At 38.8% G+C, this 66738-nt stretch overlaps 2 protein-coding genes and 1 long non-coding RNA gene across 3 annotated transcripts; all 3 read right to left on the bottom strand.

Moving 5' to 3' along the window:
• Positions 1–6431: 6431 nt before the first annotated feature.
• LOC119782348 lies at positions 6432–7225 on the bottom strand. The gene is made up of 2 exons (XR_005280657.1): positions 6711–7225; positions 6432–6568 (listed from the first exon to the last, which is right to left on the bottom strand). It is a non-coding gene; the product is annotated as an uncharacterized LOC119782348 (long non-coding RNA).
• An 11969-nt stretch (positions 7226–19194) lies between these two features.
• LOC119782350 (zinc finger protein 658B-like) lies at positions 19195–21953 on the bottom strand. Its single transcript, XM_038283296.1, has 5 exons — positions 21886–21953; positions 21449–21552; positions 21235–21364; positions 19987–20901; positions 19195–19818 (listed from the first exon to the last, which is right to left on the bottom strand). The coding sequence occupies exons 1-5, from the start codon at positions 21914–21916 to the stop codon at positions 19706–19708; spliced, it is 1293 nt and encodes a 430-aa protein (XP_038139224.1). The 5' UTR covers positions 21917–21953; the 3' UTR covers positions 19195–19705.
• An 11557-nt stretch (positions 21954–33510) lies between these two features.
• anapc5 (anaphase promoting complex subunit 5) lies at positions 33511–51013 on the bottom strand. The gene is made up of 17 exons (XM_038283372.1): positions 50816–51013; positions 50652–50731; positions 46182–46291; positions 45858–46092; positions 45483–45549; positions 45276–45377; positions 44124–44314; positions 43961–44042; positions 43780–43872; positions 40800–40981; positions 36600–36735; positions 36416–36490; positions 36211–36332; positions 36005–36112; positions 35764–35911; positions 33816–33957; positions 33511–33731 (listed from the first exon to the last, which is right to left on the bottom strand). The coding sequence occupies exons 1-17, from the start codon at positions 51011–51013 to the stop codon at positions 33511–33513; spliced, it is 2292 nt and encodes a 763-aa protein (XP_038139300.1).
• Between the last annotated feature and the right edge of the window lie 15725 nt (positions 51014–66738).

Genomic DNA, 66738 nt, shown 5'->3' with positions numbered 1-66738 from the left:
GCCATCATCTACAAAGCTCAACACCAATAATGCGTTTATTCAAATAATAGAAGTAGAAATAGTCAATTAAATTGCTCTATTATAATGTGGAACCCTAATTATGCTTTCTAAACAAAAAACAGCAGATGTTTAGGTGCCATCTCATGTGTTATACTCTATAAAAGAAATGACACCACAAATCCACAAATCAAAACTCTCTTTCTTGCTTCTTTACAGAACTGCAATCAGTAGCTTTTGCCTGTTTTAGCCTAGATAATATTTTTTAATTGGGTCTAGTTTATTAGCCTAATATTAATTGTAATAACTGCTGTATTCTAGCATGACTAAAATATTAACTTTGCGCTCCAAGCATTCACGCACACACAGAAAACAGCCAATCAGGAAGAGAGAATTTGGAACTTAAGACAGAAAAAACATTGAGAGTGAAGTTAAACAGCACAGCACAGTTACATGTGCTGCTAAGTTTAAGGGAAAGGAAAGACAGGTGTTATACTGAGAAATACCTGCCTGCTGACAATGACCTCCCCTCTCACACATGAGAAAACTGATTGAAATATGTATGAGAAGGGAACTTTAAAACATTTTCTGAATGTTTTCATATTTCTTATGCATGGATGCCTTGAAAGAGAAGAAGAAGACATCCAGGTAGATATTTTCCTGAACGGATCCAGATGTTTATCACGTTTCATGTTTTCATTCCAGATTTTCTTTTATCAGCTTAATAAAAACCTTTTAGTTAAAATATTAAAGCAGATATTTAATTTGCTGGTAACACAAATAAATCAGAGCTCAGATCAAACGGTTAATTTTTTCTAACAGCAGTTTGCTTTTCTTTTCATCCTTCAGTCACTAAATTGGACTTTTCTAAAAGGGAAAACCTTCTCCTCTGCAGGAAGCATTTCCTGTTAAATATCTGCAGCTTTTCCATCTTTTTCTGACTGCGTTCGGTTTAAATGATCTTCTAGTTCCTTCCTGCAGAGATCTGAACTTTCCAACATGATTCCTGTCTGATTCCAGCAGAACAACAACACAGATGATGGTTTAAAGAAGAACTGAACCAGATGCAGATAGGAGGGATGAATGGCTGCAGTTGGCTGGTATGGACAGCAGGTGGCACTGCTGCTTTCAGAACAATTGTTGGTCAATTAAACAGTTAGGAGATGAATTAGATATTTGGAGATCTGCTCACCTGTCAGGAGGACACAGCAGCTTTGTCTGGTTTGTGCTTCAGCTGGAGGAGCCATATGAGCAGAGAGAGGCTGAACACCTGAGCACACAGGAGGAGAGAAGGAGAGCTCTGCTCTCTGAGGGAGGAGAGCTGATTGGATCTGACCATTTAGCTTTCAACCATTCAGACAGTAGTTAGTTGTTGCTGGTCCATCAGATAGCCGCTGGCTAAATACTTAGTAGCTGTCTAAAAGGCTAAAAGAGATTAACATCAAATAAATATCTGTCAGTGACAAATTATTATGCAGATTCAATCACATTTCTGTCGATTCTTTCCCTAAATGAATGATGCAGGTTTTTATGTTTTGATTAAATAGGAAATCAGTTTTTAAAACATATTATTCTTGTTAAAGGATTTTAATACATTTAGAATGAGATAGTTCCAGGAACTAGACCGGTGATCATGAATTTCAAACTTCTTATCTTTTGGCTTCAACAATTTCTCTGAGTACATTCAGCAACACACCTCGTCCTTATTTACCAAAATTGTTTTAAATCATATTAAAGAGCTTTCTGAACAAAAAAAAAAAAATACTCAAACGGATGAATGTTTCCTGATGAAGAAGCATGTAGAAAACACTTAGCTTGACTGGGAACCTTTTGAATTTTCTGGCTGACTAAAACACTGATTATTTTAAAGGAAATACTCGTCGTCTTCCACTTATCCGGGTCACAGAGGCAGCAGTGTCAGCAGAGACTCCCAGACTTCCCTCTCCTCAGACTCCTCCTCCAGCTCTGCTGGGAGAAGACAGAGGAGCTCCCAGGCCAGCAGAGAGACATATTCCCTCCATTGGCTCCTAGGTCGTCCCCTGGGTCTCCTCCATGTGGGACATGCCTGGAACACCTCCTGAGGGAGGCCTCCATCATAAAAAGATGTCTGAGCCTCCGCAGCTGACTCCTCTAAATGTGGAGGAGAAGCGACTCTACTCTGAGCCTCTCTGGATGACTGAGCTCCAGTGGCACGGGAAGGGGGGTGCTGCGGGGGCTGCAGCCTCCCTCGTCATAGCATCAGCCCCCCATGGTGGGGGGCTGTGGAGTAACATAATATACCTAAAAACATGAAATTATTTATGTATTTATTTTTTAAAAGACTGTGTTTGATATGGGATTAAAATGATGGGCTGTGTATAAGATATAAACTAATGATTCATTATTTTAATATTTCATAAAAAACTAGGCTACTCCCCCAGAAGCTTCCGCCACCTCACATTCGTTTAGCCATGGCTAGCAATAGGCAGCAGAAACGTATTTCTGACTATTTCGAGGTAAGAAATGGTTTTAATTCCCCTAAACTGCCGCATTTAGCGTTATTTATGTGCCTATTCGTCTTAGTCCTGTGGCTGAAGAAGTCTACGCTAGAATAAGGCTGCATATCACTAAATATTATGTCTGTATTAAGCTATTTAGTGATAAAATAGGAAATTAGTTAAATTTTTTTTTTGTGTGTGTTTTTTGTTTCAGATATGAAATCGTTCCCCCATATCCATAGTCGAATGGACTTTCAAGACGTTCAATGCTCAGTTTAGGCTATATTTAGGCCATGTTTTATTCAAGTATTCCTGATCCTGTTGATTGCGAGCTGTTGTTTGTTTTGAATGATTAAAAGAGAAGAAATAAAGTTTAAAATGTTCATGCTTTGTTCCAATGCATTTTAAATGGCAGTTCTTGGCGACAAATGTAGGCCTACGATATTATGTTAAAAACGTCAGCCACAGCCCTCAACATAATGGCGTCATGTGTTTTCCAAACCAGCCATCAGCCCCCCTCGCTTGAAACAGCTTCCAGCGCGCCTACTGAGCTCCTCACCCTCTCTCTAAGGGAGAGCCCAGCCTCCCTGCAGAGGAAGCTCATTTCAGCCAATTGGATCCAGGATCTCTTTCTTTGGGTCATGATCCAGATTTAATGACCAGATGAGGGTAGGAACGTAGAGCGACCGGTAAATCTAGAGGTTTGCCTTTTCTCTCAGCTCGGTCTTTACCACAGCAGACTGGTGCAGCATCTGCATTATAGCAGCGGTCACACAAATCCGTCTATCAAAAATATAATCTCATTTACAGATCAGTCAGGATGAAGAACTTAAAAATTTCGAAGGGAAAACAACCATTTTGAAGCCAGTACTCTGGTGTCAGTTTATAATAAAATGAATGGCTGCTTTTCCTCCATGGCAATATCCAGTGGAAAAAAAGTATTCAACTATTCATCCTAGTTAAATAAACGGAGATCGATGGATTTCACTCAGTCGGCACTTTATTTACTTTGCAAAGTAAAGGAGAACAAGACATTCACATTCACAGCATGATGGTCTGCCAAGTTCTAACCTTAGACAGAGTTGTTCCCTTGCTTTTAAGGCAGTGTCAAAACAATGTTAAACAGTTACCTTGAAAAAGTATGTGGTTTTGTTATGGGAAAAAAGGTATGTTTTGTCTATAACCATCTTCCACTCAGACATTTTGTGGCCTTGCAAGTGAGACAAACTAGCTGAGAAAAAAACATTTCTAGAGAATACATAGCATACTTCAAATACTGAGAAGGATAGAAAGATAAAAAATTTTCACACAACAGTCCACCCTTTCGATTATAAAAAATGTATCAATATAAAAAACTAAGAAACTAAAATTGTGAGTATATGTAAAGAAAGCTAACAAAAAAATTAAAAATTGTGAATAAATGTAAAGATATCTAAAAACTACAAAACTAAAATAAATAAAATAAGAAAAATAATGATAATTAAAAAATAATAAATGAAAAATCCACAACTACATTAAGTCGGTGGACAATGTTAAATGATTATAATAGATGGAAAAAGTATGGAAAAGATTATGGTAGCTGTTGGGTTTAAATCCAGAGAAATGTGAGTTGAAAAGATTAAGAGGACGAAATGATCAAACACAGACAGGGATTTGTAACGTCAACCTCTGCACAGGGGAGAGAAGCTGCTGGCTCACAACCAGCACTCTTTCTCTCAGATCCCTTCACAGCAAAGCCTTTTATTAACAGTTTACAACATAATAGGGCGGGCCTTAACCCTAGAACCCTACGGACCCACCGGTGGGTCCAGCTGCTACGTGACCTCTTAATTTTAACAAACCCCCAGTATTGATGTAAAAAACACATTTGGCACAGTTTGGTGACATTTATGGATAAATGTGCCAAAATGGTCTCGCCGCCTAAGAAATTTCTCACTAATACCATTCTAAAATAAATATGATTCATCTGATTGAGTCCAAATTTGGTATATTTTTACACAACATTTAGATTTAAAAGTCTGTACTACTTTTTTGTGCTATAAATAATATTTTGGTAGTGTTTTGCAATGTTTATTTCTAAGAAAATTTTGGCGCGGTTCAAAAAATGGAAAATATTTTGTATTTTGTCCCTAATATTTCAGGCAGGGTCAAAGCTACAATGGTGCTGACACCAGAAAACCATTCTATGACATCTTACCTTTACAGACATACCAAAAGTTTCTTCTTAAATCTAATAGCTGTGAGGCTATAAGTTATTTACTTTTGTGTGTTTTTGTCAGGCAGAAATTTATTTATAGCCCCTTAGGGTGTAAGAGGTTAAACAGAAAACCCAGTAATGATTATCTGGCAGGATGCAGGTCATAGGTGTTACGGCTGCAGTGGGTCTCTGCCTTTTCTTTCAGGGTCCTGGAGGCAGGCCTTCTGCAGGTGTTATGTTTTTTCCCTGATTGGTGCTCTGCTGCTTTAAAAGCTGTCATGCTGCAGCAGTCAGGAGGCTTCTTTCCTCCTCTCCCTCTTCAGAACTCCAGTTGGTTTGGTTTGGACTTTATGACTGAGTTTTGTTAGGTTTGTTTTGCGTTTGTTTATTTCTAATTGGTTATGGGTTTGTATTAATCTGTTTTGGCTTCTTATTTCAGGCAATTCTTTTTTCAGTTTTTACTTAATATAATTTAATACATTTCCTTTTTTTTATTAACTCTAAAATCCTTGTGTGGTCTCCATTAATGTTACCCCACCTAACAAGCCAGGTGGACGTAACATAGGACAGTGTGAAATGACCATCTGGCTGGATGGAAGTCACACAACAGTGTGACTCTGCCTCATGACCTACTGGATGCAGGTCATAAAAGTTTATGACCCTCCTGATTGAATCACAGGATAGAACCAGAACCAGAATGTTTCATATGCCCACACATTAATTTTATAATTGTAACTCCAACAATAGCTAAAATATGTTGCCAATAAAAAGAGCCCTGGAATCACACCTTAGTTGGCAAAAATATTTACTGTTTTTTCCCATTATGATACTTTTATGGTAAAATATCTATTTGCTGAAAATGTAAAATTTTAGTTCTTATCATTATCAGTTACCCTTTTTGTTTCCCTGGAAAGAGAAAAGTTCAAATCAGTCAAAACAATAGACCCCTTCATGTCTACAAACTGTAAGTCAAATTATTAATCTGAGTTTCATTAGAAGTAAAAAAAAAAAAGGATCAATCTCTATGCAAAATGTTAAAATCATAACACAAAGATGTTTCACGCAAATGACGAGTTCAGCTCTTCAGAATCAGGGTCAGTCAAAGCACACATTGAAAAGTTGGAGGAATTAATCTCAGCGCTCCTCTTTCCCAATGGTAGCTGAGATGACCCGATCATCAGAGTTCATTCTCTGATACAGAAATCTCTGCCAATACTGACCATCAGCCATCAGGTGCTCATCTAACACATGGACTTTCTTTTTATTATCAAGAAAAGTAATATCAAACACTTAGATACTAAAAATGTTAATCTTAGATTAAAATACAACACATGACAACTCATTTTCCTTCTCATTCATGTTGTATGATTAAAAAATCAAAAAGCCAAAACTGATGTCAGACATCTTCAGGTGGGCGTCTTCATCTTTCTGTTGATGTTGGTCCCTTATACAGGCGACATTTTGAACGTTGTCTACAGAGCAGCTGGTCCTCAACACATCAGGTGGACTACTGATGTGTTAATTAACCAATCAGAGGGGATTATTCTGCTCCTTTATTCTGATTTGTTTTGTTGAAGCTTTTCCTGGTTCCTTCCAGATGAGCTCAGATGAGCTCTGATCACTTTCTTTGATGACTTTGAGCCACACCTCCTGGTGCTGAAGGATGGAAGGATGGCTGAGAAGGTCCCCCATCAGGGTCTCCAGGCACCTTGGTCCCTCTGTAAAGCCGTCTCTGACTAAGGGGAAAAAAAGGTCTTGTAGGTTCACCTGTCAGTCCTAGTCTGGCCAGAGGTCAGAGGTCAGGTTCGTTCTGTGGTCCAGGAAAGGGTCGACCCGTCATGAGCTCATGTGGAGGAAAACTGGGAGTCAAAGTTACCAACATGCTGAATTAAAGGAGCTGGGAGAAGGACAGATCAGATGTTATCTTACCCTTTCACAAACAATAGTAGATAAAACAAGTTCATGTAGCTTAAAGAACTTTAGATTAAAATTTGAACTTTGTCACAAATCATTGAATTATTCCATAATTTCAAACTTACCCAGTAAATGTACTTCCTTATATTCGATACCCTTATCACTTCTGCACCTGCAGAAATCCAAACAAACTTCTCCTCAGCAGAGGAGGGAGGGAGGACCTGCAGCGCTGTAAACAAGGGGAGACGCTGCAGCACAGCCTTCTGTTGCTTCCACCAGACATGATGTGTGTGGAAGAAGAATATAGGCTTTCCATCTGCTTTCAAGAACGATGTTTCCAAGGCGAAGCAAAATCAAAGAACCAGAAACAAGAGTTTCATGAGGTGAAGAAACACCGAACCAGGAGTGCAAGAAGCTGAACCATCAACAAACATCAACAAAGCTGGTTTTCCCAAACGCACATCAGACAGTCAGGCTGAGGTGTTCAAACTTCATCCAGCAGTCTAGCAGTCGTTTCTGTCCTCTGCTGCTAAGAATTACCTTAATAGATAATTTTCCTTTATAAGGCCATTTTATTCCCATATTTATTTACTTTACTGGTTTAGTCATAATTTAGTATTTTATTTAGGTTGCTTATTTATTCTGCTCTCAATTACCAACCCAAATTCCACATGGACTGTTCCAGATGGAAAAATAAACAGCATCTATATGGATCCTTATGAGTTTAGCTTTGCTGTTATTCTCTTGTTTTATCTTCTTTCCACCCTTTTCTTCCTCAGAACAAATAAAATATGTTCTGTTGAAGAAAAACCATAAAGTTTAAGTCATTTTAACCTCCAGATATATCTGAGCTATGGATTCATTGAGAATAGATCATTTTAAAGCCTCCATCATTCATCTTAATGCAGGAATTAAATCCTGTTATTTATATCCTCTGTCATTGTAATCATTATTATTAATGTTATCGTTATTATTATTAAATAATGTTATTATCATCAATATTTCCAATTGAGTCATTTGAACACCGTATAATTATTAATCAATACTTATGTTAAATAAATTTGCATATTTATTCCAGATCAGCTTAAGATAGATTTACTTCTTAAAGAATTGTAAATAATTTAAAAGCAAATTCAATCAGCCTAATTTATTTTTATACAAGCTATTTGCGCTACACACATATAGATTTATTTACCCTTAAAGCTTAATCTAAATCTTAAAGAATTAAGGTTAATAAATTAAACTTTAGCATTTAAATAATGATACAGGTCCTTGATTATTTGCAGAAATGCCCAATTATTGTTAAACAAGCAAAATCTGTTCATTTGATTTAATTTTTTAAAAATCTGTCTCATTAAACTTTATTTGTTGTGATATTTGAACCTTATATCAATACCATTTATTCCCAATTTAACAGCTGTGCATTAACTGTAACACATTTAACTCCTGCTTTAATTTGAAAACAGGTGAGGGGGAAGAATGAGCCACAGAAAATAGAAACTGTCCTTATTTTAAAGTTTAACCTTAATTATTCACTCATTTCTATTTTCCCAAGACAAAAATAACTAAACTGGACAACATACAATAGGTAGAGTGGATCCACAGACACTACAAACAACATATAAGACAAACAGATAAGACAAACAAAACACAAACAAATGGCCATGCAAACCTTCATGTGTGTCAAGCCCGCCCATTTTTTTTTTTTTTTCAATATCTTTATTGAGTTTAATATATATATTTCACTTGTACAAAAAGACGGTTATCAAAACAATAGCATCCAAAAAGTGAACAATTAGAATTTCCACAAAACATTTCACATACTTCACACACTTAACAAAATTAAATAAAACTAAACAAAACAAAACATAAACACTCAACAACATATATCAAGGCAGCAGTTTTAAGTTATTTGAGCTCTTTGACGTTCAAGAAACTCTATTAAGGGATTCCACACAGTCTCAAACTCTGTAGCCCTTCCCCTGGTGATATAAGTCAGCCTTTCCAGCATCACACAAGATGTCATCTCCTTTATCCACTCATTTATCGAGGGCACACCCATTTTCCTCCAGGACAGAGCAATCATCCTCCTCGCCTGTAGGAGGCCAAAATCAATTAAAGTTGACTTGTTAGGAATAACAGCAAAGTTTTTTGGATATATACCGAGTATACACATTTCTGCCAGGTGAGGTATCTTCACTTTAATGATGTCAGATAAAGTCAGAACAATTTCTTTCCAGTATTTTTTTATATCTGGGCAGTCCCATACGCAGTGATATAGAGTACCCTTTCCTTCCAAGCACTTAACACATGTGTCTGGCACATCAGGAGACCACTGATTGATCTTAACCGGGGTAATGTAAGTTCTCATGAGCCATTTGTATTGTAGTAATTTCATCCTAGAGTTGATGGATTGTTTTTGGGCTTTAAAGCATGCCTTTTCCCAATCTGCCTTTTGTATGTCTATCTTAATATCTAGTCTCCATGCCTCTAGCCTGTCATCTGTGGACTCTTTATCATGGGACATCAAAACTGTATAAAATAAAGAAATCAGTTTCCTCCACTCCAGATGTCGAAGCGTAACTTCTTCAAGTTGTGTCAGTGGTGGTTCATCTATTACATTCTTCTGTTTCCATAAAATAAAATGTTTCAGCTGTAGATATTTAAAAAAATGTTTTCTGGGAGTGTTGTATGTTTGGCACATCTGATCAAATGTACGGAGTTTACCGTCTATATAAAGGTCCTCTATTTTCTGTGCACCATTACCTGCCCAGATTTTGAATCCACCATCTGCCCTTCCTGCTTTGAAATATGTATTGCCCCAAATGGGGGACAAACGGGAGATGGAAGGAGTGTCTCCAATATGTTGATGTGCTTTATACCACACGTCAATAGTATTTCTAAGGAAAGGGTTCTCTGTTAACTTCTTTAGCTTTTTTGGGTCTACAGAGTACATATACAGCCTTAATGGGAGGTTCGGAACTGATGCCTGCTCAATATTCACCCAGCCTGGAAGAGCTTCCAATGAGAAATAAAACATTGCCGATCGTAACTGGGCGGACCAATAATATAATTTCAGATTTGGGAGCCGTAGCCCCCCTCTCTCATATGGCAGGTACAGCAATCTGAGCCTCAACCTAGGTTTTTTGTTGTTCCAAATGAATTTCCTAAAAGTACTATTAAGTTTGTCAAAAAATTAACCTGGAAGTGGAAGTGGGAGCAATTGAAACAGGTAAAAAAATTTTGGTAATATATTAATTTTAATCAGATTTATACGGCCAATCAGTGATATGGGCAGCATCAACAATCGATCCAGTGTCTCATTCACTTCACTAATTAGTGGATCATAGTTTGCTGGGGTGATCATTTTAATTTCAGGGGATAAATAAAGTAGACACTGAGTATGTATGCCAGTGTTATAAATCCTCATTCAGGTCCATAAAAATCCGTAAAGTAATATTAATCACGAAGTTGAATTAAACAAAACAACTCCCCAAAAAAATCGGGTCTCATTGTAGAGTTACACCATATTTTTTAAACAAGCACCATTAACCGGTGTCCATGACGAAAGAAGTAAACAGACCTCACATCTCACCATTTGCTTCATTCGGTCCCTCGGGCGAGTTTTCTGTGGAAGTCCTCCGCTTCCTCAGGTGATGAAAACAAGTGTACAGGTGCTGGTCATAAAATTAGAATATCATGAAAAAGTAGATTGATTTCAGTAATTCCATTTAAAAAGTGAAACTTGTATATTATATTCATACATTACATACAAACTCATATATTTCAGATGTTTATTTTGTTTAATTTTGATGATTACAAATGACAACAAATGAAAATCTCAAATTCATCATATCAGAAAATTAGAATATTGTGAAAAGGTTCAAAATTGATGGCCCCTGGTGCCACACTCTAATCAGCTAATTAACTCAAACCACCTGCAAAAGCCTTTAAATGGTCTTTCAGTCTAGTTCTATAGGCTACACAATCATGGGGAAGACTGCTGACTTGACAGTTGTCCAAAAGACGACCATCGACACCTTGCACAAGGAGGGCAAGACACAAAAGGTCATCGCTAAAGAGGCTGGCTGTTCACAGAGCTCAGTGTCCAAGCACATTAATAGAGAGGCGAAGGGAAGGAAAAGATGTGGTCGAAAAAAGTGTACAAGCAAGAGAGATAACCGCACCCTGGAGAGGATTGTGAAACGAAACCCATTCAAAAATGTGGGGGAGATTCACAAAGAGTGGACTGCAGCTGGAGTGAGTGCTTCAAGAACCACCACACACAGACGTATGAAAGACATGGGTTTCTGCTGTCGCATTCCTTGTGTCAAGCCACTCTTGAACCACAGACAGCGTCAGAAGCGTCTTGCCTGGGCTAAAGAGAAACAGGACTGGACTGCTGGTGAGTGGTCCAAAGTCATGTTCTCTGATGAAAGTAAATTTTGCATTTCCTTTGGAAATCAAGGTCCCAGAGTCTGGAGGAAAAGAAGAGAGGCACTTCATCCACGTTGCTTGAAGTCCAGTGTAAAGTTTCCACAGTCAGTGATGGTTTGGGGTGCCATGTCATCTGCTGGTGTTGGTCCATTGTGTTTTCTGAGGTCCAGGGTCAACGCAGCCACATACCAGGAAGTTTTAGAGCACTTCATGCTTCCTGCAGCTGACCAACTTTTTGGAGATGCAGATTTCATTTTCCAACAGGACTTGGCACCTGCACACAGTGCCAAAGCTACCAGTACCTGGTTGAAGGACCATGGTATCCCTGTTCTTAATTGGCCAGCAAACTCTCCTGACCTTAACCCCATAGAAAATCTATGGGGTATTGTGAAGAAGAAGATGCAATACACCAGACCCAACAATTCAGAAGAGCTAAAAGCCACTATTAGAGCAACCTGGGCTATCATAACACCTGAGCAGTGCCACAGACTGATCGACTCCATGCCACGCCGCATTGCTGCAGTAATACAGGCCAAAGGAGGCCCAACTAAATACTGAGTGCTGTACATGCTCATACTTTTCATGTTCATACTTTTCAGTTGGCCAACATTTCTATAAATCCTTTGTTTTTATTGGTCTTCAGTAATATTCTAATTTTCTGATATGATGAATTTGAGATTTTCATTTGTTGTCATTTGTAATCATCAAAATTAAACAAAATAAACATCTGAAATATATGAGTTTGTATGTAATGTATGAATATAATATACAAGTTTCACTTTTTAAATAGAATTACTGAAATCAATCTACTTTTTCATGATATTCTAATTTTATGACCAGCACCTGTATCTTCCCGTTATGGAGGACTCTCATTTTGCACGGGTTAAGCTGAAACCCACGGAAAGTTCCCTTCTCAATAAACGTCTTCTTTATGGCGTTCAATCTGAAGCGCTGCCGCATGGTCTCGGCTGAGAGGTCCTGGACGAAGAAAAGCTTGCTTCCCTCATGCGTGATGTCGCGTTGTTTAACGGAGCGGAAAACAAACTCCCGGTCTTGAAACTTCAGAAACCGAATGATAACCGCTCTATTCTGGTTTGGTTTCGGCGATGCTAGGGTTCGATGGGCTCTCTCTAAGGCGAAGGTTCTGTCGGCGTCCAGTTGCAGCCAGCGAGGCAGCATGCTCTGCACATAATCCAGTAGCGTTTGGCTGCCTTTGGCGCCCTCCCGGAGCCCAAACAGCTGCAGGTTATTCCTTCGGCTTCGATTTTCGAGGTCCTCGGTCTTAGTTTCCAGGTCGGCGAGCCGTTTCATAACGTTAGTTAATTCTGTGGTATTTCTTTCCAAGTGTTCCTCAGCCGACATTATTCGGTTTTCGGCTTCTTCCATTCGGGTTGTGTTAGCAGCTAAATTTCGCTTCACTTCTGCCATACTGTTTTCCAGAGCAGTGATAGAGCTGGTCATCTTACCCAGGCGGTCATCTATGCTGTCTAGTTTAGATCCGAACTCAGAGCGGAGTGACTTAAGTTCAGCAAGTACCGCCGACAGGTCCGCCATGCTAGTCGTATCTTCTTCGTTTTGTTCGGTCGGTGAAGTGCTGATTTTTGGTCTCTGGGAACCGCGTTTTCGAGTGAAAAAGTCACTGTCTTTGACTGTAGCACCCTTTGACATAATTCCGGTTCAGTTTGGATTTTTGACTTACAGTTTTTAAAGTTATTTGGTGCGAAGTTGTGCGGAGCATCCAAACTAAGCCGCCATCTTGGTACGCAGGTACTTTAACTCTAGTCAATAAACAGCAAACCAGTTACTATTCTGCTGTAAGCCAACCATTTATAACTTTATGTCAGGTGCTATTTCAGTCCTAATTCTGAAAGTTAGGATGTTTTTTTTGTTTTTATCATCCTTGATTTAAATCCATTAAGCAGGTTTTAGGTCTTATTTATTTTTAAACATACTTGTTTTATTATTTCACTCTCTCAGGAAAATATGCCACTTTGATTCAAATCTTTCAGGAATTAATTATTTATTTTTTGAAAATCTGTAATTTTAGTTAATAAACTCATAGCTTTTATATATTTTAGTTGCATTTTCCCAAACTACATCCCATATATTTGGTTAAGTGTAAGGTTTATTTATTTTAAACACTTGAGGGATGAAAATTGTTGATTTCATTGTTTATATGTTTTAAATGATATAAGTAAATAATAATATTTTTGGAGGAAAGGAAAATCAATTTCTCTTAGTTTTTTATTTAGTGAAATCTAATTCAGATTAAACTGACACATAACTTTAGATTTTATCCTATTGGATTATATTATTCATTCTTTTTCCTCTATAAGGTGCTATTTTGTTTACATTTTCATAAGTCAGGGCAACAATCACCTTTTCTCTGTCTTGGTCAGAACCTCAGACATTCATGGCACAAGGACAAAGCAACATACCACAAAATCCTGCAGAGATGAAGCTAATCTCTCCGGTTGGCTGCTGTGGAAATAGAGAATTTGATTAGTGACTAAAACCTGTGCGCATTTTACTACTACTGTGTCGTGCCATGTTTGGACCCTTTTCTCTCTCTGGATTTGCCTAAGTTTTCATCTCCAGGTCCGTCCATAACATTATGGAACATGGTGACAGCAGGAAATGAACAAAACCTGATAAAAAACGTTTTGTTTTCCAGTCCTGAAGCCGACATAGGAAAAGGCAGTTGCTGCTGAATTTTTCTCTTTTAAAAAGATAATTTTTAGTTTAGATATTTAAGGTTGGTTTTAATTTGATCAGAAATGATTATACTGACTCTAAAACAATCATTGTTTAGTGAAAGCCAACCAGGTCGTACATTATCACCCTCAGACATTTTCCCATAGATAAAGTCATGTCAGTCAGCAACCATTTTCTTCATTGCAAGATGCAGAAAGGAATCTAATAAGATAAAGTTATCAAGCTTTTCTTGAATAGTTGGAAGTGTATGGAAATGGAATTAAAAAAAAGGAAAGAAAAAAAAAATATATATATAATGGATCACAATACCCTTTTACTGATTGCTGCCAACAGGCGGTTTCAGTCCTGGAACTCCACCACCTCAGTCGAAAAGGTCAGCCACTTCTCAAACAAAAAATAATAATAATAATTCAATAATTAAAAATTAATTAGCACCGGAGAGAAGGAAAGCCTTTTGTTGGTGCACCTCCTCCTTGTTTCCCCACAAAAAAAATTCCCCAGTGTCTCTGTCCTCATGGTTCTTGCACACACACACACTGTGGAGCAGGTTGCAGCTCAGGTGAGCTATTAGGGTCAGGGGTTCAGAGCAGATGAAAATCCTTTTGTGTTGCCCTCCCCAGATTTTAACCCATCATTTCCATCCGGTTGCTGTGTCGGTGTGTGTGCGTTGGGGGGAGATTGATGCTTGTAGCAGGCTGTCTTTCTCTGGCGGGCTGATAGGAGGGGGGGCAACTCCTCCAGGTCTGAATTCCACAAGGAGCGGCTTGATCAGGGAGTACATGTTTGAAGGGCAGGGAGTAAAAAAAACAATGATTAGTTTAAGAAAGAGTTTATAATAATAATAATAAATAATAATATAAAGTTGTTGATCTTCACCATATAAAAGAAGAAGCCTTTTCAGGAAGGAAATGTCGTCTTGTCAGTCGCCCCACTTCATCCTTCAGTCACTTTAAGTCACCTTTCCCCTCTCGTCACAAACTTTTCTCATCTAATTTTCTCAAATTTTGTTTTTATCATCAACCTTACTTTTCTCTATTTAATTTTGTATGTTTTTTATTTAATTTTAGGTTAATTCCTCAATTTTACAAGTTTTTTTCAGTTTTAACCCCTTGAACCCTACGGACCCACCGGCGGGCCCAGCTGCTACGTGACCTCGTAATTTTACCAAACCCCCAGTATTGATGTAAAAAACATATTTGGCACAGTTTGGTGACATTTATGGATAAATGTGCCAAAATGGCCTCTCCGCCTAAGAAATTTCTCACTAATACCATTCTAAAATAAATATGATTCATCTGATTGAGTCCAAATTTGGTATATTTTTACACAACATTTAGATTTGAAAGTCTGTACTACTTTTTTGTGCTATAAATAATATTTTGGTAGTGTTTTGCAATGTTTATTTCAAAGAAAATTTTGGCGAGGTTAAAAAAATGCAAAATATTTTGTATTTTGTCCCTAATATTTCAGGCAGGGTCAAAGCTACAATGGTGCTGACACCAGAAAACCATTCTATGACATCTTACCTTTACAGACGTACCAAAAGTTTCTTCTTAAATCTAATAGCTTTGAGGCTATAAGTTATTTACTTTTGTGTGTTTTTGTCAGGCAGAAATTTATTTATACCCCCTTAGGGTGTAAGAGGTTAAACTTTTAATTTCACCTTATTTTATGCCCTACTTACTTTTTTTGTAATAAATTTAATAGTTTTTTTTATTTTAGCTATGAGTTATTAATTTCCTGTAAGAGTTTAAAGTTTTGTTTTTTTAAAAGCACCATTGAAATTTCAATTCATTATTATAACTTAGTATAGTGTAAGTTTAATATGTAATACAGTGTAAATATGTTTAGTATCAGGTTTAAACACTGCCTTTTTTTTGACTTCTTATTTTAACCCATTTCTTTTTGAAGCTGAGAGTTTCTTTGAACTCTCCCTTTAAACATCCATCATTTTAAACAGTTTTTTTCTATTTTTTATTTTTCCATTTTTTTTCTCTTTTTTTTTCAAAATCTGTAAATTTCTTACCTTACCTAACTTTTTAGCCTCTAACTTCTCATGATATTTGTTTATCTTATCTTTAACATTTTTGTTTATTGCAACATTAAAACAACCTTATTTTCTTAGCATTTGATCAAAAATTTCTCCTTGGGCAGTTGACAATTCTCTGGAACCTTGCCTTTTGTTCTACTACCATACTGTAGAACTGCAAAACCTTTCCCACTATCTACAGGTAATTTAACTCTGCCCGATATGCAATTTAACTCTGCCCGATACACACCAATCCTATGGTGCAAACCTGGATAACTGGGGGGGATCCCACTCTAGATTACCAACGTCTCAGTAAAATTAAATGCCTTCTGGTGGCACCTACAACCTTCCTGTCATTCTTAGAGAGAGCCTCACGTTCCTATGCGAGGTCTTTTGGTTCACAGGTGGAAAAAAACCTGAATTGCCTTTCTGCTACCCAAAAAGAAAAATTATCTTTTATTTTGTATATTCTTTAGTATTATACTAATGGTAATGCTTTTGAAATGATTAATCTTTAATTTAGTTAGATTTTTGTTTAGTTTTTGGTAGATTACATTTATTTATTTGATTATTTTTTATGGAGAAGAAGAGGACTTTGTTTGAACTAATTTTCCAGTATTTGATTTCTAATTATCTTTAAATCTGTAAACAATCTGTTGGTTTGTAATTTAGTTTTTGAAATTTAATTTAAACTGTGCCAACAAAAGATTCATCGCACTGTCTCAAAAAAGTGGTTCGTTTTGATCCTCCTGCTGACCTCCAGGGATCTAACGGGGTATTGAGGCTGGAAGACTGCTTCCTCAAAGGTGGTACCTGACATTCCTGACAATCGCTGTCCTCAGAAAAAATCAGTCAAAGAGAATCCTGCTTTGACAACGCCACATTGTCGTGGGAAAAAAGTATTCAACTATTCATCCTAGTTAAATAAACGGAGATCCATGGATTTCACTCAGTCGGCACATTTATTCATATCTTTGCAAAGAGAGAACAGTTCATCATACAGCCCTCATGGCACAGCATTCTGCTCTGTTCTGATCTGGGCAGCATTCATCCCCCCCCTACTTACAACAATGGAAAGCAGTCAGAGAACCGATTGGTTCTCAGAACCTGATTGGTTATGGGAAGGAGCTATGTCTGGTCTACAAACACCAGCCTGGAGAGAAATGTATGACCTTGAGAGGAACAGACTGAGTGAAAACTTTTATAGTGAGTAAATATGAATATTGATATATAATAGAAGAAAGATAAAACATTTCCGACAACACTGAGCAAGAGGGAGCATGTAGATATTGAATAGGGGGGGACCCAGGATGGACCCTTGGGGAACCCCACATGTGATTTTTGTCATCTCTGATGTAAAGTTGCCTACTGACACAAAAAAGTCCCTGTCCTTTAAGTATGATTTAAACCAGTTGAGAGCTGTACCAGAGAGGCCCACCCAGTTTTCCAGGCGCTCTAACAGGATGGAGTGATCTACAGTATCGAATGCTGCACTGAGGTCCAATAGTACCAGCACTGTGGTTCTTCCGCAGTCTGTATTTATACGGATGTCATTAAACACCTTGATAAGGGCGGTCTCTGTACTGTGGTGAGCACGGAAACCTGACTGGAACACGTCAAAGCGGCTGGTCATATCTAAGAAAGTGTTTAACTGTTGAAACACAGCTTTTTCAATAATCTTACTGATAAAGGGGAGGTTTGATATGGGCCTGTAGTTCTGGAGTAGTAGTTTGTCTAAACTGTTCTTTTTCAGCAGTGGTTTGATATTTGCTGTTTTTAGGGACTGCGGGAAAACACCTGACAGAAGGGATGTTTATTATCTGAGTCAAATCAGACGCTATGACAGGCCAAACTTTCTTAAAGAAAGCTGTGGGTAGAACATCAAGGCAGCAGGAGGAGGAACTTAGCTGCTGAATGATTTCCTCTAAGCTTTTATAGTTTATTTGGCTGAATTGGGACATTTGGTCAAGATCAATTCCAGTTGGAGACAACTTTGGTACTGAACTTGATATGGATGTACAAACTGATCCTCTGATCTTTAGGATTTTCTCAGTAAAGAAATTAGCAAATTCATTGCAGGCCCTGGTGGAGTGGAGTTCAGGAGCCACGGACACAGGAGGATTTGTTAGCTTGTCGACTGTGGCAAATAAAGCGCGAGTATTATTAATGTTCTTGTTAATGATTTCAGAGAAGACAGATTCTCTTGCATTTTTCTGTTGTAAGCTATATCTGTAAAGTCTCTATTGATGTCATAGTGAACCTGGAGTTTCGGCTTTCTCCACCTGCGTTCAGCTTTTCGACACTCCCTTTTTCACTTCTAACTGCTGGAGCACTTCTCCAAGGAGATTTTTTCTTTCCGGAAAAGACTTTCACTTTAATTGGAGAAATGCAGCTAATTATTTGTGAGACTTTAGACTGAAAGTTATCTACTAGCTCATCTATTGAGTTGCACCCCAAGGTTGAAGTAGCAGAGTAAGCTTGAATAAAAGTTTCTGTGGTATTTTCCTTAAAGGTGCATTTTCTAATGATGTCCCTTTGGCTAAATGAGTCACTGGAAATGATGCCCTCAAAGATAACAGAAAAGTGATCCGATTGGGCAACATCAGTAACACTGACTTTAGAAATCTTCAGACCTTTAGTGATGATCAAGTCTAAATATATGTCCCTGTTTGTGCGTTGGTTGTTTAACATGTTGAGTTTAACCAAAGTTTCTAAGTGTGTCACACAGTTCTTTTGCACTTCTGTCTTCAGGGTTGTCAACGTGAAAGTTAAAGTCTCCCACTATAATTAAACAGTCATAATCAACGCATATCACAGACAGGAGGTCACTAAAATCATTTAAAAAGTTTGACGTGGACTTAGGAGGCCTGTAAACATTTAGAAACATAGTTCGTACCGGGCTCTTTACCTGCAGAGCCAAATGTTCAAAAGAGTCAAATTTTCCCAAAAACACCTTTTTCCACTTCAGTGAGTCATTAAACAATGTCGCCACTCCTCCACCTTTCCTTTGTTGTCTGCTCTCGCAAAGAAAATTGTAGTTTGGAGGAGACGACTCCAACAGAATATGTGCTTCATTAAGTTCATGTAACCATGTTTCTGTTAAAAACATAACATTATTGTCAATAAAGTAATGAATTAAAAGGGATTTTCCTGACAGATCCAATGTTCAATAAAGCCAGTTCATATGAATTAGTGGTTGATGTTGTCTCTGTAGCAGGCTGCATCTGACAATTTATGACTCTTAAGTGTCTGTTCCTGTTTGTTCCCATTTTGTTTTTCTTATTTCTGCCACGTATCATCACAGATATTCCATAAGCTCCGGTGTAAGGCCCAAGCTGATGCTGGAAAATGTTATGTCTGATAAGGTTGTTGCCAGGGCCCGGTGTGTATCATGGAGAAGTTATCCCTTACACCCCCTCAGTCTGGGAGTCTCTGCTTAGTCTGCTGCCCCCACGACCCGGTTCCGGATAAAGCGGGAGACGATGAGTACGAGAAAAAAATGTTTTTTAATTTTTGTGTACAACTACACAAATTGAGTTGTACAAGTTGTTCATCAAAAACCTCTAACATTCTCACTTTTTCTAAAATGGTCCAGAACTATTGTTGCAAATTAAGATTTTTATTATTCAGACTATCATGAAAAGATCAGGAACAGATTACATATTGGCAATAAAAAAAAAACAAACAAAAAAACATAAAAATAAATCATAGGACCTGAGTATTTACCAGATTTACTATATAACACCTTATCTGTTTTATTTTCTATGTAAACAGAGCTGTTGATTAATGGCTTTCTCAAAACTTGCCTCAAAAAAAAGAACATTAACCCGTGAGTTTCTTATGTAATGAGGTGAAGGAGTTTCTAGATGGACATTTTATCACCAGTCAAACATGGTAAACACCTCTACTGTTCATTCCTGTGGCATCTAACTGCTGTGACTATTCAAAAGGCTTCACACCTGTGTGAACTCTCATGTGAGAAGTCAAATGACTCTTTTGATTAAATTTATCGTTACAAATGGTACAAGAAAAAGGCTTCTCACCTGTGTGAACTCTGATGTGTTTATCTAGATTAGATTTGTTAGTGAAGCTTTTTCCACAGGACAGACATTCAAAAGGCTTCACACCTGTGTGAACTCTCATGTGAGAAGTCAAATGACTCTTTTGATTAAATTTATTGTTACAAATGGTACAAGAAAAAGGCTTCTCACCTGTGTGAACTCTCATGTGAGAAGTCAAATGACTCTTTTGATTAAATTTATTGTTACAAATGGTACAAGAAAAAGGCTTCTCACCTGTGTGAACTCTGATGTGTTTATCTAGATTATATTTGTTAGTGAAACTTTTTCCACAGGACAGACATTCAAAAGGCTTCTCACCAGTGTGAACTCTGATGTGTGTATCAAGATTAGATTTGTTAGTGAAGCTTTTTCCACAGGACGGACATTTAAAAGGCTTCACACCCGTGTGAACTCTGATGTGTTTGTTAAGATCAGAGTTAGAGGTGAAGCTTTTTCCACAGGTCAGACATTCAAAAGGTTTCTCACCAGTGTGAACTCTGATGTGTGTATCGAGATTAGATTTGTTAGTGAAGCTTTTTCCACAGGACGGACATTTAAAAGGCTTCACACCCCTGTGAACTCTGATGTGTTTATTAAGATCAGACTTAGAGGTGAAGCTTTTTCCACAGGACAGACATTCAAAAGGCTTCACACCTGTGTGAACTCTCATGTGAGAAGTCAAATGACTCTTTTGATTAAATGTATTGCTACAAATGGTACAAGAAAAAGGTTTCTCACCAGTGTGAACTCTGATGTGTGTATCGAGATTATAGTTGTTAGTGAAGCTTTTTCCACAGGTCAGACATTCAAAAGGTTTCTCACCAGTGTGAACTCTGATGTGTGTATCGAGATTAGATTTGTTAGTGAAGCTTTTTCCACAGGACAGACATTCAAAAGGTTTCTCACCAGTGTGAACTCTGATGTGTGTATCGAGATTAGATTTGTAAGTGAAGCTTTTTCCACAGGTCAGACATTCAAAAGGTTTCTCACCAGTGTGAACTCTGATGTGTGTATCAAGGTTAGATTTGTCAGTGAAGCTTTTTCCACAGGACGGACATTCAAAAGGCTTCACACCTGTGTGAACTCTGAGGTGAGAAGTCAAATGACTCTTTTGATTAAATGTATTGCTACAAATGGTACAAGAAAAAGGTTTCTCACCAGTGTGAACTCTGATGTGTGTATCGAGATTATAGTTGTTAGTGAAGCTTTTTCCACAGGTCAGACATTCAAAAGGTTTCTCACCAGTGTGAACTCTGTGTGTATCGAGATTAGATTTGTTAGTGAAGCTTTTTCCACAGGACAGACATTCAAAAGGTTTCTCACCAGTGTGAACTCTGATGTGTGTATCGAGATTAGATTTGTTAGTGAAGCTTTTTCCACAGGACGGACATTTAAAAGGCTTCACACCCCTGTGAACTCTGATGTGTTTATTAAGATCAGACTTAGAGGTGAAGCTTTTTCCACAGGACAGACATTCAAAAGGCTTCACACCTGTGTGAACTCTCATGTGAGAAGTCAAATGACTCTTTTGATTAAATGTATTGCTACAAATGGTACAAGAAAAAGGTTTCTCACCAGTGTGAACTCTGATGTGTGTATCGAGATTATAGTTGTTAGTGAAGCTTTTTCCACAGGTCAGACATTCAAAAGGTTTCTCACCAGTGTGAACTCTGATGTGTGTATCGAGATTAGATTTGTTAGTGAAGCTTTTTCCACAGGACAGACATTCAAAAGGTTTCTCACCAGTGTGAACTCTGATGTGTGTATCGAGATTAGATTTGTAAGTGAAGCTTTTTCCACAGGTCAGACATTCAAAAGGTTTCTCACCAGTGTGAACTCTGATGTGTGTATCAAGGTTAGATTTGTCAGTGAAGCTTTTTCCACAGGACGGACATTCAAAAGGCTTCACACCTGTGTGAACTCTGAGGTGAGAAGTTAAATCACTCTTTTGAGTAAAATCCTTGTTACAAATGCTACAAGAAAAAGGCTTCTCACCAGTGTGAATTATATGTGTATCAAGTCTAGACTTCTTTGTGAAAAATTCTCCACAGGACAGACAATAAAACTTCTGACCTGTGTGAGTTCTCATGTGAACCAATAAATGCTTTTTTTTAAGAAAGTTTTCTCCACATGTCAAACATTTAATCTTCCGCTTCAGAACAAGCTGCTCTTTCTGCTCACTGAGCTTCATAGTTTCCTCTTTTATACATGGATGTTCTGGCTTTTGATGCTCTTCTTTTATCTGCCTGGGTTTTGGTTCCTTTTGGTCCAAACTGGATTTCCTCTCCTGTCCACAGAGCTGCTGGTCAGAGAAATCCTCCTCTTTCCCAACATAATCCTGCAGGCGGTCTGAAAGACAAACACAGCAAAAAGGCGTTCTATTGGTGGTTAAATAAAGGACACCTCTCATAAAAGCACCAAACTCTCTCCTTGAGGTTGAGGAGCGAGTGGATCCTATCAAGCAACCTGAAGACATGAAGTTCATTCTGGCCTAAATTTATTTCCCCACAAACAATTATTAAGGAAAGTAAAGCATTTCCATCCAACACCACAGTGACTGTCTGGAAAATGAGGAAGTAATGAGACTCAGCAGCACTTCCTGTATATCTCTGCCTGGAAGAGACATACCCCAGCTCAATGTGTCAGAGGTTGAGCAGGAGCTGCCATTTTAATCCCACATCATAGAGGTTTCTAGAATTTACTTCTTTTATCTTCAGAGAAATCTCCTGTCCAGGGGTGATGCTGAGAAACTAGTCCATGCAAATTGTTACTTCAAGGCTGGACTATTGTAATTCTTTACAGTCAGGAAGTCCACAAACTGTAGTAAAAACCCTTTAGTTGATACAAAATGCTGCAGTCAGAGGCTTGATGAAAATTAAAAACAGACACCATATCTTTCCTATTCTAGCTTCTCTTCATGTACTTCCTGTTAAGAACTTAAAATGCTCCATATCACATATTAAGCTCTAATTAACCAGGATCCATCTGATATAAGTGATGTGATTGTTCCTTACGTTCCTAACAGAGCACTTCGCTCTCAATCTGCAGGTTTACTAGTGGCTCATAGAATTTCTAAAAGTAGAATGGGAGGCAGATCTTTTAGTCATCAGGCTCCTCTGCTGTGGAACCAACTACCAGTTTTAGTCCGTGAGGCAGACACCCTGTCTACTTTTAAGCTTAAAACTTTCCTTTTTGATAAAGCTTATAGTTAGAGTGTCCCAGGTTATCCTGAGCTATCTCTATAGTTGTGCTGCTATAGGCTTAGACTGCTGGAGGACATAGGGACCCCTTTTAATAGTTATTTCTCCAAACAGCCATAAAACCAAAGGTTTCCTGTCATTTGTTTAAATAATAACCCCACAGTGGTGGTGAGTTCTATCCTCAGTATCTGTGTTTCTATTGATTAGACTGCTTGTTGAATAGAGTAAAGAAAAAAACTGGGAAACAATCCCACCTGATCAAAATGCTGCTGTGTAAATAATGAGTTTGAAATATTTCTAGTTAGTTCTTAAAAATGATCGACACTCAGCTGTTCCTCATAAGTTAGATCCTCGTGGAATTTCAACCAAAGAAGAGAGCAATTTTTCTTTTTTAAACATAGGGATAAAATTAAGCCTTCTACTCATATTGTGTCCCAGAGCACTGTTTTCCCACAGAAAAATTTGTTTCAGTTTTGCAAAAAAACAAACAAACATTAATATCAATTAATTAATTATAATCCAGACCACTGTGTAATTCCTACATAAGAAAATATGTGATGTAATTGGTGGATGAAATGACAAATGGTTTTCTCAGCTGCAACTGGCCAGGGGTCTATTTCACAAAGCAGGTTTAAACAAACTCAGAGTTAAACCCTCAACTCTAAATTGATCTAGCCTACGGTTGAAAACTCAATATCAAGTTAGTTTGATCAACTGTAAGTAGGTCCACTGTGACCTGAACATGTGCATATTAGGGGTGTAAATCACACCCATCATGGCGATTCAATTCAGTATCGATTTCCTGACCTAATGATTTGATTATTTTCGATACTCAAGAATACACCACGATACGATTTTATTTTATTTTTTTGTTTCTTTTTTTCCCCTTACAGGCTAGACAATTTTTCAAATTTGAAATAAATCAACGAAAGCTGTTATATCGTTATGCATTTTTTTTAAACAGCAGCAAATAACAGAAGTAAAAAAGTTGCACTCCACCTATTCCTATTAAAACCTCATTCACTGAAAAATAATAATACCCCTATGTTATAGATTCTGGAGGCCTTGCATCAAAAAATACTGCACAAAATCAGTGCATTGAGTGCAATTCAATACCTCGGCTCCAGATGTCCCCGCCCCCTCCACAGACGCTCAGCTGCACCTCTCCCAAGCTGAAGCTGGCTTCAGCTTGGTTTCCACAGTGAGGTCAGCAAAAGACACCAAGATCTAATCAGGGATCAGAACAGCCTCCATGTTGGAAATCTAAGCATCAGAAACCATTGATATATATATACATGATAGAGCTCTCATGGTGGCTCGCTGGACGGTGTTGTGCCAAAAAGTGATTGTCTGCCAAAAACTGATTGGCTAAGATCGGGCGCGTTCCCACAGAGCAGCAAGAGGGACTTGTTTCCATGTTTAGTGAGCCCAACCTGCCTGTGTTGTTTCAAGTTTCTTTCTCTGTATTTTAGATTTTGAAATCAAACACTATTAACACCAGTAAAGCAGTTATATTTCTATGACCAAGGTTACAGCAGATGTGTCTTATTTACCTTTCTGCTCCTCATCAACGGCTTCATTTTGCATTCCTCATGAACATCTGCAAATTCTAACAGACTTTAGCAATAAAAGTAAACTATGAAAGACTTTTCTGCACTACATTTGATTCCATTAAAAACTATTCTGTCTCGTTACTGTACTGTGACGGATGTAACTCGGTTAATTATTTAAAATAAAATGTTCATATTTTGTTTTTCATGGTGATATTGTTACTCATTTAAAAATGTAAGTACAGATAGTGTGAAATGCCAAATTTCAAGGAAGAGTCAAAGTTTATTAATCCTGATTTGAACTTCCCATACTAAAGAAATTCCCTGAATAGAGAAAATGGGACACCTTAATTCACCAAAGAATGATGAAGAATTATTATATGAATATTAAATATTATTATATTTTAATATAATTATATTAATATGTTATAATATTAAATATATTCTTCTGAACCCCCCCCCCCCTCCCAGCACTGAAATAATCCACAAAATACATAGAATATGACTATTTTACTTTCCTAAAAGGGATTTAAACTTATTTTTTTATCTGCAGTGTATTTTCTAGATGAAATTGCTTTATTCAACTCTAAGGCATAATATGTCATATATCTTACTGAACTCTCCACCCCAAACACTCAAAAAATCCACAAAATAATGATGCCAGACGATATGTACTACTTTATCTTGACTTTTGAAGCAACAAGCGCCAACGACCACAGCATGTACCAACTTCCTGTTTTCAAAATAAAAGTGTAGGCCTAGATTTTAAAGCAGAGAAGCTATCAATATTGATATTTATCCTATCTAAAAACTATCAAGAGACTTGAAATGCAAAATTAAAGGCATAAAGCCAATTGAAGCCAACTGATAACTATGATCCAACACTGATTTTGTCAATTGATCACATGAACTGGAAGCTATTGAGCAAGAATGCCAATATTTCATATAAAAATGTATTTAAAACAATTTGAGATTTGAAATGGAAAAATAAAAGGTGTGGTGTAATTTTTGAAGCCAGCGAAGTGCTTTGACCCAACACTGATATTAAGTCAATTGATCAAATGTTCTAGAAACTATTAAGCAAAAATATTAATATTTTCATATAAAGATTTAAAATAATTCAAGATTTAATATGCATAAATTAAATGTCTAACCTTTGTACCCTGCGGAATGCTATTATCTAACAATGATTTTGAGTCAATTGATCACATTAGCTATTGAGCTACAATATGCTTATATGAATTAAGTAGAATATACAGTGGGGGAAATAAGAACATTTCTGAAATTCACATCATATGAATTTATAAAAATTGATAACCATCTGATGAGGATAAAAAAGTATTTGACCCCCTACAAAACAGCAAGTATTCTGGCTCCTACAAACCAGTTAGTCTTTCTTTAAGACACAGCCCCAATCCCAACCCATTATCTAGATCAAATACACCTGCCTCACCTCGTTACCTGTATAAAAGACACCTGTCAACACCCAAACAACCAGCATCCAAAATCACCACCATGGGCAAGACCAAAGAGCTTTCTACGGACATCAGGGACAAGATTGTTGATCTGCACAAGACTGGGATGGGCTACAAGAGAATCGGAAAGCAACTGTCGGTGCAGTTATCAGGAAATGGGAGAAGCACCACACCACCGCCAACCTCCCTCTGTCTGGGCCTCCACACAAGACCTCACCTCGTGGGGTGTCCCTGATCATGCGAACGGTGAGGAATCATCCCAAAACCACAAGGGGGGAACTGATGAATCAACTGAAGGCAGCTGGGACCACAGTTACAAAAGAAACGGTTAATAACACAGTAAAATTGTAGATCGTTGCATTCTTTGTAAGTGGGCAAACCTGCAAAATCAGCAAGGGGTCAAATATATTATAGGTCCATATAGTTAGAGACTATCCTCTCTGAACCGTTACTTTAGAGCTGTGAAAGGATTTCAGTGAATTGTGAATTAAAATCTTACATATAAAGCCTTCAATCCAAAACAAAGCTCAACCAGTGCCTAAACAAATGATAAGCCCAGTACAGCCCGAGCAAGCCAAGATAAAGATGGCCAGAAAGATGACACAGAAAGAGCGTACGTCAGAACTACAGGAGGATTCATCCCAGATCTCAGCAGGACAAAAAGAGGACTCCCCTTTAAATTCCAAAGAGAACCAAAAACCCCATCGCCGCAGACACCAGTCCAGACTGCACCCAATTCCCCCTCTTCCCCACAAAGCCCAGATGTTCCCTTTCTGGAATTTTCTCATAACATGAACAAAGTTTTCAAGATTGGCCTACAGTTGACATCCTCTCCACATAGCCATTCTGAAAGCCGCAGCTATGTGAAAAAACCAGCATCTTCTAAAAGGAGCAGAGCCCCAAATCCTCCTCTACAGATCACGGAACGTCAGGACCTTCAGATAACTTCTCCGTGATACACACCGGGCCCTGGCAACAAGCTTATCAGACATAACAGTTTCCAGCATCAGCTTGGGCCTTTCACCGGAGCTTATGGAATATCTGTGATGATACGTGGCAGAAATAAGAAAAACTAAATGGGAACAAACAGGAACAGACGCTTATAAACTGTCACTTGCAGCCTGCTATTTTTTTTTTTTGTGGTAGATTTTTGTAACGGGGATAACAAGGATCATTCAAAACTGCTTTTTTTGAATGAAATTTGTTTGTTCTCTACTCCTAAACTCAGCATCTCTTCATCCATTCGTGCAATAAGAAGTTTCTTTTGAATGAATTTGATTAAACTAAGTCCCTCGGTATAAAATAAATATTTTGATGGAGATGAGAAATCTGCTTCCTTGTTGGTGAATAACCAGTAGTTTGCATCCAATCATTTAAATAAACGGTGTTAATTTTTTTGGAATATATAAGAATTATGCTATAATTTCTAGTCACCGATCTGTTGCTACTACCGTATTTACACGACTATAAGGCGCATATAAACGTCCTTTTTTTCCCTCAAAATGCGCGGCGCGCCCTTTGGTGCGGTGCGCCCTATGTGTGTTGTTACTGTGGACTTTTGAGACCACCTCATTGAGGAGATGATGAAAGCGTGGCTGAGGGAGGTGAATGTAAGGAGACCAGGTGGTTTTTTTCCACTCATCACCATTGCTGTTAATCTGTGACTCCATGCGTGCCCATCTCACAGCTGATGTGAAAAACATGGTGAAACAAATGAACGCTGTGCTTGCTGTTATTCAACCGCTCGACATCGGTGTGAACCAGGCGCAGCAGAAGCAGCGAGTTTACATGCAAAGTCAATGGTTGACGCGCGTATGGACGCAGAGAAGCTGACCTGGGAGCTGACAGCGAGACAGACATCGCTGATGATCAGAGCGCTGTGATCGCTCCTCTGAAACAGTTTATTGACGCCTAAATTAACTTAACCTGCCGACAGAATATGTTCGCTTTTATCATCCAGTTTTAAGGTGGATTTTCCCACTTAAAAACATTAAAACTACTTTATTCCCACTGATCACAGCAAATACAGCTGCAAGGTGTATTTAATACAAAGTAGCCTATTAATCAAACCTGGGAGCTGACAGCGAGACAGACACATCGTTCTGATGACATATGATATTATGGCAAATGAAAAGGGCTGGATGGATGAGGAGATGATGAAAGCGTGGCTGAGGCAGGTGTATGTGAGGAGACCAGATGTTTTTTTCCACGCATCACCATCGCTGTTAATCTGTGACTCCATGCGTGCCCATCTCACAGCCGATGTGAAAAACAAGGTGAATCAAATGAACGCTGTGCTCGCCGTTATCCCGGGAGGTCTGACAAAGGAACTTCAACCGCTCGACATCGGTGTGAACCGGCCGTTCAAAGTAAGGCTGCGAGCGGCGTGGGAGCGATGGATGACAGACAGAGACCACAGTTTCACAAAAAGTGGAAGGCAGCGCCGGGCAAGTTACGCCACAGTTTGCGGATGGATGATTGATGCTTGGGCTAACGTATCTGCTGGCACTGTTGTTTGCGCTTTTGCAAAATCATTTCCGAGGAGCCGCCCGGCACGGAAAGTGAATCTGACAGTGAAGAAGGGGAAATTGGCGTGTCTGATTTAGCGCAGCTGTTTAATTCAGATGATGATGAGGATGATGACTTCGATGGGTTTGATTAATACTTTGTAATAAATACTTGAATAAAGCACAATCATACTCAGTTTTTTGCTCCCGCTCTATTTTTCTACCTGAAAACTTAATTCAACAGCAGCCTCTGGGCCGGGTGACCTCCCCGCGGTTCACCGCGGCGGCTGGCAGGTGTTTTTCATCTAAATAATCTAAACTGCAGGCAGCAGGATAATAAAAGCGAACATATTCTGTCGGCAGGTTTCAGGATTTTAAGTTAATTTATGCGTCAATAAACTGTTTCAGAGGAGCGATCACAGCCCTGTGTCATCAGCGATGTGTCTGTCTCACGGCCAGCTCCCAGGTTTGATTAATACTTTGTAATAAATAAATGAATAAAGCACAGTCATACTCAGTTTTGCTCCCGCTCTATTTTTAAATACACAGTAGAGGTATTTAAACGTGGTGGAGGACATGCACCTGTATATAAAACCTGCGCCCTATAGTCCGGTGCGCCTTATGTGTGTGTTAAATACAGTCATGGCACACATAACTGAGACTGCGCCTTTTAGTACGGTGCGCCTTATGGTCGTGAAAATACGGTATTTTTTAATTTGACGAACCTGAATTTCTCTGTTTTATGGAAGTAAATCTGTGTCGTTGGGATTTGAATTAAAAATGGCACTGAAATTTAAATGTTGTATGTTTTTACTTACTGTTTCAGTGTTAAAATATATTACACATTTTTGACCTAAAAAAAAATCATTGTCATTATTTCTACACAGTTGAAATTTCATTTGTTATTTTCTCTTTAAGCTAAAAATTCACATTACTATTTCAAAAGGAATACATTTTCAATACTTATTTTTCAGTTATATATCCAACTTAAAAACAACTTCACCACAGATTTTTTAGCACAACAATGTGAACTCACTATCAACCGGAAGTTTTAGCTTAGCATGTTGATCTCCTCTAAGCAGTTGAGGCTAAAATCCACAGCGTGCATCATCAGGGAATCGTTTCTATCAAGTGTTTCTTACCTATCCGGTGTAAGATGATCTGGGGGATCCTGGTGAAATCCAAGAGTAGATGTTGATCGTCCATCTTTTCCTCCGAATTGACCAAACTCCCTTTAAACTCCGTGAATGTTTCTTCAGCAGGAGTTAACTGCTGGCTGATAAACTATCCTTGAAGCTGGACTGAAGACGTTCTCACTGCAAACACTCCCAGATTATCAGCCTCTCTACAATGACTCCACACACAAACTAAACTAATGCTGCTATTCTGTTCACTCTGTTCGCCTCATGGTGTGCTTTGTTCTTCTATCATGGCGGAAGACAGACCATCTGTTACGGTGCATTACCGCCACCTGCTGGACTGGAGTTTCCACAGAGATTTACCAAGTACACCTCACTGCAACACACAGAAAGGGGCGGGGACGGACCTTTCCGTCAGTCCCATACCTTATTTGGATATGGGACTATTTAATTCCGGAACTGAAGGGGGCGCTAGTGAGACTATTTCCTGTACCGACCGTTTTATAAAAATCATAGTTATAACTTATTTTATCCTCCAATAACAAAAATGCTGTTAAAACTTAATCTTTATGCTTAAAATGTAAAGTATTTATGTAATCCATTCACATGCTTTAGTTTACTATTGCTATTCTTACTTTTATTCAGTTTTATTAATTTATTTTTTACTTTTTGCTCAAACCCCTGGCGATTGTTCACTGGAAATTGTACTTTTTTCCACTTAAAGTCAACAATAATATATAAAACATACAAGTAAACAAATATGCCAGGGGGTATGTTACAAATAATAAATACAATCAGGAGGAAAGACAAAGAGATTGACAAACATGCACTGGGGAGTGTCATGAGTTCATATGTATGTATACATATATACATTATACAAATAAATATTTCTTCTACAACATTAAATTGTCCAGAATTTTTAGATGGGAACAGATTGCCATGTGCCTTCTGGTGAGAAAAGAGTTGAATAGCATGAAAATATTGCTTGACTTGAATTAAATAAAAATTAAAGTCTGGCTTTTTTTTTTTTTTTTTAGATTAGATTAAATTTATGCAAGTGTAATTTGGCCATGATAACTAAAAGATTAATAAGGAAATGTTTAGGAAACATTTTACTTTGCAGTTGAAAACCAAATAAAACATCTTTCCAATGAAGCACAAATCTTTTCCAATATGGAACAACAGCAGGAACAGACGCCACCTCTCTCTGAAAGAGGGATCTGATTGACTTATTGTTCTTACAAAGAGACGAGGTGAGACATATTTTGCCAACAGGAGAGTCCATGAGAGTCAGAGAAGGAGATGAAGAGCAATCGAGTCTCGGCCTCTGTCTGTATAACATGCAAATCCCAGCTGAAATAGAACCAAAAACCTTTGCATATTCTCCAGAAGCAGGAAGGTTCAATATAGAAAGGAACCCTTCATAATTCAATAAGGTCCCATTATCATTGAACGGTTGATGAACCAGAGTAATACCAGGACTGAACCACAAATCCAAAAACAATGACCTTTTTTTGTACAGCATGTCCTTATTGCTCCAAATGAAATACAGGTGAGGTGAAAAGATGTGCTTGTAGATAAGTGACCATGGCAAAAAAGCCTGGTGGTGAAAATTGGAGAGTTTGATAGAAATGTATGTAGGCTATATCAAAATAAACCAAGAAAAAGGTTAAACCCCCAAGTTTTGAGAAAATGTGATGAGGAATAGTATTCCATATAGAAGTTTGAGATGCGAAAAACTGGTGAATCCAATTTATCTTCAAAGTGTTATTTAAGGAAGAGAAAGATAAACAGTTAAGCCCTCCATTTTGATATGAGTTAATTGAAGTCGATTTTCGAATGTAATGGGTCCTATTCTTCCAGACAAAGTTAAAGAGGAATTTGTCAATTTCCTTTTCAGTTTATCAAGATCTAGAGCCTGAGCAGCATAAGTTAGCCTAGAGATGCCCTCAGCCTTACTAAGAAGAATACGACCTCATAGTGAAAGATCCCTTACCAACCACTGATTAATGTTAATTGATTGTTCTTTACACAAGTACAAAAAAATATGCATCAGCAACAGAGTTATTTTATGTTTATGTTATTTTATATTTATGTTAAGGCATGTAGGAAGATTGTCACTAGGGTTTATAACGGTCCTTTGAAAAACGGAATTGTTCCGTATTTAGAAATAAAAGTATCTGTCCCGTATTTAGTGGAAAAGGAACGCACTTTGTCCCGTGTTACTGTGAGAGTAAAAAAATAATCAATAAAAAGCTAATGCAAAATGAAGAACAAGGGCAGCTTAGATACAAAAGTTACAGTAAACTTGTTCCTGGACCCTGTCCTGCGTTGTGACCAATGACCTGATAAAATACATTTAACAATCCAGAATACCCTCATCCTATTGGTGGAGCCAAGTGTTAATCACGGAGAAGATAGCGGGAGACATTAGAGCAGTATGGGGGATGAATGGAGTAATTTAAACGCTGACGCTGCTTTGGGGGCAATGCACCTTCACATAGTGATGCTCCTTCTCCTCCGAAAAAAAAAGGATTCAGAACTATAGGGAGGAATGGGAAAAAACAAATACCTGGGTGGAAAAAGTCTGTGATAATGAATATAAGCACATTCATAATATGCATCTAATTCAATGCAGATTTGAGTCAGATAGGCAATCAGGTCAGCTGGCACGCACATGAGGTGTCCCTAATTGTCACCCTCCTAAATACTGGTTAGCTGATCGGCCTATGTTGGTGATAGACGGGCCAAATAAACCAATCAGATCAACGAAGCATGTGACGTACTAACAGCCAGGCTAGTCTTGCCGAAACCAGTCGGGAGAAGAGCAAAAACATCTTTTCCTCTGAGAAAAGCCTCCAGAGCAGTGTTTTGCTCTTCTTTCAGTGAAGAAATACTCTGTAATTCCGATAAAACTTGCTCGATAGCCACGCTAACGCTAGTTTCATCGGCTGAAGCCGCCATGTTCTTTAGACTGAACTGTCGCGCTTCTCGTTGCGTCACACCTCAACCCGCCTCAAAGCCAACGCTGATTGGACGTTCGTTTGGTGAACGGCTCCAAATTTTCTTCAAGAGTCTCCAGACTGATTAGCGAGTGAAACCTTGAAAGATCGCGAGATCAGGATGGTCTCACGAGGCTACCAACTTGGCTCTACATTTAGAGGAAATTTGAGCCCAAAACCAGTTTTAATCTTGTCATGTTTATCTCATGTTATGGATAGATTTTTTAGCATTTTCACTGATGGGAAATGTTGTGAAATAAATGTACAGTTTTTGGTTTTATTAGAAATCATGGAGACGTTAGCAGGAAGAATCTTTCTGTGATATTTCCACTGTGAAAGGAAGCTCTGCCTCAGATCTCTCTGGGTTTTTCAAAGCAAACAAGGCTTTGAGCCGAGGAGATCCGAAGGCTAACAGGGTTAAAATGTCGCCTTATAAATGAGCTGCATCATTACATCATGGCTTCCCTCTTTAGCCTCTATTCATCAGTATAACTGAGACAAAAGGTCCAGGCTCCTGGAAACCACTGGTGTGACACTAGCATCGTTCATCATAACCCTGGCCTGAATCTGACTCTGCCTGATGATCCTTCAACACTTTGTCCTCCTGCTTAGAGCTTAATGATGCCGCCATGTTCAACCCAAACTGGTACTGAACCACAAATCAGGACGGAACGTTCTGACTCTAACGTCTCTTTATTAATGACCCCTGGTTGGTGGAAATGATGCATTCTGTTCAGTAGGCTCCTGTTCTGAGGATTTAAGGTGTTGTGAACAGGAGCAGCCAGCCTGATGACGCCGTGGGAACGTCGGTCACAGCTGCATGTAGACGAGCGGTGCTGGAGACTGCAGCTCCTGGTCCAGCAGCCTGAACATCATGGCGCTCCTGTTGCTCTGCGGTGTCTGTCCCAGCGTGCGGTAGAGCTGCGCCTGGAGGTAGTGGACATCCCGGAGACGCTCCTTACAGCTCAGCTTGGAGAAATACGACTCCGCCTCGCTGAGACAGTCAGCCGCCAGCGCCGCTGAATGCAGATCTGCCATGACGGGATGAAGAAGAGAGTGAGACGTGGGAGCGTCCAGACGGCTGGATCAGAGCATGTTTAGAGGCTAAATGTTACCCTTCAGCCGGGCGACGGCCATGTGACAGCGAGCCGCCAGCAGCATGGCGCGGCCTCGGTCCATGACGGCCCCGTGGGCCAGGATGGGCTCCATGGCTTCATGGAGAACAGCCAGAGCCTGCTCAGGGATGCCCAGCATCAGCTGGAGGAGAATAAAAACACAATATTTGGAGTTCAGAAAAGAACAAGAAGTTTGTCGGTTAATGGGAGAAATAAAGCCGTGAACAGATCTGCAAAAAACATCTTACTGCTGGATGTCCGGTTTAAGAAGACTGTAAATAAACTATGATGATTAGAGTTAAAGTTGATCATTTCTAGCGTTTTTTTTTCTCCTCCATTCGTCCAGCAGCTGTTGCTTTAGCCGCTCCATCGGTTTTCTATTGTTAATCAGTCGTTTGATTTAATAATAAATGTTTCAATTGTCATTTAATCATATAAATGGAGGAAGAAGAAAAATCAACATTGGCTTCAAGAATTGCCTTAAAAAACATCAACTGGTTCATTTTTTATTAGTTAGGATTTATATGGATGATAATGATTAACTAACCATTAGCAAACCATCCAAAATCAAAACACAATTTAGGTTCTTTAACCTTTATTTTACCAGGAAGTCCCTTGAGATAAAATTTATTTTTCGAGGGAAACCTGGCTGAATGCAGTTTTTCTTTCCACTGTTGCTTAATTAACTTTATTGAGCTCACAGCAGAGAAATCTAATCTTACATCAGCTAAAATAGTCAAAGGAGAAGAAGAATGTGCCGAAGGATGAATGACCTGCTTTATCGCTCCTTTTTATAAACAGGCTGTAAAAGTCTTTCACTAAAGGAGCTGCTCAGCTGGTTCAGGGGGAGGAAGGTTGTTGTCGTATGTTAAAATGCCGTCAGATCGTCCAGTTATTTTCTACGGTTTTCTACAGAGACACGTCTCACTGGGTCTCTTGACGTTATTCTGCGATAACTTGGTGTCGGCCATGTTGGATGCGGCAGATCTGCTGTTAGACTTATTCAGTATTAAAGGGATTTTACTGTCATAATTCATAGTTGTGATATCAAAATGTATTTTTTTGTAATATTCTTTAGATTTTATGGCTTATTTTGTCATTAAAATAAAACAATCTATAATTAGGCCCACATACATGTAATGTTTAGAATTTTATGCTCATGTTTTTTCCTCATAAAATGACCTCATTTCCACAATATTTCCAATAATTTTTTTCACTGCATTTTTTCTTGTAATATAAGTTATAATAAAAGGATTTTATATTTTATTATATTCTCCCTTTATTCACTCTAATCTAATATGTGTCCATAATATTCCATCTTAGATCTGTACATCTATAGCAGATACGGTAAAAGTTCACATGTGACACGAATGTTTAGTTTAAACTGAATAACCTTCATCTTCTCACTGCTGATTCCCATTTTTTCCTTTAAGTTTTGTCTTTAGGAAACGTAGAGATTATAAACAATTTATGTAGTTTAAGGTGAAGAAAATATTTTGTCTCTTATCAACTGCTTTCCCTGCAGGATTCGCTTTATGATTTATGGGAATTTCCGTAATTTATCCCAAATTTAACAAATGATGATGTTATCACAGGAAAATGAATAATTTTTTCACCCCATTTTTACTGTGGAAGGTAATTCCAGCAGATCTGGTTTAATCAGTTCTAGCAGCAGAGGAGTGAGGCGTCTCCGTATTCATATCTATGTGCTAATCTGATGCAAATATCCACATCCTTGATTTTTCGCAGCAGATTTTACCTCAAAATGATAAAAAAAAAGCTGGAATGAAACCAGCAAGTTCTGGAAATATGAACACCTCAGTTTAAAATCCAGTACAGTTTAATTAAAGTTGATATGCGACGGCTTTTGTTTCGCATTAACTGCTCTCAGGTTGTGCGGGAAGCTGCTGATGGAGGCAGGCTCTAAGGTCCTCCTGTTGAGGCTAACCTGAGTGAAGGCTAGATGAAGGACGGTCTCAGAGGCCAGCGACTGCAGGTGGTGCTTCCTGGCCAGAGCCAAAGCCTGCAGGAGGAGAGGAAGAGCCGTGGAGAAGCTGGATGACTCCCAGTGAAGCTTGGCGGTGGACAGCATCACCCTGGATGGAAGAGGATCAGTTAAAACCGCAGGAAGGACTGCGTTTGGTGCTCAGCAGATGGATCGGGAAGCAGAAACAAGACAAGAACCAAACCTGATGATGATCTCCGTGGATTTGGTTTTCTCACACTGAACCTGCAGCTGCTGCAGGATGCTGTATGCCTCGGTGCTGCGGTTCAGGGCTTTCAGGACTTGTGCTTTCCTGTCATCAAACACGTTTTTAACTACGGCTACATTATAAAACTTGTGTGAAACATCAGCTATGAGGAGCAGAAGGGAAGAAGTGTGCCTCCGCCTCACCGGTAAAGCCCCTCCGTCTGGTTTAGAGCAGACATCGCCTTCACCAGCGGCTCGGCTAAATGGTACTTCCTGTTGTTCATGTGTCTCTCAAACTCAATTTTCAGTTCGCAGAGCATCCAGAGCTGGAGAAACAATCAAGATGAAGACAAATGAATATATTTATAAAATATTTTAACTGAAACATGTTAGTGCAATAAGAAAATACCTTTGAATGCTGTGTGTGAGGAGGAAACTGTTCCCTCAGATGCTGGAAAACCTCTGCAGCAGCTTTGTAAAGCCCCTGGAACAGAAACAAGGACAGGAGATGAATCTCCGCCAGAAGCTGGAGCACCAACCTGTTTATTAACACAGCTTCCCAGAGAGAACCAGGAGAGGAAGCAGCTTATTACCTGCTCAGCATGCAGCTCGGCCAGATGGCACAGAGCTACAGCAAATGCCTCCGTGTTGTTCTGATGGACCCCGAAGTTGACCGGCTCCAGGCTGCTCATGTTGAGGAGAAGCTGGGCCTGCTGCAGAGCCATGGTGCTGGAAGGAGAGCGCACCAAGATTAAAAACGGTTTTTAATGCTTGTTTCCACACCTCGGTTAACAGCAATACGACGAGTTTCAAGGCCAAATTCTCTTTACATTTAAAGCTGAGGTGTGTTGGCCTCCACTTACCGCTACCATTGATTATGTTACTTTTAATATCATGTAAACATAATAAAGAACTAAATCGCATAGAATCAGAATCAATGATAACATTTATATCAGTAGTACATGGAAACATCAAATTATGGCGACATGAAGCTTTAATGAAGCCTTGAAGCTCTTCCTGTTTTTCTATGGAGTGAATTTTGTTCCACTATTGTTGAGCTAGAAATAGACTTTGTAAATTGAAATTTAAAAATGATGCAATGCAGAAAAAAAAATGAGTAAGCTTCCTTTTGTTGTTATTCTTCTTTAGAATCCCCTCCCAAACATAAACCAACTGACGTTATTTTATTTCCCAAATTCCTGTTTTTCAGAGTGAGTTTTATGGATTCCTCTTTAATCTCTTTAAATCTGGGGGCGGGCTTTCCTCTAAATAGAGGAGTGAAGATCTATTGCTATTGGTCTCATGGATGTTAGCAACAACATTTTTATTGGCAATGAAGAACATCTGAAAGGGGCTTTGAGAGAAGAATGAAGAGTGCTGGTAAAGAATAATCCAATGGATTTTGTTCCCAAGTTTGAAGACGTTTCGCTTCCCATCCGAAACGTTTACAATTCAAAATGTCAGATTTGGAGTTTGATAGAGTGGACCAAAAGAAAAGCCTTTTTTTGGCTTAGAAAACATGCCAATTGAACCGGATGAACGGGTCCTCTATTGTGGAACGGGCGTCAGTTTGGGTTCTTTGTTGGATGCAATGCCCAATACTGGTCTATGTCTCTGAAAGGGGGTCGTTAGGGAGAACTGGTGGTCTGGCTCAACAGGCGAGGTCTTCTGTTCCCCTGTACACACCCCCATACAAGGGGTGTGCACTGGGGAACAGTTTTTTTTCCCCATTTCCCCATACTATTTTGGAATGAAGAGAATGTGATCTAAAAAAAACACAACTAAAAAATGTAATTCGTAAAACTCTCAGAGAGATATCAGAAAAAAATGAAAATATGAAATCTTAATTACAAGAAAAATTAAAATTTTGAAAAATAAAATTGGTGTTTTTAATTAAAGCTTGGTTTTGCTTAAAGTGTTTCTCAAAGTTTCATTACTTAACTGGATTTTTTTTTTAAGTTCTGTTTACAAAATATGATCTTTCCTTTGCTAAAATAATGAAACAAAATTTAAATGTATGTATTTCATGATTTATTTCGGCCCTCCATATATACTTCAGGGATCTGGATGTAAAAATCATCCACTCACCTGTAACTAATGAAACTTGTTTACAATCCTGGTATAATTACAGTGTAGGTACCAGATCTGCTCAGGCGGACAGATCTGCTCGTGGCCCCGCCTCTTCTTATAAAATCAAAATATGGCAACTCCACTCGGACAAACTGTATCGCACCGGTTTCTTAAGGATCAAATCTGTTTTGGAGTTTCAACATATTATTTCCTATATTTGTTATTATTTCACATTTTATTGGTGATCTAAAGTAGTCGAAAGTAGAAAACAATGATTGTCAGTCTTGAAGGAAAGTACTGACTTCTAAGACTGAGCTCTGCCATTTAACGAGGTTACAAAAACAAAAGTTCTTTTTATTATGATCTGAGGGCAGGGAGGACAAATGGAACATCTTAAAAATGACTTTCTTAGAGACTTTAGAAAAATAAAAGTTATTCTACTTGTAGGAAATGAACGGTTGTTTTTGATACACAATCAAAAGTAGTGTAGCTTAATGTGGCTAACTGACCGAGCTAAAAGAGGCCAACCTGTTAGCTACCGAGCACAGCTATCCACAGCGCTACCCGGCTCTCCCCCTTTATATCATGGACTAACAGTTACTTTGTTCACCATAAACAGATTTTTCTCAATTTTGTTATCGATCAGGTAAAACGTTATCAGTCATTAGACCCGCTAACGCTACAGAGGCTCCCGACTCGGCACACGGACGCTGCCTGATGTTATTATCGTTATCTGGGCAACCACTATGTTTTACATCATGTGGCAACGTTGAGCCAATCATGTAGCGTAACGTCACTGGCATGAAGCAGGACCCGAGCAGATCTGCTAGCTACAACGGCTCTAATGCTGCGTTCACACCGGACGCAGCTGGCGCGACAGAAGCAGCGAGTTTACATGCGAAGTCAATGGTTGACGCGCATCAAGGCACAGCAAAAGGTCCCGCAGCGCGTCTGAGCAGCTGAAGCAGCGTGTCGGGCGCGTTTAAGCATCTGCCGCGCCGCAAACGCGCTGCTGCTCGAGATGGAAAAATAATTTGTTTTGCTGCTCGACGCGCCGCGTCAACCAATCAGAGAAGCTGGCAGGGAGAGACACACATCGCTGATGATACAGAGCCCTGTGATCACTCCTCTGAAACAGTTTATTGACGCATAAATTAACTTAAAATGCAGAAATCTGCCGGCAAAACATGTTCGCTTTTATTATCCTGGTGCCTGCAGTTTAGATTATTTAGATGAAAAACACCTACCAGCCGACGCGGTGAACCGCTAGAAGGAGGCGACCCGGCCAGAGGCTGCTGATGAAGGGATTCCTTCTGTCGGCGCACCGCTGGTATGTGGGGGTCTGAGCGGCTCCGACAGAAATAACATTGGAAGGCAGGATGATAATCTGAATGAACTGACTGCACTGATGAAGTTTTCAGGTGGACTTAAAAACATATTAAAACTACTTTATTCCCACTGATCACAGCAAATATAGCTGCAAGGCAGAGAAAGGATAGTGAAGCTCCGCTCAACGCGCATCAGACACACTTTTGCACCGCGCAGCCAGAGCAGCGAAGCTGCTTCAGCCGCGCGTCAGAACTAACTGGTACAAGCAGCAAAAATGAAGCAGCAGACGCGATTTTGCTGCTCTTGCTGCATCCGGTGTGAACGTAACATAAGTGGATGGCTCTGGCAGCTAAAGGCACGTTTAAGTCTCTTTACTCCAGTTAACGAGTAATGGATTAATAAATTAGTTGACTATTATTTCAATAATCGATCAATCTGATTAATTGTTTCAGTCCCATTTCAAATCTAGAAAAACCTTCAAAAACCTGCAAGAACAGTGTCTTTTAAAAGCTATTTTCAACAACATTCAGGGCTGTTAACTTGTTGTTTTTATTTTACATTTAGGACTTTAAGGACCCCTCGTGTTAAGTTTGAATAACTGTCCTGAATTTTTGTTTCTCCTCATTCCAAGTTTCTCTGCGGACAGTTAGGGTTAGATGGACAATGGAAACGTTTTAGTTCGAGGTGAGTCACGAATTGGACTGGGTAAAAAAATAGATTTAATTGATTTTGAATCGATTCCCTTACATTTTTGCAAAATCGATCGATTAGTTTTAAGATGCGTGACGTTCACATTCAAATGAGCAGAAAAGATGCACTGAAGATTACTTCAAGCCAGACAGCTGCAAATATAGCCAATAGGTTGACTGAAGACATTAAGAAATGGGGGCTGACCAGAAAGCACCCTGTAGTTGTTAAAAAACAACGCTGCAAATATGGTTTGTGCAGTGAAGATAATGCACTAATGCATGTCTGCTGTGTCATGTCTGCTTGATCGAGTGACGCTTCACTTTTTCACTTCTCACAAAAAAAGTTTGCACTTATGAGACAGTTCTGTTCACATCTCAGGTTTAAACTGTCTGATTTACAAGTTTGCACTTTGTGTTTAATGTGACAGGAAAAAAAATCAAATACATGAGTGTTTTGAAACACAGTTGAACCACTTTTGTTATTGTAAAAACAGATCGAATCGAAATGAATCGATTTTGAACTGTATTAATCAAAATCGATTCAGAACTTTGGCGAAAATACCCAGCCCTAGTCACGAACATCCTGAAAATCCCACAGTAATGTGGGTCAAGCTACAACTTTCTGAGCCGCACTTGAAATGTTCCCGGTGGGTGCGTGTAAATATTGGACCCAGTGTGTGAGGCCGGCAGAGGGAAGAGCCTGACCTCTTTCCGTACATCCTCCATATGGAGGTGGTCTGAGCCAGGCTGATCTCGATCAGCTCCGACAGGCTGTGCTTCCAGTGCAGGATCTCTGTGTCCTTCAGAGCGTCCATCAGCTTGTGTGCAGCCTTGCCCTGCATCGCCCCCTGCTGGACCAGCGACTGAATGTCCAGAGATCCCAAGTACTACAGAAGAGAGGAGAGACAAACATTCTTTGTTTACAGAACAAACTGTTATGGGAAGCTGCACCTTTGCATTTAAAATATTTATATTGCTTTGGTTCATCATCAGAGACATATAAACTTAGAACAAAAAGAAATGATAATGTTTATGTCTACTAAAACAAAAAACGACATCATCATCATCAAAAGCATCAGAGCAGCATCATCACTATTTATATAATTAATCAGGGATGTGGATTCTAGGAATTTCTGCTTCAGAGATAGAAGTGTGAAGCAAACAAACTTATATCACCTCCAACAGCAGCCGCTGAGGGGGCGGAACCATGCAGACACTAACAGTAGAGCCTCTACATAAACTAATCTTTACCCTATCCAAACTCGAACAAACGCGTGGGCGTCGCATCTGCATGGTCAGGTAGCAGACTTCCTCCTGGGAAGCTGCAAAAACACTTTAACTCGTCTGAACCGCCTGTGGCGACGTTGAAACTGGCAGCAAAGTCAGGATCAACAGCAACGGCTTCTGACTCTATAGGTAACGAACATGCAGGTTCAAACACGACACATTTTTCTGTAGTCTCTCACAACTGTGAGGAAAAGTGAACTAAATGTAAGAATGAATGTATTTGCTCTTGATTTGAGGTGGTAAGCAAAATGATTTGCAATGGAATAACGCTTTTGCACTAAAAACAAACAAAAACATGCATTTTGTAGCTTATTTTGGGAGACAAAATAGTGATTCCATTAGCAGATAAATTTACAGCCAAGCTCAAATGAAGGGTAAATTCTCTCATTTCAAGAAAGTTTTACAGGGTTCCCGCGGGTCCTTAAAAAGTCTTAAAAGGCATTGAATTCTTCAAAATAAAATAAGGCCTTAATTGGTTTTAAAATGTCTTAAATCAGTCTTTTGTAGGTCTTGATTTTTAAAACATCATAAATAGGATTATTTTTATTACAATTCATTTTTGTAATCTAAATAAAACTTTAATATTGACAACTTTTTTTCTTCTTTTTATAAAAAAAACAAATAATGGCTCGCCATTATTGGTTCCGTCCCGATAGTGGAAAAATAAAAGCGTTGTTGCGGCCGGGACATTTGGGAGATGCACCATTAACTTTTTGTCTGGAAAATATGAGCAAGTGTAAATGTAACGATAATTGTCTCCAGCCAAGAGTTTTCTCCATGGCTAAAACCAGGGAACATACATGAGGCTCAGTGGATTTTGTGCAAGAAGTCATTCAAGCTCAGAACGATGGGAATTAAGGCAGTGGAGTCATACATGCGAAGCGCGAAACACAAGGCGTCAAAATGGAGTTACAGAGAAACAGCCGGTATTTCTCAGTTTAGTTCCACCCTTGTCTCTGCAACGCCTCCACTTATCACCAAATCAAACATACTAAGAAAACGATACAAAGAAAAATAGCTGCAAAAAAGACTTAGCACTGGTTATGTTGTGGCTTTAAAACTGATTTGTTTTGTTCCCTGCTAAAACAAAGTTTGTGAATTCAGTGAAATAATTGTTCAAATATATCTGTCATTTGTGTGTTTTTAGCTTTCTTCCTGTATGGGAAGCTTTTCAAAATGTGAAACATTAGTGCAGTGGTTTATGTTAAAATAAACCTTTGGGTTAAGTTGTCGCAAGCAGGTTTTTCTTGTGTTTCTTGTGAATTTGGTCGTAAATTTTTATTTCAAGTGGCATTAAAAAGTCTTAAAAAGTCTTGAATTTAACTTGCCTTATGCTGTAGGAACCCTGTTTTACTTAAAGTTTGAACAATTTAGCCGCAAAGCTGTTTCAATAAAGTTCAAATCAAGAAATTGTCTAATATCTGTTGGTCTGTTAAAGAACTCAGAGCTGCAGCTATCCATTCTAACGGTAATGGATTAATCTATCTGTAAGAGCCAATTGGAGGCAAATTAATTTATATTTTTAAAAAGGTTAGAATACAAAATTAATACATTTTTTCATTAAAGTTATCATTTAAGTTTACAAACGCTAAAATCAAAAGCATAGGGTTTAAAAATGCTGTTTGTAATGCATATTTTTGGGCTTCCTGCTTGCTGTAATTCCATATGCTTTTTGTTTTTCGTTGTACGTACTGTACGAACAACAAAAAACATTTTATTTTTTAAGGAACACAGTTTTTGACTGAGTTTAAATATAAGAAATATAACCACGGATGTCTGGGGGACAGTGATTGGCCTCCATGTTCTGAATGCTGGCGTACCATAAAGAATAAATGATGAACAGTTCAGTTTGTGCTTCAAGTCGTTGCCCATAGGAAGACGTTACTTGGATATAACCAAACAGAATATCTTCAGAACGGCTCCAAATGACACTAAACTTATATGGGTGAGTAGAACATGATGTAATAACGAAAAATCAAGGGCCAAATGAAAAAAAAAACGGCGTTCCCCTTTAAATACATTTCATATATATATATATATAATAATAAGCATATAACAAGTTAAAATTGGGTTTTTTCCTCGGATGTTTAATATTGCTAATTAGCTTAATCCCCAAATTTACACCAATTATTATTAAGTATAATGTTCAAATTAATAAAAATCTTGATTGATTTTTTTTTAGTTGGTGGAGAATATTCAAGGTAAAATAAGAAACAAATATATGAAAAAATCTTCTATAAACAGTGTTGATAAAGTTGTGATTTTAATCAACCAGGTAAGTCAGTTTTTACTGAGCCGACCGGATGTTGTAAGTCCTGAAAATTAATCTCTAGCCTAAAAAATAGCCAATGCAACACTAATGAGCACATTCTCATCTAAAAGGTCACGTTTCACTCACCGGCAGGCAGAAATGAGCGGCCATTTTCACTGAGTCCTGAGTTAGCACTGTGCTACTAGAGCCTTTCATTTGTTCCAGCGTGTAAAGCCAGCTCTACCAGAGAAAACATTTATTAAGTTATGAAAGCTCCATGGCAGGGTTACTGTGCAGTCACAACGTTACAGAGATCTGTTTGCTTTACCAGGCAGTGCTGCAAGCACACGTGGTCATTGGACTCCTGGGCGATGCGGATAGCTTCCTGTAGAGCCAGATCTGCTTGTTGACTGAGAGGATAAACACGCATAAAATAATCATATCAGGAAAGTTTTCAGTTGATCCATATAAACCCTGACTGCTGTGCTCACTAGTGGCCGAAGCGACAGTGCAGGCTGGCCAGATTCAGAGCGGCGTAGCGAAGACTTCGACCATAGCCTTCGTCTCCGTTGCTCTTGGCCTCGCTGCTGGACAGGATGAGGCGGTCGAAGTAATGCAGGAGGCTGTGAGCAGAGAGGAAGATGTCCTGGACTCTCATGCTGTTCAGGTAGTTCAGGTAATGCTGTTAATGAGAAGAAACCATTATCTCCAATCAACTGAATCATGACAGTAAACCACTCTTATGTTTTATAGAAAATAAAGAATCAACATACAATTCCACTCTGAACTAAAGGGGAGATTTAAAGCTAATATCCGCTTAAACACTGGGTTTCTTTTTAATGACAGATTTCCAGAAACCTCCTCAATTAGCTGCATTTTAAAGGAACATAAACGGCTATTTGGGTTTTCAAAGAGAAACCGGAAGAAGAACAAAGTCATAATTAGTCAGGTTATCTGCTAGCATCTAGCTGCTCATCAATTTCCTCCTTGAAAGTCTATCTGCCTTCCAATTTAATTCCAAAAATGTTAAAAAAAACAATCCACTGGACTTTGTTTCCAAGTTTGAACACATTTCGCTTCCCATCCAGGAAGCTTGTTCAATTCAAATGTCAGGAATAGCGTTGAGTTCGAGGCTTTATACAGTAGCTCAACAAAGCCTTTTTTTTTTGGAAAACATGCAAATTGAAACACTAACTATACTGAACAATAGAGAGTGAGTTTACATAAAGTGATCGTTGTGGCAAGAGCCTGTTTTTGAAAATGGATCGCATACATGCATTATATGCTGTTATCTCATTTGCAATCGGATGCAATTTTTTAATGTAGGCTGGTGAAATAAATTAATAATTCAATAGAAAATGCGCGGCAACATGAATGGAGTGAGGTGTTACGTTCACAGCTGGGAAAAGGTCCGATAATTTAACAGCCAGTTAAATAAGACGATACACATGTATCGGAGATGGATGGATGGAAACGGATCGGTGACATAATTAAATCAAACAGTTTGTCCCAGGGCCCTGGCATTATTACATGAAAGGAAACGCCTTCTCTTGATAATATGAGCGATTTTGCTGGCGCAGCAGGAAAATTTATGCGGAGCGTCCTGGTGCAACTCTGAGCGGCAAAAATGCTCATGACCTCACCGCTTCAGCGAAGTCCGGGTTAAACTTCAGCATGTTGTTGAGCTCCTCCTGCAGCACTGCAGGCTTCAGGGCTTTGTTCTCATCGTTCTTCAGAAGATACGCCTGCAGAGAAATGATCCTGGAGTCAATGAGGAGGTCTGATTGTATCTGGAACACATTTCTAAACATGGATTATAAACATTTCATTCAGACTCAGTGCAGACACACCTGTTTAGCGAGGAAGTATTCCGCCTGTTTCTGAGAAAGAGGACCTCGGTTTGCAGCTTTATCAGATCTAAAACCCAAAAAAGACTCTGAAGTTAAGCAGCTTTCTACGGAGCCCCTAAAGGGACATGGAGGGAAAAAATAAACTTTTGCAAGAAAAAGTATTGCGAGATCCCGCAAAAGTATTGCGGGATCTCGCAAAAGGTATTTTTTTCCCCTCCATGTCCCTTTAGGGGCTCCGTAGCTTTAACAAAAAAACAATGCCCAACTGAAACTGGGTTTTGGTTAATCGATATTTCTTTTTTTAAATCAGCTCATAAAATTTGAAGTTTCCAATATCAAATTGATTCTAGAACCAAATAAAACAGCAAAGCTAACCGGAGTTCGGACTCATGCAGTGGGGTGTCCAGCTCCTCTCTGTCCCCCACAGTCTCCTCAACGCTGGTCAGGTCCATTTCCGAGTCATCTGCCGCCAGCGTGGGCAGCCCCACCTGCCCGTCCCTGGGCTTGGCATAGTGGCTGTGGTAATAGTGCTGCAGGGACTTGTACAGCTTGTAAACCTGACTGAAGGACAGCTTGTTGTAGGCCAGCAGCATGTGTCTCATAAAAAGACCTGCAGAGCAGACAGGCGGCCGGCAGACGTGAGAAACAAAGCGATTTGGTTAAACCAAGAGGGTTTAGTAGATGAGAAGGTTAACTCACCCACAACGCTGGTTTTATAAGCCTCTGAATCAAAAGGGGTGAATGGAGTGGGCAGAGTGGAGAAAAAGTACTCCATGTCTTTCAGCTCGCCGTCTGCCATTTCATGCAGCCTGTAGGGATTGGAAACGGCAACATTCTGTGTGATAAACTGACTGCAGAGACAACCTAAAACCTTCTATCCAATTCATCAGCAATCTCATAATCCATCACAATATCTGGATTAAAAAACTCCTAAATCTACCTGGACTATTCGCCATTACCTACAGACTAATTGACACCCTGATTTGATCGGTTATTCCTTTCGTTACATTTCTTAAAAACAAAATAAAAAAACCCTGTTGATGCTTTGCCATGTAGGTCAGACTCAGTTTAAAGGAATAGTACACCCAAAACATGATTAGCCTTCATTTTCTACTCACCCCCATGCTGAACAACACTCTGGAGTACTTTTTTGATATCTCAAATGCATCTGGAGATCTGGGAGGCTTCTTACTGTCTGCTGACATTCAAATAATGGAGGTCTATGGTGCCCGAGGCAGAAAGGTCCATAAAAGTCCACAAAAAACGTGTCAATATTCCTCCATACTGCTCGTCCAATGTATTCCAAGTGTCCTGAGTGGGTAGCGTCCATAATTTACTCAAAACAAAGTCATTTAGAATGTTTTTAGAGCATAAACAGTAGTGTATAGGATTTCCTAAAAGCGCGCTCACGAGCCTACGGAAACCGCGGCAGACCAAACCAGACGAAAGTGTGCATTCAGCTCGGCAAAGAACTCATGCTCTTCCTCAACACTGAAGTCCTCAGACATTTTTCTTTCGTTGTTTCTTTCTTTGCACAGGTAAACAGCACATTTCTTCTTCTACGCTTGCATTATCGGCAGAGCAGACGCTGAATGCGCACTTTCATCTGGTTTGGTCTGCCGCAGTTTCCGTAGACTCGTGAACTCGCTTTTAGGAAATCCTATACACTACTGTTTATGCTCTAAAACATTCTAAATGACTTTGTTTCGAGTAAATTATGGACGCTACCCACTCAGGACACTTGGAATACATTGGACGAGCAGTATGGAGGAATATTGACACGTTTTTTGTGGACTTTTATGGACCTTTCTGGCTCGGGCGCCATAGACCTCCATTATTTGAATGTCAGCAGACAGCAAGAAGCCTCCCAGTTCTCCAGATGCATTTGAGATATCAAAAAAGTACTCCAGAGTGTTGTTCAGCATGGGGGTGAGTAGAAAATGAAGGCTAATCATGTTTTGGGTGTACTATTCCTTTAAGAACCAGATTAAATTCTAAGATTAAAACCCTGATGTAGAAAGGTCTTTAAAAATGCCTGAAAGGCTGTCCGTTTATCTCGGGGTTCTACGTATGGACCAGAAGAAATTAAAACCAAATTAAATTAAAACCAATCAACAATGGCACAAAAAAATAAGATTTATAGCAAATAAAAAAAAAGGAATCTAAATGCAAACTATTGTGTATTCTCAGAACTTTTGTTTTTGTCTGTTAAAATAACATAAAATAAAGGAAAATGTAAGTGGAAAGCTTAAAAAACACTTTATCTGAGAAAATCAAGTTTTATTCCTGGCAAAAATCCGATTCTTACATCAGACATTTGAACCTGATGAGATCTGAAATGCAACACCCGGAAAATTCTGCTGCGTCCACAGAGGAAGGCCTACAGACTGAGAAACGTTCAATGAGCCAGAAGTTAATTTTTTTTTTAAGAAACAAACAGAACTCTTATTTTTAGCTGATCAGAACTGTTCCAACTTTTCCAGTTCTTAATGTCTCCCTGTGAGGAGTTTAACCTTGCATCGCCCCCTGCTGGACATGCAAAGCCAGAGTTTTTGGAAAAACCACAATTAGTGTTGATCCATTTATTAAATGAAGAAGAATTAGGTGGTTTATACATGTAGAAATACAAATTTTATTTGACTGTATCAATTAAGCGTAGAGAAACTAAACAGAGCACAGCATGACTGAAGTAGTAGTGAAAAAAAGTGTATAAAATGTTCCAGCACCCATGATATTACATTGCTTAAAGCTTCAATGGGTACCGAGGTGGATCCTGACACTTGGATAAACTTGCTACCATCAGCTTAAAGCCGTTTTTCACTGAAAGCTTGAGGTTATTGTAGCTGAACGCTGCCAGCAGTCAGTGTGATCATCTCAGTTTAAATCCGTCTCTGATCACAAGCAGGACAATGAAAGCCACGTCTACATGATCTCCTGTTTACCGTGTTCAATCAAGCCCAGCTAAACTAATTGTTAAAGAAATGCTTATACTGTGCAAAGATTCCTCTCAGTTAAACTTCTGTTTTTAAAATTTGAATAGTGTGGATGTTTTTGGTCACATTTGGTTACGTTTTGTTATCCTAACAAGTAAATATTGATATTTTTATTGAGAAAATTTACTACATACAAATTAAGAATTTTGAACCCAAAAAATATGGCTTGTATTTACGCATTTAGGTTCAGGGATTAAGTCTAATTTATGCTTGGATTGTTGTTCTAGTTTAGAACAGGCATTAGAAATAACTGCTTACATTTTGGAAGATTTTATTCTATTATTTTTTGCAACCCACAGAGCCCAAAATTTTTTTTAGCCCTTTTTTTAGAGTTAGACAACTTTTATTGTCATTTTGTACAGCTCTCATGACAAATTGATTAATCTGTTGATACATGTTTCTATTAAACAATTAATAATAGGATAGTCAAAGGTTTCTTAAATACTTTTTACTAAATAAAAACCTGGGTAAACTACAATGAAGGACATATTTACAATATTTATTTTTTACAATTTTGCTATGATTACTGCTCTAAGTGAGTCGCTCTGTCACCTGTATGTTTTATTTTCTAAACTCAGTTTAATGATTAATCAATTACTAAATTAGTTGGTGATCCTTTGTTTCAGCCTAAGTGGAAGAGAGAACATTTCACTATCTTGCTTTTGATAGGCGTGCCTGTAGTCACATAGATATACCTCATTCAGATTTAATTGTTCAATGGAAGTGATAAAGTTCCACCAAACCACATAAAACTTAAGCAGATTTATTAGTATACATTATTCTTGATCTTAGAGTCATTAATCCAAACTGGCCAGGAATGCAGCACTAGGTTAGACGGCATATAGGCTGAGATGTCAAATGAAAACTAAAACCATAGTTTCAACCAAAAAGGGGGTTTTAGTAAAATCCAACAATTAAAAATATGTAATTTAAAGAATGCAAATTAGCAAATTAGATCTCTATTCTACCACTCTGCAGAATCTGTTAGTTCAATCTCTAACGTTCTGCTCTCTCTGCTTTTTCTCATAGTAGCTTCATCTGGTCTGTTCCTGTTTGGCTGTGACTCCATCCTGGAGAGAAATATCAGCTGTGCTGCTGCCATCAACACCTTTGTTTCTAGATGTTGGAGCTTGGCCTGTTTTCCAGTGTAGTCCTGTTTCTCTGACTGTGACTGGCTGGATGTGCTCTCTTCATCCTCTAACATGGGAGCTTGCTCAGTGCTTGTCTGCCTGGCTGTGTGTTTCCTGGACGGGGCCGTCTTTTACAGCTGCTTTTTATATCTCTGCTTCTGTCTCCTTGAACCTCAGTCGGCCTCAGCAGATGGCTGCTCAAACTAAAGGGCTGGTTATCCTCCCGCAGCAGTGAGTCGCAGTGATCTTGTCACTGATATTTTTGATTTATGTCCAATATTGAAGTGTGGTCTGTGCTATGTTATTCCACGGCACAACGCAAGAGAGACAATCACGAGCTAGCTGTAGGTCTATATACGGCCGCGGCGGTGAGCAAGTCAGCGCCAGGTTTGTCCGAAAACGGAGGTACATGAAGGCGAAAAGGAGCGGGGATTCAGGTGGGAAAAGGGTCCCAGCGTTCTCACACACCTCGCTCTTCAAGCTGGTCCAACTTCACAAGTCTTTTATGCAATGGCGGTCATAAAACAAAACAAGCCGGTAAGGTACCAAACAGGAAATACTGATAGTGTAGAGAGGATGTAGATTTGACCAATCAGAGGCCTCCTGTCACCTACAATTTTGGAGAGGTCCAGCAGATTCTGCGGCAGGGGCGGAGGTACATTTGCATTCACTGCGACACACGCAGACGACCCTGTTGCTGAGCATACTCAAAGTTTCTTTCTGATAAAAGGGAGTTTTTCCTCTCCACTGTCGCCACAAACACGCTTAGGGTGAGGGATTGCCTTTGAGTCAATGAGTTGATGCAATCAACTGGTTTTCCTTGGATAGAAAACTTTTATTCAATTTGACTGGATGATCTGGTGAACTGTAAAGTGCCTTGAGATGACATGATGTGAATTGGCGCTATAAAAATAAACTGAATTGAATTGGTTTGCATGTTAAAAAAAAACAAAGGTGCTCTATTAATAATCAAGATAACTTAAATTTATAGCAAAGGTTGTTATGCAATAATAGATGTGGGATGGAAACATGGTGAGGCAGCAGACCTTAGATTCACTGCATATGCGGTCCGAGGACAACACTCCTCCACAATCTTCAGGAACTGACCCAGGGTCAGATCCGGACCCTGAAACATGACATTAAAAACACGGTGAACAACAGATGCAACCCGCCAGGGAAACCAAACACGTCTGGATTATTAAAAACAGACCTGCTGCAGCGGCAGGATGAGTTTATTCAGCCGCCTCCTCTCAGGCAGGGTGATCTTAGAGGAGGACATCTCATACAGCAGCGCCAGCACGGAGATTTTATACGGGCTCACCCAGTCTTTGATGCCGAACACGTTAGCGTGGACCACCCCGTTAGTCATCATGGGGTTAAAATACAAACTTTCATGCACACTCGCCATCCTCCAGCAGCTTAACGGACTCTCTAACCTAAAGATGCTAAAGGAGTAAGCTAGCTTCCAGAGCTAGGCGCGTTAGCTTTAGAAAAGACGCAAAAAAAGAGTAAAGATGTATCTGCGTTCATCCTGGAAACCTTCCAGCGTACATATTTTAACTTAAAATAACAAAGCTACTAAAGCCTCGAAATAAATTCACTTTATCTTTCAAATACTTGTACCGGTTGGCTGTCTTACTTTCAAACCACCCTCTATCTGTCGCTTTAAATTGACGTCATAAGAAAATGATGGTTTGCGTAAGCCGTCCGTCATATTGGGAGTGGCGAATTCGGATACAAAACATTTATTTATACATTCTTGGGGTGATTTCCCTGTTCAAGAACAATTAAAATGTCCATACGAGGTTATTTTCTGATGTTGCTATATTTATTAAAGCTTCAGCTCGGATCTTCACCAGGTCTTTTATTCTTATTCTGCCTCTAAAATGTGTATATATTAAAAACAAGATATTATGGGGAAAATAACTGATATGGATGATGGATAAAATGTATCATACTGTTTTTGTTTGTATATATGGTAGAAGAGATTATTGTGGTTAATAAACGCAATTCGAAGATGGGAGTTTGTAAAGCTCAATTGGAAAAACTGAAATAAAAAAAGAGAAGATTTAAGTTTTAAAATCTGTAAAAAAAAAAAAAGTTTGAAAATAATGAAATCTGAAACAATTTAACTTGGAAAAAATAAAATATAAAAAAGCTGTTTTATCTGAAAAATATAAAAAACAAATGTGAAAAAATAAATATGAAAAATAAATGTGAAAAAAAAAATAGATTGGAAAAACAAGATTTGAGAAAAAAACACAAAGTTACTACAAAACAAAACAACTTTTGATTAAAAAAAATTCTACAAATTTTGATATCTGGTTTCCATTTTTAATTTTTTTTATTTTAAAGCTACAGTGTGTAATAATTACAGGGATATACAGTCAGAAATGTAATATATTATACATAACTATGTTATTCATCATCATCTACGAGCTCAGCCTCTTAACCTTAATATTTGCGTTGCCTTAGAATTCGTTATTTATAATTACATAGGAGCGGGTCTCGCAGCCATGGAGGCAGACATCTTTGCGCTACGGCAGCGCAGAGCCAACAAACTAGCGATTGCGAGATCGCCAAAACGTCAAGGTAGGTGAAGCGGACGTCTTGGAAGACATTTTGTCCCGTAACGCTCGCCGTACTGTTGGGGGGGAGAAGCGGTGGGGGGGAGATGTTCATGTTGCTGCAGTCTGCAGTCTGACCGCTAGATGTCGCTAAAAGTTACACACTGTAGCTTTAATTAGCAAAACATCTTCTTTGGTTGCAACAATATTGACTCCACATAGGTGTGAGAGTGTTTGCGGTTGGTCTTGTGTCCCTGTACGGACTGGTGTCCTGTCCAGCCCGCCCTGTTTCAAGTTCCTTATATGCAAGGGGCAAAAGGCAGATGACACGAAAACTTAATTTATCAGGAACAAAACAGTGTTGCAATAAGCATGCCATGTATTATTGTGTTACACCTGATTTAATATGTTTAAAAATATATATTGTGCAGACTGAAAATATAATGACTGAGTGGTTAGGGCAGATTTGAGGGCTCCAGTCTATCCACAGCATTACTGTTTTCTCACTGAACAGATGGCTTCAGCAGTGCTGGGAACACCGGTGCAGGCTATTGGCTCCATAGCCATGCAGGAGGGGATTGCCTGTTGCTTCACACATGTTCCAACAATATGGTGGTCCTCCAGTACCGCTGGACCAGTTGGTAATTAAAAGGGCTCCTGTTTCCATCAAACTATAGGGGCATCTTTAATGATGTTGTTTGAATAATTTAGTAAATACATTTACATTTTAGGGGCTATGGACCATATAATTAAAGAGATGCTTTGATTGAAGAAACGTTACTGCAAATAACATGTTGTGATCTGCTTTTAGCCTTTCTTTGTGCATCCCTTCATATTAGAATGCAAATTTTTGATTCACTTTCATGACACGTCTTACCGAAAGACTCGCTTCATTTCCTCAGATTCCTGCATTGATGCTCCCCATGCAGAAGGAAACGCTGCTCAGTTCAGATTCTTGTTAGTTTGAGACAAAGATTATTGAAAGGATGCGACTTTTCCCAGAAGATGGCACTGTTTGATTTCCTTCAGTGGTGGCGGGTCATCAGGAGGCAGCACCAGGAATCCTCTCATCTCTCTCTGTCACGTTCCTGTTGGTGTGAAGTCAGCAGACAGACAGACAATAATTCCTGTCTTAGCTGATATTGTTTTAAAAGCTTCAATAAATTTGCCATAAATGCCTCTGTCAAGACATGAGTCACGATGAGCTAACATTACCAGCTGAATGACTTTGGAGTTTTTAGGGATGTTTGATGTTCAGGGCAGAAACACAAACAAACTTCAGAGCATTAGATATTGAACATTTTCTTATTTCAAATCTCTTCTGCTCTGCCTAGAAAGGTGTTTTCCCTTTGCATTTAACTGCCCTAATACAAAACTATACATTAGTGTATATAATTTTAAGCAGCTGAGTCTGTTTTAATGCATACCTAAAGTATATATTTTTAGGCTGAATCTCATTAGATGGTGATGAAGATGAATGTGGTCAATGACTACGAAAGGTGAAGGTGACAGGGGAGTGCTCTGACGCACAGGTCCACTGATGGGCTCTAAAATGATTCGCTGCTCCAGAAAAGAAAAGAAAAAATCTCTCAGGAAACGACACAACATGCAGTAATGTTTGCTATTCATAAAACATATACAGTTTTAATATTCCCCCAATAAAAGTGTTTTATGCATGCTTTACTGAGGATAAATCCAGTTTTTATTTGCAGTCTCTAAAGCGTCGAAAGGGGAGGAATTCAAGTTTTTCTAATATAAAGCTGGAGAAGGAGGTTTTTGAAAAATCTACACATTATTTTGCATTTTGTTTTAGAACAAAAAGTCATCAATAGCAGCTGAACACAAAGTTAGGTTGAATAGGATTTCTTTGTATATTGATAGGCTTTGTTCCTGTTGCTGCAAACCCTCATTCTGTCTCTGTTTCTGAACATGCCCTACTAATGAAGTGAAGATCTCTCTTTCTCAGCTTGGACATGCTCAAGCATCTGGAATACACATCGAGGATAAGATTCTCTACGTTCTGTTGATATTCCTCTCCATATGCACAGTCAATGCAAAGGCATGGATACCAACTAAAATCAGCTGAAAACTAGTATCCACACAGCATGGTGTGTTCTGGGTTACTCTCAGTCAGAGGCACTTCACCCATGTTTTTTCATGGGGCCAAAGAGCAAAAAAAAAACATTAAACCAAAAAAATTGTTTATCAAATGGTATATCAATTGAGCCACAGAACCAAGGAGCAACTTGCAGCTTTGAACTGTAAAATTTCCTCGTTATTTTTGCTAAATTCTAATTTTATCTTGGTCTGCAGCTCCTTTAGTGAAAGACTTGGACACCCTGTCTGTAAAAAGGAGCGCTACCGCAGGTCATTCATTCCTGCTGCCACCAGACTCTATAATAATGCATTATATAACCACAATAACTCCTGTAACAACCACTGTGCAGCTATATTATAGTTTTTTATTTATTGACTGTGCAATATTCTGTGCAATATGCTGACTGTGCAATATATGTGAATAGAATAGTCATACCACTACCTCACCATTGTTCCTTACCACTACACTTTAATGTAAAAGTCAATCCACCTGTATATAAGCCATCCTGATTGTACATATGTCACCTCATATCTCTGTGTTACTCCCTGGTATTTTACATTTTTTTTATTTCTTATTTTAATTTCTTTTTCTTTTCTTTTTTTATTTAATTATTTATTTTTATTCCTAATGCACCCTTTCCTCCTTGTTTGCACCTTCTTTTAGTACTATGCCAATATGTGACCAGTGAATTTCTCCAATGTGAGATCAGTAAAGCTCATCTAGTCTAATCTGATTGAAAATGAGTATTTCTAGTTAGAATGTGTTAATTTAACTTTATGTAAAATAAAAAATATAATAATTTACAAAAATAATTAGTCACTGCGTAAACATCTATTTCAAGTCCGTCAATTTTCTGTCACTCTGTTTCCCTGCTGGGGTTGCAACAGGTGCTGGTGCCTGTCTCCAACTGTCAGTGGGTGAGAGGCGGGGTTCACCCTTGACAGGTCACCAGTCCATCTCAGGGCAACACAGAGACAAACAGGACAAACAAGCATTCACAGCTTAGAAGAACTTAGAGAAGCCAATTAACCTACCAGTCAAGTTTTTAGACTGAGGAGGAAGCCGGAGTACCTGGAGAAAGCACGCATGCTCAGGGAGAACATGCAAACTCCATGCAGAAATACCCCACCCCAGGCCAGGAATTTAACCCAGAATCTTCTTGCTGTAAGGCAGCAGTGCTACCCACAGTGGAGCAGTGGGTAGCACTTAGTGGTCTTGATTACTTGCTTCAAGTCATCAGGACTTGAAGTCATCTCCTTCAAGTTAAAGGTGATAATGTGTTTTTGAACACATGATGTCACTCTCTATTGAGGCTGAATGTGACCTCATCGGTGGACCATCTGATGATTGGTGCAGCCAAGGATGAGCAAAAGTTTTTGCTACAAAATAATCTTAGGTTCTACTCAGTACCTAAATAAAACATCAGCGCGGCCAAGTGGCTGCAAACAATCTCAAACAGCAAAATTTGTTAAAGGATATTTATAGATGGGTACAGCTGCTTTTTGTATCTCTGCTTCTGTCTCCTTGAACCCCAGTCGGCCTCAGCAGATGGCTGCTCACACTGAGCCTGGTTCTGCTGGAGGTTTCTTCTTGTTAAAAGCCAGTTTTTCCTCTCCACTGTCACTCCAAGCATGCTTAGTGTGAGGGATTGCCTTCAAGTCAATGAGTCGATAGATTGGTGAACTATAAAGAGCCTTGAGATGACGTGTTGTAAAATGACACTATTTACATAAACTGAATTGAATTGAAGAGATATGCTGCATTACTATAATTATAAGAACTAGTAGATTGGCACTTTAAACATTTTAAGATATGTCCGGACTCTATGATCAATAAATAAAGTAGGTCTAAAGTGAAATTGTAAGCTTTACATAATCAAGTACCTGCTTTGATCCCCACAGACTGCCACCCTGGATCCATGAGTAAGACCCTTAACCCCACATTGCTCCCTGAATGCCGCACAATGACAGGCCAGTGCTCCCCAAGGGGATGGGTCAAATGCAGAGAGTGAATAATTTCTCCAATATGAGATTAATAAATTTAGAATATGTATTATATATAAAGTCCTTGAGATTAAAGATATTGATGTTCTTTGCAATAATATGTCAATGTACATTCATGATTCAGAAACAGCACATATGTTTGACTTATTTTAAATTAAAATGGTCAGTTTTAGTCAATTCAGATTTAGAACTTGAGAAAAAAATCACAAAATCAGTTAAAACAGAAGTTTAGAGGTAAGAAAAACAGATAGGTGGAAGGGACCAATCAGTTATGGTGTCTGTGCCCATAGATCTCATCATATTCAAGCCCTCCACGCCGTCTGCCACCACCATTTATGAACCCAGGGACCATGCTTCTGAAAAGAGGGGCAGAAATGTGACAGTCCAGTCACTGTGCCTCTGAGTTATGATAAGTCCTGGCTAGTCGGCCACAGGGATTTCCCTTTGGCTGACCGGTCAACGTTCATGATTTTCAATGGGGATTCTGTGGAATCAAATCCTGCCTGCGCCCTCTGCTGTGTACCCTGTCACATTAGCATGTCAGGTGACCTCTGAGAGCAATCAGTTGCAATGGATTGTATTTGAGATCTCAAAGGGAAAGAGGATGGATTTAATAACACGGCACCCTTTATAATGTATCCCATAAGATCCCAGTAAAGTACATTTACACATGTTTTTGTCAAGGTTTGGTAGGGGTTTTTGAGCACCCAAAGCTGAGATGAGTTTTGCTGATTTAACAAGGAAACCAAAATAGGAAACCAAAAATCAGCAGATGCCAAGAAAAAAACAACACAGGGAGCAAGCAATGAAGCAACAAATCAACAAGAAACCAGCAATGAGGATCTGCACAGATGGTGTTTACATGGGGAACAGAACAAAGGCAAGGCTAATGAGCTGATATGGGGCAGGTGTGAATACAACTAACTAGAAGGGAGCCAAAGTTAAAGGAACAGACACAAGGGGGCAACAGAGAGTAACTGAAGAACAACACTGAGAGAAAACAACAAAGACACAAAATTGTAAAGAAACTAAAAGTAAACCTAAATAATTGGCAGAACATTGACAGGTTTAGTAGCAAAACAATAAAAAAACATAGAAAAAGTAGATTGCAGTGGTAAAGAGATAAACAATATGTGAATTATCAAATAAAATAAAAACATAATTGTTGCCAAGATAAGATGATTATGGAAAAAATTCATAATAAAATAACTGATAATAAAATGAAGGAACCTAAAGTTGATTTAGGAGACCAACTGATCCACTGTTTGTGATGATTTTTGGAGCTAAGCCATTCAGTGTTTTATAGACTAACAGAAGTATTTTAAAGTCTATTTTCAGAGTGATACAAGGAGCCGGTGTGAAGACATTAGAACTGGGGTGATGTGCTCCACTTTCTCTGGTTAAGTGAGGATGCAGGCAGCAGCATTTTGGATCAACTGCGGCTGTCTGACCGATTTTTTCAGCATAAACCAGATTGATCAGTGTAGTTAAATTTGAATTCTGCACATAATGATCTGAAAAGCCTCATGTAGAAAGTGTTGACAAAAGGGAGGGACATTCAGTACAATTTTTCAAGCTGATTGAGTACCTGCCTAGCAGAGTTAACTCATAAATCAAACTCTTACTAAAACCGATCGGGAGGAACTCGCTAACATCCTCCCATTCACAAAGGCAAAAATTGCATCCTTTTGCTCTTTATTAAAAAAGAAATACAAGGTATTCCATCTAAAACCAGCACGGCCATATTTGTTTTGCTTTAGCCTTAAACCTCTGCTTGACGCAGTGACATCATACACGTCACCGCATTGTAATGGTCCTAATCGAGGCTCATGCATGTGTTGGCTTCTAGCAAGATCTATTTTTGGGAGTTTGTGGTCTCACAAATCTCCCGACAATTAATCATACTCACAAGGTAACAGAGCATGTAAACGGAGCGTGGCGGAATTCCGGCTCCCCGCTCAGGAGCATGTTTGCTCATTTGCTCTGCCACTCAAAGTTGCGCCAGGACGCTCTGCTCAAAATCTGCTCCGCGCTCACCTTAATCGAGCGAAATCGCTCCACACTCCCTCAAATTTTCAGGAGAAGGGATTTTCTGACGTTTTTCCTTCATTTTTATTTTATTTTTTTTATTTACGTGTTTATTTGAACAGGGACAGTGCACATTAATAAACATTTTTGTAAATGAGCCAGTGTTAGCTAAGTAGCAAATTTTCAACTGTAGTCCCTGGGCAAGGTTTAAAATGCCAACATAATAATGTTCATTCATGTAATTCATGTAATGATGCCAGGGCCCTGAGACACACGGCGTTTGATTTAATGAAATGACAGATTCATGTGTTTTGTCTTATTTACCTGGCTGTTAAATTACCACACTATTTCCGAGCTGTGAACGTAACACCTCACTCCATTCATGTTGCCCAGCGTTTCCTAATTAATCATTTATTTATTTTATTAGACTACATTAAAAAAGGTCACTTCGCGTCCCATTGCAAATGAGATAATAGCGTATAATGCATGCATGCGGTCCATTTTCAAAAACAGGGTCTTACCACAATGATCACTTTATGTAAATCCATTCTGTATTGTTAAGTATAGTTAGTTTTTATGATATTTATCACAATATGCAATCCTTGTCAAAAACATAAAAAAAAAAATGTGACTTGAATCAAATAGATGTTATTTTACAAATTTTATAATCCAACATTTTAATTGACGTTGTGAGCGCATTGGAGCGAACTGGAGCGAATTGTAAACCGCTCTGCGCCCCACCATCTTTCTTCCGCTCCGCTCCACCGCTCGCTCCACGCTTCGCTCACATGCTCTGCCAGGTAAGTGAAGATACTATCACAGGAATCGATTTTACTAAAGATAAACTTATTAGCTTTTTAAGGTCCTGCTGAGACATCGGTCCTTTAACCTTTTAATATAATCCTAGTTAGGGAGAGCATGTAGACACTGAAGGAGGGACCCTAAGATGGACCCTTGGGGACTGCCATATGTGATTTTTATGATCTCTATCGTAAAGTTACCCACTGTTGCTAACAGGCCCTCTACTGCAAACCTCTCAAACCTCAAACCTTCCCTTTGATGAAGAGGAGGTTTGAGATAGATCCTGCAGTAACAGCTTGTCCAAGTTACTCTTTTCCAGCTGTGGTTTCATCATTGCCGTTTTTAGGGCCTGGGGGGGAAACACTTGAATAATTAATTAATTAATAATTAGATTCATTTATTTATTTAATGACAATGCAAAGTCTGTCTAATTGTCAATGAGTCCAGAACCACACAGTGCAGTCATTATATTCCACTCATACCTCCCTCCTTGCATTGTAAGGTACAAGTCATTAAAAGGTCCTGGAAAGATCTGCGTTGTCCCAAAACATTTTTTTCCCAGCCTTTCTGTACCAAGGACTTTGAATAACACATTCTGATAGGGATCTTCTTTAGTCTTGTTTCAGAGCGGAGAGTACAGGGAAGTTTTTAACCCCACTATTGGCTTTTTCTGATGCTTAAAGTCTGCAGAATATGGATTACTGAAGATAAACTTATTGCACCCGAGAAATGACAGACCTCTGTGTACGCTGACCCTGACTCAGCCTCCTGCTGCTTACTTAGTGACTCTAAATGGATTATGTTGTCAGCTGGACGGCTCATCCGAGATTTTTAATATCCAAGCTGAGGTATATCAAGCAGCCGTCTGCCAAGTGGTATCAGAGGGATTTACTTTGGCTTTATTGCTACTTTTTCCCTCCACCTTCCTTATCAGCAGTGAGGTATAGTCATGCCCTCTGTGATTCCTTCAGGATGTTTTCACTGTACATCAATAAAACTCTGAGAGGAGAGAATAAACTCCAGAAACTCAGGAGGGACGGATGATGTATTTTAATTTCAACTTATCACTGCAGAAAGTAAAAAGAATCTTAAAGCCATTGCTGCATTTATTACTTTATAATCCATTACTTACATTTTGGTCCTTTTTTATAAAGTAGACCGCCCCCCCACCGAAACCCAAACTCATATCAAATTCTCTAGTCTTATTGAAAGCGATCCAGATCAGTACCAAAAAATGTTTCTGTTCAGTTTTTTTTCCTGTGTTCTTCTTCTCCTACTGGTTTTTCCCTGGGAACGCCGTGAACGCATTCAACAAACAAACAGACAAACAAGCAAACTGTTGGACCACATATCTCCTCCCCCTGCTCTCTTCTTGGCCAGGCGAAGGAGGCAAACACAAACAAGAAAGAATCAAGGAGGCTTAATGGATTTTAGAAGAGAAACAAAACTGACCATGTCGGGAACCTTATGTGCGAGGAAGGGATAAGACCGTAAACGAGGCAGATATCTTTATATCAGCTGCGACTGTTTCAACATTTTTGCAGGAGCTACTTGTTTGTGTTGGGGGGCTGACGAACTGGCAGGAGTCCACAGGCTGAGGAGCACATCACAGTGGGTGAGAGAACATGCCTGGATGTGCCTTTGCATTACTGCTCTCCCGCAAAATGTGTTTATTCAGTTTTATTTCTGCTTATTTCTGTTTCTGTCTGAGAGCCTATTAAATATCCTCACAAAGGGCATAATAAGCCTTCAGTTGGTCACCTATTTGTTCTTTTTCACACTGTTTCATAAACAGTTGACATATTCCCCATAAGGATACCTGAGGTCAGGTAGAAACACCAAAATTACTTGGATTAAAAAAAGGTTTTTAGAAATTCTACTGTGAGGATGTTTTTCTGTTTAACTGAGCAATAAAAGAAAGTTGTAGGGAAGTTGCATTTAAATGTCAAATCATTCTGGCTTACAAATGTATATAAATGTACTCTTTATCAGACCATATTGTCCCAAAAGTTAGAAAATTTCTATAAAAAAAAAAAAAAAAAACCTGTCTTAAAATCAGTTTTTTTTCTCGTTATCTTATGCAGGCCAGTTACACTGGAAAAAGTGTGGCCCAGCTTAAATTAAAAAAATTGATGTCCATTTGTTGCATCTAATATATTTGACTTCACAGAATCTAAATAAAGTGGTTTGGTACAACATGACTATTTAATATTGACTCCAACCATATTACTTTACGTGACCCAATATTAATTCTTCACCTTTATCCAAGTTAAATTATTTACATTTTAGTTTTGGAACCAAACTAATATATTGAAATTGAACCCATCAAATATATATACCTTGCACCAAACTAATATTCAGGCATTAACACCAGTTAATTCATTGGCACCATGAAAGTCTTTTTTTTTTCATATTTCATAAACTTGGTTTCATAAACAATTTGCATCACTCACATCACACTTAACACACTCCAGCAACAGTTTTTTTCTAAGCCATTTATTCCTCAAGTAAAAAAGGACAAAAAAAAAGTTGCATGTTCAGACAAACAAATATAAACATGTCATTGTTGCTCTACATCAGAGCAATGAAATAAAGACAATATGGCTTATCAAGCAAAATTAAATGGACAGAAAGCATCCACTGTTGAACTGTTCAAACACATCTGAACTTGAAGGAATGTTGCATCTCTAAACATCATGAAAGAACTAAAATTTCAACAAAAGCCCTCCATGAAAGTGACCCCGTGAGCCTGTATAACAAAGTGCTGTGAGGTGGTCTACCTCTTAAATAGATGCAAGTGGCAACTACATGCACACATTGAGCACACACAAATATACACTACTGTGCAGTTTTGAGTTCACCGCTGAGTTTGCGAATCTTGGAAGTCATCTTGTTGGAACCAAGCTCCATCAGGATCTTCTGAAGGGCCTCAAAGGTGAACCTGAAACCCTGTGGATACTTCATGTTAAGAGCATAGCAAAGTCCAAAGAGCATTGCCACTCCAGCTGCAACAGAAGGCAGCTCATTGAGGACTTCCACACCATCAATGACAATCCCAACGTCTTCGGGCTGCTGTAGAAGGCTTGAATTCTCTCTGAAGACGAAGACTGCCATGATGGTCCTCTCCAGCTCCTGCTCGGCTTGATCTTTCTGGGAGACCTGAGGCAAAATATATGAAATATGCAACTGAACAACTGCAGTCTGGCACACCTCATTAATCACTATATACTGTTTAATGGTAGGGATGCACGATATTGGGATTTTGGCCGATATCCGATATGCCGATATTTTAAAACTGTAGCCGATAACCGATATCGATACCGATGTTAAAGCTGGACAAAAATAAGTAGTCATTGAAAATAGCAGTTTTGTTATCCATTTCTGACACTTTGAAAAATAATATACTCAAATATATTTTCATATGCTGATATCAAATTGATTTTTAAAAACGCGGTATCGATCTATTTTACTTTCAAAATCTCATGAAATTTCATCGTTCTCTTACAAACTCTCGTGATATTTTGCAAATTCTTGTGAGATTTTGTTAGTAAAATAGAACGATACCACGTCAATATATCAACATAAAAATATGGTGAAATTTTGTGAATTTTCTGGGGATTTCGTAGCATAACGATGACATATATCAATATTTCATTAGTAAAAGAGATTGATATGGTGTTTTTAAATGGCAATATATCAGCATAAGAAGATATTGGGATATTTTAATGTATCAATATTTTTTCCCTCGTCTTTAGAAGTTTTTAAGTCTGTAAAAAATAAGTTTTTGAGGAAGAAGAACAAGTAGTATTTTTTTTTTTTTTTTTAGACTTTAGAAACTGTTTATATTGTTTTTTCTTACCTTTATACTTTGTATAAACAAGAAAAGTGGGTTGCTTATGAAATCAACAAAGTGCTACAAAGAAAATAAAATTTTATCTAATGAACACATTTTGAATTCTTGAAAAAATAACACAATGTCTGAATGTCTCTTTCAAATGCGAGTATGACGGGTTTTTTTTAACGACGAAAAAACAATAACATATAACAATAACAATAACAATAACATATAAACAACAATGTCAGCGCACACGAGGCAGATATTAATTTTCTATTATCAGTTTTAATTAACTAATTACCTTTTCAGATATAGTTCACCGATGATGATGACGACGAAGACGTCATCCCCCCCCCACACGTCTCCTCGGATGATCAAAGAAAATTACTCATCTGTTTACCTCAGGCGCGGTACACTACGCCTTTTCCACCTAAAATGGCGTCTTAGCAACAAATGTCACGTGACTGGCGGAGACCGATTCTGTCTTAATGTCTGGGCCTGGCAATGAATTAAAACTTCAGGGGTTTGGGGGTTTTTTTATTTTTTATTTTGGAACGTTGGCGAGGCGGTAGCGTGAGTTTGGCGAGGCCACTGACTTAAATTAAATACTTAGTTTTTTTTAGTAATTTATTTTCCCAAGCCACTCAGAGCCGCAGAGCCTCGGGTTGCCGACCCCTGCACTAGACTAACTAATTGCTAACATGGCTTTACATGGGTTAAGCTAGTAAAGTTCACCGTGTAGCCGAGCTAACCGTGGTGGAAGCTATTGATTGGTAACGAATTATGCCTACCTTGATTAATTCCAGCTACAACCGAACAATGTACACATAGTTATATTTCTCGTGAAATACGTGTAAGTTCAGAAATTACACCACATTTAACCCGGCGAAAAAGAAAGCATTTACTGGGATACCCACATTTAGGTGGGACTTTCAGCTTGCTAACCAGGTGACATTAACTCAGTCTTTTGCATTAATACAATTGTAGGCTTGTTAAGACCCGTTTACATCAGCTTAGTTTAGTACTTACCGCAGGTTTATTCTTTGATGAGGCGCTAGGACGTTAATCATTCCTTCTTCCCCATGCCAAAATGGACGAAGCTCTCCAAGCACTTCTCCCCAACTTCTTCTCACGTGACTCAGATTGAGTCACGTGACTCAATCACGTTTTGAGAGGAACCAAAATATTTGCTTTCTTCCCTTCAGAATTGTTATTAATTCAGTCTGAATCAAAATTGACACCTCAGAATGCAAAAAAATAGACTTTCACAACCAAGTCAATTATTTTACATTGTATTCAATGGTAGGTATTAGCTTGAATGAACAACTCTGTGCTACACTTTTTCCAGTGTAGTTATACGTCAGCTTGAACACCTGAATTTGCCCAATCATATATCAATGGTCATCTGTCAATGTAATTTTTTCGGTCATAACATCTTGATTCATATGTCGCAGCTAATATATGCAACGGTTGAAATAAGAATCATTTCCTTTCCCATTGAGTTCCGTCCCAGTGTTCACGTGGATGGACGTCTGTGTCTTCGGCAGGCGTAGAGCTAACAGAACTGGCAGCGTTGCGAGGCAAGGGCTCAAACATGTACGGCTGGAAGCCTTCTACACCAAACCAAGCTTCTGCCGCGCTGGCGTCCTCTTCCACAACATCATCGTCCCCGCTTTCCTCCTCTAAATAAAAAATGGATGACGGAGGAGACTCATCCACGACCTCCGACACTAAACTCTCCTCCTCTTGCATGTTTCCTCTGTCCATAGCGTTCCTTGACAGCGTCGCTTCTAAGTCACCAATTTAGCGCTACTTGGTCCCAATGGAATTTCCCATTGGGAACCTACTAGCACTAAGTTGCTAACTGGTTAGCAAGATGCTTCCGACAAACCGGCCACAACCAAACCTGCGAACCTTCCGCCACAACAATCCCGCCATCTTGATAAACAAACAATCACATTCACTTTATCCACTTGTGTAAAGTCGGGCACCACTCGGGAGAATTCAGAAATGCAACGGTTGGAACAGCCGCTTCCCTTCGACTTTAAATCCACTCTTTCAAATAATAAACATAAAGAGTGACTTCCTAACAGCATGGTGGGGTTTTGGGGCCCTTGAAAAGATATCTTACCTGTGGAGGGATGTAAAGATTAGGGTGATGGAAAGGAGGTCTTCCAAACTGACAGACTTGAGGCTCATTTACCAAATTCAAATAATAATACACGCAGAAACTTGTAAAACAAAAAGCTGCTAAGCAATTATCAGAAGTGTCTGATGTCTGTAATACCAAGAAATACTTTTCCAATGATGACAGGTAAACCTTTGAATACAATCGAATTAAGAAAAAACAAGTATATTTTCCTCTCAAAAATTACAATTTTAAAAAGTTTTCTCATTTTCTATCAGGTGTGAATAAAACTGTTATAAAATCTAAAGCAGTAAGGAGCCAGCACAGTTTCTCAGTCATCCAGGACGACAAAAGATTAAGTAAAATGCTGCTAGAAGAGAGAAGAAATGAATCTGCTTTACACTTAAATACTCGAGAAAAGCACAAGGGGCTGGCATGATTTTGGTCTCAAAGAGTAATTGTAAAGAAGAAGAAAAAAGCTTTCCTTAAGATGTTGTTCAACAAAAATGCATTCAGCCCTTCTGAATCAATAGCTTGCAGAATCATCTCTTGCTGCAATTACAGCCACAACTCTTCATCTGGAGGAGGATGTGTTTTTTACGTAAAAGTTCAGTCAGAGAGGATGGAGGATTTGTGATCATTGTGTAGGATTGTGTAGCCTCTGTTTTAACAAAAAGGTAAGTCAGCAATATAACTCTGCAGAACAGGACCTTTGAAAGCAATTGTTTTTTTGTTGTCGTTTTTTAATAAAGACACAAATAAGTTTTTAGTTTTATAATAAGAAAGAGAATAATCTGGTTTGTCAACAAAAGTTACGAAAAAATGCATCAAATGTAGAGCTACATTTGCCTCATTGTTTACCTTAGCTTATATGTACAGTACTGGTGTTGCGCCGATGCCATTTTTTGGCCCCGATACTAAAAACTGGCTGTGCAGTATCGGCCGATACCGATACCCATGGCCGGCGATTGCTATAGGCGAGCTAGGCAATTGCCTAGGGCGACAAATGTGTTGGGGGCGCCCTCTAGCGTCGCCCTTAGGCTTACTTCCCATTAATCATAGAATTAGAAAAAAAAGCGAATTAAACCGGTTATGAAGCGTCCGTCAGTTTGACTTAACCTTACGTATATATAAATAGCAAAATATGAACAAATAAATATACCACTGTTTTTTTATTTATCTTTCACAAAAGATTCTGATCACTTTTCAAGCGCCCTCCAACCCGGAAGTCGTGACGTCAGAACGGGAGCGTTCATGGCGGTCTACTGCACTAAATGCGATAGCCAAAACGAGAAATCTGAAAGCAAAATTTCGACTTCAACCGAGCGATTCCTACCAGGAGACCATTCTGATGTATCGGAGGAAGAATATTTGTGTCTGGAGCCTCACATGTTCGACCCAGATGTTTCAGATGAAGAGAAGGCAGCGGACGAACAACAGCGAGTCGGACAGTGAGTGGAGATTGGACGTCGGGAGATTAGATGAATGGTAGGACAAGTTTTTTCTTTTAACAGTTCAAACATTTTTTTTGTATGTTGACATCATATTTTTTTCTCAGTATATATGCAGCAGAATTATGTGCTATATTATTAGCTTGAGAATGGGTAGAAGATACTAATATAAATAAAATATTTTGTAGTGATTATCTGCATTGAGTATTCAAAAGGGATGTA

Source organism: Cyprinodon tularosa, unplaced genomic scaffold (genome assembly GCF_016077235.1).
Source record: "Cyprinodon tularosa strain WSP-4 unplaced genomic scaffold, ASM1607723v1 ctg192, whole genome shotgun sequence".
NCBI lineage: Eukaryota > Metazoa > Chordata > Actinopteri > Cyprinodontiformes > Cyprinodontidae > Cyprinodon > Cyprinodon tularosa.
Note: the sequence above shows the minus strand (reverse complement) of the source record. Positions and strands in the feature narration are given on the sequence as shown.

Bases quoted from the DNA above. Each gene is read 5' to 3' on its own strand.
- LOC119782350 (XM_038283296.1), bottom strand. From the start codon at position 21,916: ATGAGAACTCACACAGGTCAGAAGTTTTATT. The intron at 21,553-21,885 runs GTCTGTCCTGTG...AACCTTTTGAAT, and splicing joins CACAGGTCAGAAGTTTTATT to GTCTGTCCTGTGGAAAAAGC. The intron at 19,819-19,986 runs TTCACACAGGTG...AACACATCAGAG, and splicing joins TTTGACTTCTCACATGAGAG to TTCACACAGGTGAGAAGCCT.
- anapc5 (XM_038283372.1), bottom strand. From the start codon at position 51,013: ATGGCGAGTGTGCATGAAAGTTTGTATTTTAACCCCATGATGACTAAC. The intron at 44,043-44,123 runs GTGAGCACAGCA...TTATCCTCTCAG, and splicing joins CACTGTCGCTTCGGCCACTA to TCAACAAGCAGATCTGGCTC. The intron at 36,491-36,599 runs GTAATAAGCTGC...TTTCTGTTCCAG, and splicing joins CCGAGCTGCATGCTGAGCAG to GGGCTTTACAAAGCTGCTGC.